Source organism: Lolium perenne, chromosome 4, assembly GCF_019359855.2.
Source record: "Lolium perenne isolate Kyuss_39 chromosome 4, Kyuss_2.0, whole genome shotgun sequence".
Lineage (NCBI taxonomy): Eukaryota > Viridiplantae > Streptophyta > Magnoliopsida > Poales > Poaceae > Lolium > Lolium perenne.
Window position 1 is genome coordinate 155,180,672 of NC_067247.2, and position 67,351 is coordinate 155,248,022.

At 43.9% G+C, this 67,351-nt stretch overlaps 3 protein-coding genes across 3 annotated transcripts; all 3 read left to right on the forward strand.

Annotated features, from left to right (window-relative positions):
- Positions 1 to 39,497: 39,497 nt before the first annotated feature.
- LOC127294225 (AT-rich interactive domain-containing protein 2) lies at positions 39,498 to 43,308 on the forward strand. Its single transcript, XM_051323987.2, has 2 exons — positions 39,498 to 40,277; positions 41,889 to 43,308. The coding sequence occupies exons 1-2, from the start codon at positions 39,642 to 39,644 to the stop codon at positions 42,750 to 42,752; spliced, it is 1,500 nt and encodes a 499-aa protein (XP_051179947.1). The 5' UTR covers positions 39,498 to 39,641; the 3' UTR covers positions 42,753 to 43,308.
- Positions 43,309 to 48,598: 5,290 nt separating this feature from the next.
- LOC127294226 (uncharacterized) lies at positions 48,599 to 50,266 on the forward strand. The gene has a single exon (XM_051323988.2). The coding sequence runs from the start codon at positions 48,710 to 48,712 to the stop codon at positions 50,012 to 50,014; it is 1,305 nt and encodes a 434-aa protein (XP_051179948.1). The 5' UTR covers positions 48,599 to 48,709; the 3' UTR covers positions 50,015 to 50,266.
- Positions 50,267 to 52,605: 2,339 nt separating this feature from the next.
- Positions 52,606 to 57,491, forward strand: LOC139839169 (uncharacterized). Its single transcript, XM_071829215.1, has 3 exons — positions 52,606 to 56,029; positions 56,430 to 56,521; positions 56,789 to 57,491. Exons 1-3 carry the CDS (start codon positions 55,694 to 55,696, stop codon positions 57,489 to 57,491), a joined length of 1,131 nt encoding a protein of 376 aa, XP_071685316.1. The 5' UTR covers positions 52,606 to 55,693.
- The last annotated feature ends 9,860 nt before the right edge of the window (positions 57,492 to 67,351 follow it).

A 67,351-nucleotide genomic window follows, 5' to 3' on the forward strand; every position in this document is an offset into this window, starting at 1 on the left:
TAACATTGTTATAAACCCACAACATAAGACACAAATCCATACCCGAATTTGAACTTTTATCTTCCGTACTACCAGAAGTCCGCTCCCAAACACATCTGATATACTAGTCGACGAAGATAAATTTAAGGCAGCATGCACACTTTGCCACACCAAAAATGCAAAAGGACATGTTATAATACCCGTGATCATATAAATAACATATTTTTGCACCATTTCAACTATCACGAGCCAAATTATCTTTTGTTGGAATTACTCCTTTACATAGGCCAGACAAATATTTTTGATTTAAAATGGGTCCATGAGTTTCCAAATGAATATCCAATGATAATTCTGCTTTTCACCAAATCAACATATATGGAATTGACTGAAAACACCCCCGACTCGTGCAATTTCTAGTGGAACACATCTGGTTCATGTGACATGTTAACCTAATGTTCAACGGAACCCCGCCAAACTCATCTTCCGAGGAAGCACGTTTCTATTCTATTCCCTCCGGTCTCTTTAATTGACTCGAATTTAGTAAAAATTTGTAATAAATTTGAGTCAATTAAAAAACCGAAGGGATTACAATGTTATGGAAAGGTGGTACTGCTCATTAAGAGGAGTCACTCATAGTCTGGTCTTCCAAAACGAATTGGTATAGTCCCTGAATTTAAAAGTCCTTGAAAAAAAACCCCTTAGTCGTGTGTAACCTTTTAAGCAAAAGTATTTGTGTGGAAATGTTATTTCATTGAAGCTCTTGCCTACTCCCTGAAAGTGCATGGAGCCCCCATGTGTGGTTTTGGTAATTAATGACAATCCCTATGGACTAATGTTTGCATTGAGTTATATTTGTAGGAGTTGTCCATAGGCAATTCTTGAACCATATGTTGGCTTCAATGTTGCAATAAGAAGAATTTGATGAAGGATATCAAGTGTCAAGTATGTCTTGAAGATGAAGATGAAGTGATCCCTCAAGTTACTTCAAGACATCAACATGTTTGTATTAGGTTGCAATAAGAAGAAATTGATGAAGGATATCAAGTGTCAAGTATGTCTTGAAGATGAAGATGAAGTGAGCCCTCAAGTTACTTCAAGACATCAACATGATGAAGAATGAAGAAATGAAGTGCAAGTTCAAGATGAGCCAACTCGAAGAGTTCATAAGCTTGAAGCTTGCCATGGAGAAATGAAGTGCAAGTTCAAGATGAGCCATCTCGAAGAGGTCCTTTGCTTGAGTCTTGCCATCCATATGGTGATCATGGATATGTGAAGATGCGCCGAAGAAGAAGCTCTCCCATGGTGGATTATGGGGGAGCAATCCACATGGTGGTCATGGTTATGTGAAGATGCGCCGAAGAAGAAGCTCTCTCATGGTGGATTATTGGGGAGCAATCCACAAGACTTCGTCAAGCAAACACAAGCAAGAAAGGCGTTCCATCTTGTTGAGGTCAAGATCGTCGTCATCGAGCTCAAGTGGAATGCGCAAGTATAAGGTTTGCTCTTGATAGGGTTTCTTTCTCACCGGTCTCATAGTGTAGTTGGAGACCTGTTTATAGTTTAGTTGCCGTACTATCAAGAGGGCTCTCGAGTGAGTAACTCGATCGTATCGTTCGGAGAGAGCTCAAACCTTTGCATCCTTGCATCATCTTTCTTGGTTGTTATTTGGACCTTATCCATGTGATGTTTTAGAGCTTGTGCTTATTCTCATGACAAGCTCTAGTTCATCGAAAACGGATTTCGCATAGATCATTTGTTGCATTTTCGAGTTTGGTTCATCATCTTTCTTGGTTTTATTTGGATCTTATCCATGTTATGTTTTAGAGCTTGTTCTTATTCTCATGACAAGCTCTATTTCATCAAGAATGGTTTTTGCACGAGCAACTTGTTGCATTTTCGAGATTGGAGGTTTTACCGGTATGTCTTTTTTAGATAGGTCAAACCTTTCATCATTTGTTTCTATCCTCCCTTGTTGTACTATGATGGTTTCCTGCATGATCTTGTAGAGCTTGTTCCTAGCTTCAAAACAAGCCCAAGATCATCAAAATCGGAGTCCGGATGCTAAAGTTATGCCCGTTTTAGTTTTGGTGTTTCTGCAGTTTTCTGGGGGGGGCGGATAATCCGGCCCGAATGGCCAATTCCGGGCAAATATCCGGCCAAATATCCGGCCCGAGTCCAGGGGCGATTTCGGGGGGCGGATAATCCGGCCCGGGGGCGGATTTTCCGGCCTGGGAGGCCCCAAACGATCATATTTCATTGGGAGGGGATATATAAGACCCCCTTCTTCCTCCTTGGGCTGGCTGGTTCACTTTCTCTCTCTCCCCTCCATTGTTGTACTTCAAAGCATGCCCTAGTTCTTGATTCCTCCCATGATTCTTGCATATTCTTGAGGGAAAAGAGATAGGAGATCTAGATCTACATTTCTACCAATCAAATCCATCTCTTTGTGAGTGGAACTCTCTAGATCTTGATCTTGGTGTTCTTTGTGAATTTCTTTGTTCTTCATCTCTTATTCCCCCAATAGCTTTTGTAGCTTTGTTGGAATTTGAGAGAGAAGGACTTGAGCATCTTTGTGGTGTTCTTGCCATTGCATTTGGTGCATCGGTTTGAGTTCTCCACGGTGATTCGTGGAGGTGAAAGCAAGAAAGTTGTTACTCTTGGGTTCTTGGAACCCTAGACGGATTCTAGGCCTTTGTGGCGGTTTGTTGGGAGCCTCCAATTAAGTTGTGGATGTGTGCCCCAATCTTTGTGTAAGGCCCGGTTTCCGCCTCGAAGGAAATCCCTTAGTGGAACCGTGACCTAGGCCTTTGTGGCGAGGGACACCGGAGATTTAGGTGAGGCGCCTTCGTGGCGTTCGGTGTGTGGTGTGAGTACCGCATCTTGGGGTGAGGCCTTTGTGGCGTTGGTGTGCATCGAGCAACCACACCTCAAGGTGAGCCTCTTGTGGCGTTCGGGAGCACTAAGCAACCGCACCTCTCCACCGGAGATTAGCACTCGCAAGAGTGTGAACTCCAGGATAAATCATCGTCTCCCGCGTGCCTCGGTTATCTCTATACCCGAGCTCTTTACTTATGCACTTTACCTTGTGATAGTCATCGTGCTTGAAGTTATATATATATCTTGCTATCACATACTTTCTTGTATTGCTTAGCTTAAGTTGTTGGTGCACATAGGTGAACCTTTGCTTAGAATAAGTTGTTGGTGCACATAGGTGAACCATAGTATATAGGCTTTGGGCTTGACAAAGTAAACGCTAGTTTTATTCCGAATTTGTTAAGCCCATCTCGTAAAAGTTTTAAACCGCCTATTCACCCCCCCCCTCTCTAGGCGACATCTGTGTCCTTTCAATTGGTATCAGAGCAAGGTCTCTCATTCTTAGGCTTCACCGCCTTGAGAGTAAAGATGTCGGTTAGGGGATTAGCGCACAATAACTTGTTTATATTTGATGGCACAAATTATGATCTATGGAAAATTTATGTGCTTAATATTTTGCGGCGTATGTCCCCGGACATGGAGCGATTTCTTGACATGGTGATACGTCTCCGACGTATCGATAATTTCTTATGTTCCATGCCACATTATTGATGTTATCTACATGTTTTATGCACACTTTATGTCATATTCGTGCATTTTCTGGAACTAACCTATTAACAAGATGCCGAAGTGCCAGTTGCTGTTTTCTGCTGTTTTTGGTTTCAGAAATCCTAGTAAGGAAATATTCTCGGAATTGGACGAAATCAACGCCCAGGGACCTATTTTTCCATGAAGCTTCCAGAAGTCCGAAGACGAAACGAAGAGGGGCCACGAGGCAGCCAGAGCATAGGGCGGCGCGGCCCCTGCCCTGGCCGCGCGGCCCTATGATCTGGGCCCCTCGCGTCGCCTCTTGACCTACCCTTCCGCCTACTTAAAGCCTCCGTGACGAAACCCCCAGTACCGAGAGCCACGATACGGAAAACCTTCCAGAGACGCCGCCAACGCCGATCCCATCTCGGGGGATCCAGGAGATCGCCTCCGGCACCCTGCCGGAGAGGGGAATCATCTCCCGGAGGACTCTACGCCACCATGGTCGCCTCCGGTGTGATGTGTGAGTAGTCTACCCCTGGACTATGGGTCCATAGCAGTAGCTAGATGGTTGTCTTCTCCCCATTGTGCTATCATTGTCGGATCTTGTGAGCTGCCTAACATGATCAAGATCATCTATCTGTAATTCTATATGTTGCGTTTGTTGGGATCCGATGAATAGAGAATACTTGTTATGTTGATTATCAAAGTTATATCTATGTGTTGTTTATGATCTTGCATGCTCTCCGTTACTAGTAGATGCTCTGGCCAAGTAGATGCTTGTAACTCCAAGAGGGAGTATTTATGCTCGATAGTGGGTTCATGCCTGCATTGACACCTGGGACAGTGACAGAAAGTTCTAAGGTTGTGTTGTGCTGTTGCCACTAGGGATAAAACATTGATGCTATGTCTAAGAGTTTTAGGCATAGATGCAGTTGGATGGCGGTCTATGTACTTTGTCGTAATGCCCAATTAAATCTCACTATACTCATCATGATATGTATGTGCATGGTCATGCTCTCTTTATTTGTCAATTGCCCAACTGTAATTTGTTCACCCAACATGCTGTTTGTCTTATGGGAGAGACACCTCTAGTGAACTGTGGACCCCGGTCCAATTCTCTTTACTGAAATACAATCTACTGCAATCTTTGTTTCTTGTTTTCTGCAAACAATCATCTTCCACACAATACGGTTAATCCTTTGTTACAGCAAGCCGGTGAGATTGACAACCTCACTGTTTCGTTGGGGCAAAGTACTTTGGTTGTGTTGTGCAGGTTCCACGTTGGCGCCGGAATCCCTGGTGTTGCGCCGCACTACATCCCGCCGCCATCAACCTTCAACGTGCTTCTTGGCTCCTCCTGGTTCGATAAACCTTGGTTTCTTTCTGAGGGAAAACTTGCTGCTGTGCGCATCATACCTTCCTCTTGGGGTTCCCAACAAACGTGTGAGTTACACGCCATCACATGGGTTTTTCTTCTCCTAAGGATCCTCAAAATTTATCTCTTGAGGAGGAGAAAAACTCTTGTCTCGATGCTCTTGCTTCTCATGTGTTTTCCATTGTTGTGAGTGATGACCCACAAGTATAGGGGGTGTATCGTAGTATCTTCGATAAGTAAGAATGCCGATCCCAACGAGGAGCAGAAGGTGTTGGCAAGCAGTTTCGATGAAGGATTCACTGTAAATGCTCACAGACAAGTATTCAGGGGGTTTTGATGTAACAGATGAATAAAGTACGAGTAAGTAAAGTGCGAGAGAAATAATTGCAGCGAGTAGCCCAATCCTTTTTAGCACAAAGGACAAGCCGGTTTGTTTACTTATAATGACCAAACGTTCTTGAGGACACACGGGATTTTAGTCTAGTGCTTTCGCTTCATACAGCTGATTAATCTTCATTGTTTTGATAAGTGTTGTGTGGGTGAACCTATGCTAATGTACTGCCCTTCCTAGGACTAATACATACTTGTGATTATACCCCTTGCAAGCATCCGCAAATACAAGAAAGTAATTAAGATAAATCTAACCACAGCCTTAAACTCTGAGATCCTGCGATCCCTCCTGCATCGATATACCAACGGGGGCTCAGGTTTCTGTCACTCCGGCAACCCCGCAATTGGCAAACGAGTACAAGATGCATTCCCCTAGGCCCATAAATGGTGAAGTGTCGTGTAGTCGATGTTCACACGACACCACTAGAAGAATAACACCACAACTTAAATATCATAACACTGAATACTACTCAACCATGATTCACTACTAACATTTAGACTTCACCCATGTCCTCAAGAACTAAATGAACTACTCACGAGACATCATATGGAACATGATCAGAGGTGATATGATAATGAATAACAATCTGAACATAAACCTTGGTTCAATGGTTTCACTCAATAGCATCAATAACAAGTAGAAATCAACACCGGGAGAGTTTCCCCTATCAAACAATCAAGATCAACCCAAATTGTTACAGCGGTGACGAGATGAAGCGGTGGAGATGGCGGTGATAATGATGGAGATGATGACGATGGTGATGGAGATGATGTCCAGCTCGATGACGGTGACGATGGCGTCGATTTCCCCCTCCGGGAGGGAATTTCCCTGGCGGATTCTTGCCCGCCGGAGAGCTCTTTTCTCTCTGGTGTTCTCCGCCCCACAGAGGCGGCTGTGACTCCTCGCGACTATCCTTTGTGGCTTAGGTTTTCGGGACGAAGACGTACGCGAAGAAAAGGAGGCGAGAGAGGGCTGTGGGCCCCCTCCTCACAGGGCGGCGCGGCCAGGCCTTGGGCCGCGCCGGCCTATGAGGTGGGCCCACCTCGGGTCCCCTCGGCTCCCCCTTCTGGCTCCCTTCGTCTTCTGGAAAAATAGGATTTTTCATATAATTTCCGTCAACTGCTGATCTTCCGAGATATTGCATCCTGACGGTGCTTTTTCCAGCAGAATCCTGGCTCCGGTGCGCGATCTCCAAATAATCATGAAATATGCAAAATAGATGAAATAACATAAGTATCATCTCCAAATATGAAATATATCAATGAATAGCAGCAAATTATGATATAAAATAGTGATGCAAATTGGACGTATCAACTCCCCCCAAGCTTAGACTTCGCTTGTCCCCAAGCGAAATCGAGCTCAAGAAACAAGACCACATGTTTATGGAGTGAAGAGTCGATAAATAAAATACGGACAAGAAGCATCATATTAATTCACACAAGGCATTCTAGTGAACAACTTCCTCATATAATTCAACTTGAAATAAGTATAAGGTAATCACAAATAAAGGTGCATAAGGAATCATAATTGGTGATGGCAAACTTTGTCTTGGTCAGAGAACAGTTAACAGATTATACTTATCTATTGAGCAGCGCTCTCATGTTAAAGTTTATATGGCTCATTTTGCATACTCAATCATAATGATCATTGATAACTTCCAAAGCTATATTCATTTAGATAAAACTTGTACTAAACAAGAAAGAGTAAAAGACATGATGAAATAAATCACAATATAATAGTTTGATCGCAACAACTCAAATGCTTGCTTGAGATGGAGGGAAATAGGTTTACTGACTCAACATAAAGTAAAAGATAGGCCCTTCGCAGAGGGAAGCATGGATTAAATCATGTGCTAGAGCTTTTCAAGTTTTGAAATCATATAGAGAGCAATAAAGTAAAGTTTTGAGGGGTGTTTGTTGTTGTCAACGACTGGTAGCGGGTACTCTAACCCCCTTGCCAGACAAACTCTCAAAGAGCGGCTCCCATAAAGTTTTATTTTTGGTTGACACTCCTTCCAACCTTTGCTTTCACAAACCATGGCTAACCGAATTCTCGGGTGCCTGCCAGCAATCTCATACCATGAAGGAGTGTCTTTTTATTTTAGTTTTATTTAGATGAGACTCCTCCCCTCCTTTGCTTTCTCAAGCCATGGCTAACCGAATCCTCGGGTGCCGTCCAACAATCACATACCATGGAGGAGTGTCTATTTTGGTTAATTAATTTGGTACTGGGAATCCCATTGCCAGCTCTTTTTGCAAAGTTATTGGATAAGTGGATGAAGCCACTAGTCCATTGGTGAAAGTTGCCCAACAAGATTGAAAGATAAAACACCACATACTTCCTCATGAGCTATAAAACATTGACACAAATAAGGGATGATAAATTTTGAATTGTTTAAAGGTAGCACATGAAGTATTTACTTGGAGTGGCAGGAAATACCATGCAGTAGGTAGATATGGTGGACACAAATGGCATAAGTTTGGGTTCAGGTTTGGACGCACGAGAAGCATTCCCTCTCGACAGTGTCTTTGGCTAGCAAGGTTAATTAGCAAGCATAAGAGTTGAGGGAAACAAACGAATATACATGTGATAGAAGCAATCATGCATCTTTCTTGCAAGCACAAACAATTTTAACCTCAGAATACTAAGCTAAGAACTAACAAGAAAGATAATAACATATCTACATGTATTTCCTCTTCTCTACTTAAAACTCAAAGTGTTGTTGCTATTGACCAATGCTAAGTTTGCCAAAACCAAATAGATTTACTCAATGCTCCCAAAGTGATACCAATACTTAACAACAAGATCAATCATATAATAGAGATTGCAAACTAAAATAAGATGTGCAATATGTAAATGATAAAACTTCTCATTAATATTTCATAACGATAACTCACACCAAGGGATACATAGATAACCACTAAAGAGAGATACTTCCATACCGCAACACATCTTATATGATAACTTCCCTACTCATGATATGACACTACTTGATAGTAAAAAGTAAAAGATAGTGATGATGTGATACCGCGGCACTCCCCCAAGCTTGGAACAAACCAAGGGGATGCCAATACCGATGATGAATTACTCCTTTGGCGATGGTGGTGATGAATTCCTCCCGCGCTTCTTATAGATCTCCTTCAGCTTCAGCTTCTTAGCTTGGCAATTCTGCACTAAGACTCGAAGAGATTCATTGTTATCTGAAGTTGGCGGTGGCGACCTTGTGATGGGTATCGAGTAATATTCCAGCATTCTACGGAGTCGGTAATTCTCCTCCTGGGGTATCTCCACTTCTCTTCTTAGTGCCCGATATTGACCACAAAACTCATCAGTAGTCCGTAGAGCTTCTTCCAGCACAGGGAAAGAGTCGAGGCCAAGAGCAGGTGGTAAGGGTCCCTGTAAGTTATGAGAGAAAGAACGTCGAGTGTCAACAGATCCCACCAAGATTTGCTTACTCCCAACAGCTTGTTGCTCTTGTTTTGACGACACCCTTTTCACTTCTTCCTTCGAAAGCCCTTTGCCCTTGTTGTCGGAGGCCATGGTGCTCTAGATCAAAGACAGATCCTGGCAGAAATAGCTCAAAACAAAACACGTCGAGAAAACGATATACGGACCTCCAGGGGTCCGGGGGATTATATAGCAGGAATTTTCGCAACAAACGGAAAGTACCAGATCGAACCAGAGTCGAAAAGAGGCGACGAGGGGGCCAGCTCACAGGGCGGCGCGGCCAGGCTGGGGCCCGCGCCGGCCTGTGGGGGCACGCCCTCGTGCGTCTCTTTCACTCCGTTTCGATCTCGTAATTTTTCATATTTTCCAAAACAGCAAAAACATTGTTCGGAAAGTAAATCGCGAACTTTTTATTACCTGTACTGTTACCTATTCAAAGTCGAGTTCTGGCGGACTGTCAATTTGACCTTTGATGAAAGCCTCCGGTGTTTCCACTCGAATAACATCAACATCTACATTATAAGAATCTCCTGAGATATAATGCTTGAGTCTTTGTCCATTCACCACTTGCGTGGCATTGCCTTGGAGAGAACTAATTTTAATTGCTCCTGATCGATAAACCTCATCAATGACATATGGTCCTTCCCATTTTGAGAGCAACTTCCCTGCAAAGAATCTGAGACGAGACCGATACAATAGGACTTTATCCCCAATATTAAACTCTCTTTTGATAATCCTTCTATCATGCCATTTCTTAACTTTCTCTTTAAAGAGTTTAGCATTTTCATAAGCTTCACTTCTCCATTCATCTAGAGAACTTAATTGTAACAACCTCTTATCACCGGCTAGTTTAGGATCTTTGTTTAGTTCTCTAACAGCCCAATAAGCTTTGTGCTCTAGTTCTAAAGGTAAATGACAAGCTTTTCCATAAACCATTTTATAAGGTGACATTCCCATGGGGTTTTTATAAGCAGTTCTATAAGCCCATAGTGCATCCTTCAATTTAATAGCCCAATTCTTTCTAGTTTTATTAACAGTCTTTTGCAAGATAGACTTAATCTCTCTATTTGATAGTTCTACTTGCCCACTAGTTTGAGGATGATAAGCGGAAGCAATTCTATGATTAATACCATACTTAGCAAGAGTTTTTCTAAAACCTCCATGAATAAAATGAGAACCTCCATCAGTCATAATATATCTAGGTACTCCAAATCTAGGAAAAATAATATCTAAAAGCATTTTTAAAGAAGTCTCACCATCAGCACTTTTTGTGGGTATAGCTTCTACCCATTTAGTAACATAATCAACAGCGACAAGTATATGAGTGTTACCTTCTGAAGAAGGGAAAGGACCCATGAAGTCAAATCCCCAACAATCGAATGGTTCAATAACAAGAGTATAATTCATAGGCATTTCATTGCGTCTGGAGATATTACCAACCATTTGACATTCATCGCAAGATAAAATAAACTTCCTTGCATCTTTGAAGAGAGTTGGCCAATAAAATCCTGATTGTAGAACCTTTTGTGCGGTTCTATCTCCGGCGTGATGTCCTCCATAAGCACTACCATGACATTTACTCAATATCTCCTGTTGTTCATATTCAGGAACACATCTTCGCAGAATACCATCTACTCCTTCTTTATATAGGTGTGGGTCATCCCAAAAATAATGCCTCAAGTCATAAAAGAATTTCCTCCTTTGCTGAGCTGAAAAGGTTGGAGGCAAGTACTTGGAAACAATAAAGTTAGCATAATCAGCATACCAAGGACTGTCTCGCGAACTCACCTTTATTACAGCCAATTGTTCATTTGGAAAACTATCATTAACAGGAACAGGATCATAAGCAATATTTTCCAATCTAGACAAATTATCAGCAACAGGATTATCAGCACCTTTCCTATCTACAATATGTAAATCAAATTCTTGCAACAGAAGTACCCATATAATAAGCCTCGGCTTAGCATCTTTCTTTGTCATAAGGTATCTAATTGCAGCATGATCAGTATGAATCGTGACTTTTGAATCGACAATATAGGATCTAAACTTGTCACAAGCAAAAACTACAGCTAACAATTCTTTTTCAGTTGTAGCATAATTTCTTTGAGCAGCATCAAGAGTCTTGCTAGCATAATGAATAACATTTAATTTTTTATCTACTCGCTGTCCAAGAACAACGCTTACAGCAAAATCACTAGCATCACACAAAATTTCAAAAGGCAAATTCCAATCAGGAGGTTCAACTACAGGAACAGTTGTTAAGGCTTTCTTTAGAGTTTCAAAAGCTTCCTTACAATCATCATCAAAAACAAAAGGTACATCTTTTTGAAGAAGATTAGTAAGAGGCTTTGAAATCTTGGAGAAATCTTTAATAAATCTCCTATAAAACCCAGCATGACCAAGAACACTACGAATACCTTTAACATCCCTCGGATAGGGCATCTTCTCAATTGCTTCAACTTTAGCTCTATCAACTTCAATACCTCTCTCGGAAATTTTATGTCCCAATACAATTCCTTCATTAACCATAAAGTGGCATTTCTCCCAATTAAGAACAAGGTTAGTTTCTTCACATCTCTGCAAAACTTTATCGAGGTTTCGCAAGCAATTATCAAAAGAATTTCCATAGACAGAAAAATCATCCATGAATACCTCGACAATACTCTCGCAAAAACCATGAAAAATAGCAGACATGCATCTTTGAAAAGTAGCAGGAGCATTACATAAACCAAAAGGCATACGTCTATAAGCATAAGTTCCATAGGGACAAGTGAAAGTGGTTTTCTCTTGATCTTTAGTTTTAACAGCAATTTGTGAAAACCCAGAATAACCATCAAGAAAGCAAAAATGAGTATTTTTAGACAACCTTTCTAGCATTTGATCAATAAATGGTAAAGGGTAATGATCTTTCTTAGTAACTTTATTAACTTTTTGAAAATCAATGCACATTCTATACCCTACAACTACTCTTTGAGGGATGAGCTCATCATTATCATTAGGTACAATAGTCATTCCTCCTTTCTTAGGAACACAATGCATAGGACTAACCCATCTACTATCAGTAATAGGATATATAATACCAGCTTCAAGAAGTTTTAATACCTCATTCCTTACCACCTCCTTCATCTTCGGAATTAGACGACGTTGATGTTCAACAACAGGTTTTGCATCATCTTCCATATTGATAGCATGTTGGCAAATAGAGGGAGAAATCCCCTTCAAATCATCAAGAGTGTAGCCAATAGCTCCTCGGTGTTTCTTCAATATTTCCAGTAACCTTTCTTCCTCAATATCTGAAAGCTTAGAACTAATAATAACAGGATATATTTTCTTATCATCAATATGAGCATACTTAAGATTATCAGGCAATGGTTTTAAATCGAAAACAGGATCTTCCTTTGGTGGTGGTGTTGTACCTAGATCTTCTACCGGCAAGTCATGTTTAAGAATAGGTTGACGAAGGAAAATTTCATCAAGCTCATTTCTTTCTTCCCTAAAGACTTCACTCTCACTATTCTCCAAATGTTGCTGCAAAGGATTATTAGGAGCAAGAGCAATAGACGCACACTGTTCAACTCTAAAATCATTATTAGGCAAATCAGATTTATAAGGGGTTTTGGCAAATTTAGAGAAATTAAACTCATAAGATTCACCAGCAAATTTAGTCAAAATTTTCTCTTTCTTGCAATCTATAATAGCTCCACAAGTATTTAGAAAAGGTCTACCAAAAATGATAGGACAATATTTACTAGCAGCAGAACCAAGTACCAAAAAGTCAGCAGGATATTTAATCTTACCACATAGAACTTCCACATCTCGAACAATACCAATTGGAGAGATAGTTTCTCTATTAGCTAGCCGAATAACCACATCAATATCTTCAAGTTCACAAGAACCAATTTCGTGCATAATCTCCGTGTAAAGCTCATAAGGGATAGCACTAATACTTGCACCAATGTCACATAAACCATAATAACAATGATCACCAATTCTAACAGAGAGCATAGGAACACTAGCTTTCCTAGACTTATTAGGATGTGAAACAATATTAGAAGCATCTTCACAGAAAATAATATGACCATCCTCCACATTTTCAGTCACAAGATCTTTAATTATTGCAACAGCAGGTTCAACTTTTATTTGTTCTTCAGGTTCTATAGGTTTCTTTTCACTTTTATGAACCGCACTATTTATAACAGTACTCCTTCATTTTAGCAGGGAAAGGAGTTTTTTCAATATAAGCTTCAGGAATAACATGATCAACAGTTTCAATTACAACACATTTGTTTATAGATGAATCTATTTTATCTTTATACGGTTCATGATACTTATCAAAATTCTTCTTAGGCAATTCATAATGAGAGGCAAAAGCTTTATAAAGATTTGCAACGACTTGAGAATCAAGACCATAAGTAGCACTAATATTACGAAATTTATCAGTATCCATAAAAACCTCAATGCATTTATAATCAAAGTTTATACCTGACTCTCTATCTTTGTCGTTCTCCCATCCTTCAGTATTCTCCTGGATCCGATCAAGAAGGTCCCTTTTAAACTCTTCTTTGTTGCGTGTAAATGATCCAGAACAAGAAGTATCCAGCAAGGTCTTGTCTTGAAAAGAAAGTCTTGCATAGAAATTATCAATAATAACATTACCAGGAAGCTCATGAATGGGGCATTTGAGCATTAAAGACTTCAATCTCCCCCATGCTTGAGCAATGCTTTCTCCATCATGAGGCCAGAAATTATATATGCGGTTCCGATCTTTGTGAATTTCACTTGGAGGATAGAATTTGGAATAAAATAAAGGCACAATGTCCTCCCAATCAATAGAATCCCTATTCTTCAACAATTTATACCCGGTCTTGTTGCTTTACCAGACAATGATATAGAGAATAGTTTCTTTCTAACTTCATCCATAGCAATACCTGCACATTTGAATAACCCGCATAATTCATGTAAAAACAGTAAATGATCACCAGGATGGACAGTTCCATCCCCTTCATAGCGGTTATCCATAACACGTTCAATAATTTTCATAGGTATTTTATATGGTATTACTTCCTCACCTGGCGCCTCATCCACTACCGTTGCAGTAGTAGTAGATTTCCCAAATAGAAATTGAAGAGAAGATCTCTCCATAATGACTTATAGCAAGAAAGCAGAAATAAAATCAGCACAACAATAAAGGTTTTCCTTACCAATTCCACTTACCAATAGCGCTTCACTCCCCGGCAACGGCGCTTAAAAATAGTCTTGATGACCCACAAGTATAGGGGGTGTATCGTAGTATCTTCGATAAGTAAGAATGTCGATCCCAACGAGGAGCAGAAGGTGTTGGCAAGCAGTTTCGATGAAGGATTCACTGTAAATGCTCACAGACAAGTATTCATGGGGTTTTGATGTAACAGATGAATAAAGTACGAGTAAGTAAAGTGCAAGAGAAATAATTGCAGCGAGTGGCCCAATCCTTTTTAGCACAAAGGACAAGCCGGTTTGTTTACTTATAATGACCAAACGTTCTTGAGGACACACGGGATTTTAGTCTAGTGCTTTCGCTTCATACAGCTGATTAATCTTCATTGTTTTGATAAGTGTTGTGTGGGTGAACCTATGCTAATGTACTGCCCTTCCTAGGACTAATACATACTTGTGATTATACCCCTTGCAAGCATCCGCAAATATAAGAAAGTAATTAAGATAAATCTAACCACAGCCTTAAACTCTGAGATCCTGCGATCCCTCCTGCATCGATATACCAACGGGGGCTCAGGTTTCTGTCACTCCGGCAACCCCGCAATTGGCAAACGAGTACAAGATGCATTCCCCTAGGCCCATAAATGGTGAAGTGTCGTGTAGTCGACGTTCACACGACACCACTAGAAGAATAACACCACAACTTAAATATCATAACACTGAATACTACTCAACCATGATTCACTACTAACATTTAGACTTCACCCATGTCCTCAAGAACTAAACGAACTACTCACGAGACATCATATCGAACATGATCAGAGGTGATATGATAATGAATAACAATCTGAACATAAACCTTGATTCAATGGTTTCACTCAATAGCATCAATAACAAGTAGAAATCAACACCGGGAGAGTTTCCCCTATCAAACAATCAAGATCAACCCAAATTGTTACAGCGGTGACGAGATGAAGCGGTGGAGATGGCGGTGATAATGATGGAGATGATGACGATGGTGATGGAGATGATGTCCAGCTCGATGACGGTGACGATGGCGTCGATTTCCCCCTCCGGGAGGGAATTTCCCCGGCGGATTCCTGCCCGCCGGAGAGCTCTTTTCTCTCTGGTGTTCTCCGCCCCGCAGAGGCGGCTGTGACTCCTCGCGACTATCCTCTGTGGCTTAGGTTTTCGGGACGAAGACGTACGCGAAGAAAAGGAGGCGAGAGAGGGCTGTGGGCCCCCTCCTCACAGGGCGGCGCGGCCAGGCCTTGGGCCGCGCCGGCCTATGAGGTGGGCCCACCTCGGGTCCCCTCGGCTCCCCCTTCTGGCTCCCTTCGTCTTCTGGAAAAATAGGATTTTTCATATAATTTCCGTCAACTGCTGATCTTCCGAGATATTGCATCCTGACGGTGCTTTTTCCAGCAGAATCCTGGCTCCGGTGCGCGATCTCCAAATAATCATGAAATATGCAAAATAGATGAAATAACATAAGTATCATCTCCAAATATGAAATATATCAATGAATAGCAGCAAATTATGATATAAAATAGTGATGCAAATTGGACGTATCAGTGAGCAATGTAGTTACTTCTTCAATCATGCCTTTTGGGAGCGCTCATGAATTATGGACAAAGCTTCAAGATAAATATGATGTGTCCACTATCATTGAGGATGATTGTTTTGCTTCCACTTCCGGCCGTGATGAGTTCTCATCTTCATCCACTTCACCAAAGTGTGGTAAGACACAAGGTAATGATATGGTGAGTGGTGATGAAAATTGCAATATTGATATTGAGCTTACTATTGATGATTCTTCATCTCTATCTCATTGCAATGCTTCATCTTTGGACTTAAACACATCTAGCACTAGAAATGATTTACATGCTTGTGTTGATAGTCCTTGCATATCATGTGTAAGTTGCTTGAAAAAATCTAATGATGATATGCTTGCATTGTCTTGTGGCCATGATAAAAATGATTATTCTATTTCCTCTAGTTGTTGTGTGTCTAACAATGTAGAGGAAACCAAAGATTCTATTGGTCAAGACAAGATCTTGAAAGCAGCCTCAAGTAACTCCTCATCTTTATCTCACGGTCCTCATATATGCCTTATGGCCAAGGGTTCCACGGTACCTCCTACCATGGAACCTAATATGTCTCGTGGTGATACGAATGAGGATGAATATGAAGAAGAGGATTGGGTTGTCTCTCTACGCGATAAAGGTGAGAGTGTATTCAAGGTTCTTTACAAAGATAAAATTGCTAGCACTCACTTCTTTGAAATCTTGACTACCGCTATTGAGAGCCAAAAACTTATTTGGATGCATGAGAACACCATTGATAAAAAGGGTGCTCTTGAACGAGAGTATGCCGATGATGTAGCATCACTAAAGAATGATCTTGAAGAAGAACAAGAGACCGTAGCCTCTCTTGAAGAGCAACTTGAAACCCTTGAAGTGTCTCAAAATGAAATAGTTTCTAAACTCACTAAGGAAAGAGACCATGCTAAAGCTCAAGTAAAAATGCTTAAAAAGGAAAATTCCAAAGTTGGTGTTGGTCATGATAAACTTTTTAAGGATCTAGATGATCTAGACAAGGCCCACAAGGTCTTGGAGAGCGAACACTCTATCCTCACCAAGTCCCATGAGAAACTTCAAGCTTCCTATTTAAAAGAGCATGCTATGTTACCATATCTTCTTACTATGTCTTGTGATGATGCTTGTGCTACTAACTCTACTTCTTGTGAAGCATCTATCTTGAAGGAGAATGTTGAGCTAAGGGCTCAACTTGAATTGCTAACTAGCAATTATGGGAAATTGGAAGAAAATCATGGAAAGCTTTCTAGCTCCCATGAGGATCTTCTAGCCTCTCATGATAGGCTAAAGTTAGCTCATGAGGCTATCATATCAAAGGAAACACCTTGTGAGCCTCATGTGGATACTAGCACTACTACTCAAAATGCTATATTGCAATGTGCTAGTCCTAGTAATTCATCCACTCATAGTATTGCTAAATCTTGTGATGAATTATCTTCCTTGCCTTGTTTCTCTAACAATAAAAGTTCTACTTCCTCTAGTACTTGTGTTGTTACTAACCATGTAGAAGAAATCAAAGAGCTCAAGGCCCAAGTCACTTTCTTGAAGAACGACTTGGTAAAGAGTCATGAAGGGAAATGCAAACTTGACAAGATGTTGAGTGTGCAACAATCCCCCAATGACAAGAGTGGACTTGGATTCAACTCCAACAACAAGAACAAGTCCAAGAACAACAATAAGAAGAAGGGCCAAGTACAAGTCAAAGACCCGGCCAAGATTGTTTGCTTCAAGTGCAAAATTGAAGGACATCATGTTAGATCTTGCCCTTTGAAGAAGAAGCAAAAAGGGAAGCGGCCTCAAGCTCAAACTCACATTCAACTTCAAGTTGAAGAAATGTCACTTCCCAAGAAGAAACAAGTCAATGCTCCCATTGTGGAGAAATCTAGTGAGAAGAAGGAGAAGAAAAGAACTTGCTACATATGCCGTGAGAAGGGCAACATCTCCTCCTTGTGCACTATTGGTACCTCATCCAACTCTATCACCATTAATGATGTTTATTCTCTTCGTAAGGATGAGGGTGGCAATGTGTTTGCCAAATACGTTGGTGCTCAAAGTGGTGTCAAGAAAAGAACCATTTGGGTTGCCAAGCCTATTGTGACTAACCTCTTAGGACCCAACTTAGTTGGGGACCAACAATCCAAAATTTGATCAATAGGTGCTTGTTGGAGGACATTGGAGACTTGGCTACATCATGAAGAATTAAGGGATCTTCATCATTTATATTATCTCAAGCCAAGTCTTTTGGTTATCTTGCTTCTATCATGTATTCAATGTTCCTCCTTGCGGTAACATGTGCTCAACTCATTTATATTGAAAGTTACTCGCCCCTTTGCATGTGTTAGTTTTGTTCCTAACACGTGTTTGTATATGTTGTGCATCCTACTTGTTTTTCTTGAGAAATCAAGTCTATGGATGTTAGGTTGCACACCATGTATTTGTGCTTGTGTTGGAGCCTCTTTGCATCTTGTTGTATCTTATATGGCTCTTATGAGAGATTAATGGACTATAACATTTTGGGGGAGTGATATGCCTTTAGGAATTTCACAATCCTAACAATGTGTGTACATGAGGAATATCACTTAGAATTGATATTGCAAGATTATCTAGTCTCTGTGTGGTATGTCATCTTCATGAGAAATTCAAATTCTAATGTCCATTAATATCTCTAGTTGGATCTTTTTTTTGCCTCTTGTGAAAATAAATTCCTTATCACATTATGGGGGAGTAATAAGCTTTGTGCATATTACAAGCCTAGAAAATGTGAACATTTGAGGTTGTATCACATAGAATTGATATCGTAAATTATCTCTCTCCTATGTGGCATGTTTGCTCAAACAAGCTCCAATTTGCTTAAATAGCTTCATTGCTAATATCTTTGTGGATCTTATTTGTGAAAATTTTCTTGGCATAGTTTTTCACAACGTGTCCCTCAATACATTTTTGGGAAACCATGTGCTTCAAGTCATACTATTAATTGCTTTGCATGTTGGTATGAATACTATTAATTGCTTTGCATGTTGGTATGAATACTATTAATTGCCTTGCATGTTGGTATGACTAAATGAAGCTATCAAGAAACTATCTTTGCATGATGGTTAACTCTTATCTTTTACCATATGCTTTATTCGTTGTAAATATGATCTTATGTATACTTACAAACTACCATCGGGAAATATTTCCTAATACCTCTTGTCCTAGGACAAGTGGTAATAAATTATGAGGTAGATATTTATTGATCATATCTACATTGGCTCTTATGTTTAAATTGCCTTATTTATTGCCATGAATGTGTTGTTCTTTGTCTCCCATGTGTCTTCATTGCATCTCATGGATCTAATTTGTCTATTCAAAATTTCTTAGCATTTTTAGTAGATATAGGTAGCGTGATGATCCTAGTTTTGTGCATTTTGTATCCATATTCTAAATCCTAGATAATGCACTAATCTTGGGGGAGCTCTCCTATATTTGTTATAATGCTTAAACTTCTCTTGATCATTATCAAAAATTTGGTTTTGGGAGACATAAATTTCCTTTTGGTACTTTGTGCCATCATAAAAAGTGTCGAGGGTTTGGTTTATTTGTTGGAACCTTGCTCTCTTGGGAGTTGGTTATCTCATTCCTTTGTGCTTAGGCTTAATTAGCTTCTTATAATGAGATAAGTCTTTGGAGTCAATCTTGTGTTGATTTGATTCTTTGATATAATTTGGGCAACCATTGTCTCTTGATTTATTTGGTGTTTTGTCCAAATTGTATCTTCCTTTGGTTCTTGAAAGTATTGTGCATGCATATTTAATATAAGTATATCTTATGGCATGTGTCACTTTCTTTGATCCAATATATAGGGTAAACTCCATCAAATCCTAATTTGGCTAAGATGTGCATGAAATTCAATTTCATATCTATATGCACATAGAATTGTGGAGTTTGTCCTATATGTTGTAGTGTGTCTAACTACTTCGGACCCAATTTGTTTGGGGACCATTTTGTACTTACCTTTGTGTTAGGTACAATGGATATGCATTGAATGCTTGTCTCACTCTTGGAAAGAAGTGGTGACTCAATGGTAACTTGAGGCAAGCTAGGATGGTCAACGAACACATATCTACTACATCCACACCAATGCTATCTTGGTAACAAGTATCTTCTCATGCATACTTTTCTTGTATCCAACCTTATGGTTGCTTTTTGGCATGAATCTCTTGATTTGCAAATGTTGTGCTTCTTGCAAAAGTCTTAATGAAACCTCTTTATTGTGAATGTGAGTAATTTGAGATGAGTGCATTTGTTGGGAAGTATTTTAAATCATGCTCATGATTCATCCATCCCAACTATGCCTATCTAGCAATTTTATTGAATATCAATTCCTCAAGGCTCTCACATGTGCAATATAGATGAAAGTGCAAATTTAGTTACTTCTTTTGGTATCCTTGTTTGTGATACTTGTTGCCTTTCTCAAATGCATCCCAACTATCTTTTATCCCTTGTTGATATTTGTGATGTATTTTAGTTGTTTGTGGTTGAAGTTCATGAATGTACAATAAGATAAAATTGAGCCTTTGGCCATGCTATTAAGCAAAAATTCTTATTGTTATATTGCATGACTTCGTCTTGGATATCATTTTTTTTCTTGCGTATCTATTTTGTGTGTGCATGTTTCTTTGTGGATAAATATCTTTGTGATATTGCCCACTTAGAGAAACTTATACACATATGAGATGATACATCTCCTTTTGATATCTTATTTATTTATTGCTTGTTGATTGGTCATGCTAAGCAATATAATTCATTGAAGACTATGATGATGCTTTTTGCTCATCCTTGTAATAGTCTTATAATATGCTTTATCATGCCTTTCACATATCCTCTTGGTTGAGCCTTTTATTATGGTGTCTCTTACTTGTTGCTCAACCATTTGTTTGTTGCAAGTGGTAAGCTTAATTTTCTATCTATGATCTATTGCAAATGTTTGTGTTTTAAATGGTAATGAGGGAGTGAGGATTCCATGTTATGCATATTTTATTCAAATGCAACATTTTATTTTATGCATGTACCTTGGGGAGCTTCCTCATTTGATTTAGAGCACTATCTTGTGGTGATCATTAGAGTTTGATTCACTTGGTATCTTTTGTTTTTGAATGATATTATGGGAGTGATGATTCCATGTTTGTGCACTTTATACTCCAATGCAAATTGTCTAGTTTTGTGCACAAACCTTGGGAGCTTCCTCATATTATTTAGAGCAATCTTCTTGATCTTATCATAATATCTATCTTTCTTTTGGTATCCTCTTTGTGGTTCATTTGGTTGCTTGCTTCATTTGTTGAAGCTTCTTGACTTTGTTATCTTTTTGCAATCTTTGATCCTATCTATAGTGTGATTCCTTCCGAATATTCGTCATTGGATATGTGCATTTGATTCCACTCAAATTATGAGAAATGCACACGCTATGGAGGAACTCTCACTATATTGGCCTTCTAAATTTTTCACCCATTTCGGCAATTGGTGCCAATGGGGGAGAAGTTTGGAGGGTTTAAGGGAATTTGGTTATGTCTTTGCTTTGTGCTTAAGCATGTGCCTTTATTGCATTGCATCTTGTTGCTTTGCATAGTTGAATATTTAGAGGAAACTCCACTAGGCTTTGAATGCCAATATATGCAATGAAAGTCAAGATAATTCACACATGCATATATTATGGGGGAGTTTTCTCTATATATTCAACTTATTTGTTACTTAAATTCCTTATATAAACCCTCTCAAAGAGATTGTCATCAATTACCAAAATGGGGGAAATTGAAAGTGCATGGAGCCCCCATGTGTGGTTTTGGTAATTAATGACAATCCCTATGGACTAATGTTTGCATTGAGTTATATTTGTAGGAGTTGTCCATAGGCAATTCTTGAACCATATGTTGGCTTCAATGTTGCAATAAGAAGAATTTGATGAAGGATATCAAGTGTCAAGTATGTCTTGAAGATGAAGATGAAGTGAGCCCTCAAGTTACTTCAAGACATCAACATGTTTGTATTAGGTTGCAATAAGAAGAAATTGATGAAGGATATCAAGTGTCAAGTATGTCTTGAAGATGAAGATGAAGTGAGCCCTCAAGTTACTTCAAGACATCAACATGATGAAGAATGAAGAAATGAAGTGCAAGTTCAAGATGAGCCAACTCGAAGAGTTCATAAGCTTGAAGCTTGCCATGGAGAAATGAAGTGCAAGTTCAAGATGAGCCATCTCGAAGAGGTCCTTTGCTTGAGTCTTGCCATCCATATGGTGATCATGGATATGTGAAGATGCGCCGAAGAAGAAGCTCTCCCATGGTGGATTATGGGGGAGCAATCCACATGGTGGTCATGGTTATGTGAAGATGCGCCGAAGAAGAAGCTCTCTCATGGTGGATTATGGGGGAGCAATCCACAAGACTTCGTCAAGCAAACACAAGCAAGAAAGGTGTTCCATCTTGTTGAGGTCAAGATCGTCGTCATCGAGCTCAAGTGGAATGCGCAAGTATAAGGTTTGCTCTTGATAGGGTTTCTTTCTCACCGGTCTCATAGTGTAGTTGGAGACCGGTTTATAGTTTAGTTGCCGTACTATCAAGAGGGCTCTCGAGTGAGTAACTCGATCGTATCGTTCGGAGAGAGCTCAAACCTTTGCATCCTTGCATCATCTTTCTTGGTTGTTATTTGGACCTTATCCATGTGATGTTTTAGAGCTTGTGCTTATTCTCATGACAAGCTCTAGTTCATCGAAAACGGATTTCGCATAGATCATTTGTTGCGTTTTCGAGTTTGGTTCATCATCTTTCTTGGTTTTATTTGGATCTTATCCATGTTATGTTTTAGAGCTTGTTCTTATTCTCATGACAAGCTCTAGTTCATCAAGACTGGTTTTTGCACGAGCAACTTGTTGCATTTTCGAGATTGGAGGTTTTACCGGTATGTCTTTTTTAGATAGGTCAAACCTTTCATCATTTGTTTCTATCCTCCCTTGTTGGACTATGATGGTTTCCTGCATGATCTTGTAGAGCTTGTTCCTAGCTTCAAAACAAGCCCAAGATCATCAAAATCGGAGTCCGGTTGCTAAAGTTATGCCCGTTTTAGTTTTGGTGTTTCTGCAGTTTTCTGGGGGGCGGATAATCCGGCCCGAATGGCCAATTACGGGCAAATATCCGGCCCGAGTCCAGGGGCGATTTCGGGGGCGGATAATCCGGCCCGGGGGCGGATTTTCCGGCCTGGGAGGCCCCAAACGGTCATATTTCGTTGGAGGGGGTATATAAGACCCCCTTCTTCCTCCTTGGGCTGGCTGGTTCACTTTCTCTCTCTCCCCTCCATTGTTGTACTTCAAAGCTTGCCCTAGTTCTTGATTCCTCCCATGATTCTTGCATATTCTTGAGGGAAAAGAGAGAGGAGATCTAGATCTACATTTATACCAATCAAATTCATCTCTTTGTGAGTGGAACTCTCTAGATCTTGATCTTGGTGTTCTTTGTGAATTCCTTTATTCTTCATCTCTTATTCCCCCAACAGCTTTTGTAGCTTTGTTGGAATTTGAGAGAGAAGGACTTGAGCATCTTTGTGGTGTTCTTGCCATTGCATTTGGTGCATCGGTTTGAGTTCTCCACGGTGATTCGTGGAGGTGAAAGCAAGAAAGTTGTTACTCTTGGGTTCTTGGAACCCTAGACGGATTCTAGGCCTTTGTGGCGGTTTGTTGGGAGCCTCCAATTAAGTTGTGGATGTGTGCCCCACTCTTTGTGTAAGGCCCGGTTTCCGCCTCGAAGGAAATCCCTTAGTGGAACCGTGACCTAGGCCTTTGTGGCGAGGGTCACAGGAGATTTAGGTGAGGCGCCTTCGTGGCATTCGGTGTGTGGTGTGAGTACCGCATCTTGGGGTGAGGCCTTTGTGGCGTTGGTGTGCATCGAGCAACCACACCTCAAGGTGAGCCTCTTGTGGCGTTCGGGAGCACTAAGCAACCGCACCTCTCCACCGGAGATTAGCACTCGCAAGAGTGTGAACTCCGGGATAAATCATCGTCTCCCGCGTGCCTCGGTTATCTCTATACCCGAGCTCTTTACTTATGCACTTTACCTTGTGATAGCCATCGTGCTTGAAGTTATATATATATCTTGCTATCACATACTTTCTTGTATTGCTTAGCTTAAGTTGTTGGTGCACATAGGTGAACCTTTGCTTAGAATAAGTTGTTAGTGCACATAGGTGAACCATAGTATATAGGCTTTGGGCTTGAAAAAGTAAACACTAGTTTTATTCCGCATTTGTTAAGCCCATCTCGTAAAAGTTTTAAACGGCCTATTCACCCCCCCCCCTCTAGGCGACATCTGTGTCCTTTCACTCCCTCAGTCCATGAAAAAAAGGTGGACGCCTAGGTTTTCCAATGCAATTTTTTTCAAAATGGAGATGAAGCTCCAGCCTCTGCATTAAAGTAATGCATATGGTTTTTATTTAAACTTTATTCAACATGGATTTGTTAAGGTCATTGTTGTGGGTATACTTCATGGGTGTACCATCGACAGTGCCTAGATCCGGCAAGCCCGGGTGGCCCACAGATGGTGATGAGGCATGTGGCCCATCGGGCGGCCCAGTTGCTGTTGATCTTGACGGAAGATGTCCGGCCCAGGAGCAAGGAGCCGGATCCGACCGACCTTTGGAGGAACCCGGATCCATGAAGGCCCAGTAGGGACCCGGATCCGGTACGACATAGATGGAAGGGTGGATCCTTGACGTACACGGCAAGACATTGTACCGTAGTTAGGCAAACCTGTAATCCGGCTAGGACTCTCCATGTAAACCCTAGATCCGTGCGTCTTTATAAGTCGGATCCTGGGAGCCCTAGAGGCACAACCACAACTCATTGTAACAACGCGAAAGCGCCCAGATAATTCCAGACAAGCAGCAGTAGGCCCTGTCCTCGTGCAGGTGTTCCGAAGCTGGGTAAATCGCGTACCACCGTCCCGAGTGCACTCCGCCCTATGGCCCCTACTTCTTCTCCCCCTCGTGAGGATCCCTCCTCTGAGGTACCGTCGAATAGGCAACGACAGTTGGCGCCCACCGTGGGGCCTGAGGCGTCTGGAGGCCGGAACCGGGAGGGTTCCGCCATGGGAAGCTTCGACGACACCATCGCTGTGGGGCGTGTCCTTTACGCCGGAAATCTGCCGATCGTCCCTCCGGATGAGTGCTGGATTCCGGCTAAAACCGACCCCGTCAAGCTCTCCATCATCCCAGTTGGCGGCATTCACATCTTCATCGGGGAAACCGTCGATTCCGACGGAAACCCACTGGTAAGTAACGCTGACGCGACCGCCGCAGAGCTGGACGCTGTCGCAAAGATCCGATCTGAGACGCTGGAACTTCCCAGCGGAGATTCCGCCTTAGATCTGAAAAAATCAAAACCCACCCAATCCGCCCCTGAGCAGGAAGTAAAGGTGGAAGACCAATGCAGATCCGCCTGGGTCTCCCAGGTGTTAGAGAAGCAAAGGTGTCACTTCGTGCACTTCTTGGCCCATACCGCCGGAACCGCCCCTCAAGAAGCCGGAGCTGGTCCCGAGCAGGTCGAGACCCCGGAAAACAACGCTGCTTCGGATCAGCAGGAGGCTGTCGGAGAAAGCGGAGCCCCGGTGGAAGAGTCGATTCTGGGCAACCTAAGCCCAATTTCCGGAGATACCCAATCCATGGACACTGAAGAGTTCGACCGCAGGGTGAAGGAATATGGATACGGTGATCAGTCTGAAGTTGACTCCGCCCAGCCAAAGCAGGTACTTGCGACTGTAGCGGCGCTGGGAGAACATGGATTAGAAGGGGCAGCCACCCAATCCGACCCCCAGCCATCCCATCAGGGATCTCCAATGTCGCGGGAGCGACCCCGCAAGGATTCTTCCTCGGAGGACCTCCTGTCGCCTGAAGAGATGGTTGCACAAGCAGGCATGGATGCGGTTTATCGCTCGGATATTCTTAACAAACCCATCACTCCCGAAGACATAGAAGCATTAGAAGCTAAGAGACTGGAGCTGCTGGCCACAGCCAAGAAGTTTAAGGACACTGCAGCCGCCATGCTGGAGGAAAGGAAGCACGCCGCAGTTTTTGTGGAAGACTTCATCCAGCGCGAGCAGGAGGTGGACGAAGGACTGGCAAAGGTCAAGGAACTCCGAAAGCATTGGGAGGACAAGATCGTTGAAGCTCAGCATGAGGTCGAAAGGGTCCGGCGTGAGTTGATAGCTCCCTGCAGGATCACCTTCGCAACTCCAACGGAGCAGCAGCCGTTCGCAACCCCAAAGGACAATATGACGAAGGCTGCAGAGATCTTGAAGAAAAAGAACGAGGAGATCGATATCGACTACGTTCGCACGCTCGTCGCTTCAGCAATGATGCAGCAGAGCAAGGCAGACACTTCGCGCAAGTTGGAATCTAACCCGGAGCATTGCGTCTCCACTGCGCAGAAGGACGCCCACGATAATCGCCATCGAGATGACGAATCGCGAACCGGCTCTTCGGAACGCAGAAGGAAAGCCAAAGAACACCCAAATCCAATCCCCGTCCCATCAAGGACGCCTCCGTCAGATCCAAGAAAGGGAAAGGATGCAATGTACTCTGGACGGGACAAGTACCGCAACCCCTCTCCTCCGCCTAATGGTTACCCGCGTCCCCCTCGCCGCCGTAGTCCAGCCGGAAACATCAGGCCCCAGGGGCATGGTGGAATTGTTATCCGCGACAACGTGCTGCCCTCAAGAAACAGAAACAGGGAGCGCACGCCGGAACCTCGCCGGAACCAGAACAACGATTGTGAGCCCGAGCCTAGGAGGAGTCGGAATGAGGAGCGCGACCCGGAGCCTCGCCGGAGCCGGAACGGCCAGGGCAGCCAACGCCATGACGAAGGCAGCCGCAGGAGCCGGAGCCAGCACCGGGAAGGCCGCGGAGAATCTGAAGGCGGAAGCAAGAAGTCAGATCGACCCCCTCGCAGGTCTCCCTCACCACCACCTAGCGGTGGCGGCGGAGGTGGAGGCGGAGGCGGCGGCCGAAGATCTCGCTCTCGTTCACAGTCTCCTCGCCACGGTTCGCGCGACGCGCGGGAACGCCTCAACGAATACAGAACTGATTACATCGGTCCGAAGTGCTTTGGTAGGATGATTCGAGAGGAACCAAAGCCAAGGATGAACCTCAAACTACCCGGAAACCTGAAGCATTATGATGGCACCGAAAGGCCGGATACCTGGATTGAGGATTACTATAATGCAGTAACCTTTGCCGGAGGAACCCCTAATATCGCCTGCCGCATGCTCCAGTTATACCTTGTAGGTCCAGCCCGGATCTGGCTCAGCGACCTCGAGAAGAACTCCATCTTTTGCTGGTTTGACCTGAAGACCGCTTTCGAGAAACACTTCAGAGGCACCTACAAAAGATCCGCCACGGCAAGCGACTTACAAGCTTGTATCCAGAAGAAGGGAGAATCCTCAAGACACTTCCTCACACGATGGTTGGCATGCAGGAACGAGTGCGAAAACGTCGACCACACCACTGCCATGTACGCCTTCATTGGAGGATTGCAGAGAGGAGGATTGCTGAGGCATAAGATCACTTGTTTGGCTAATGCAAATAAGCTGACTTTGGATGAAATGATCTCCATTGCCAGTGACCATACTGCCGCCGATGATGACGCAGGCGGTGATCTTGCAGCTACAGCAATCCCCCTACACCAACAAAAGAAGAACCGTGATAACGGCAGCAGCAGCAGCCATAAACGCAAGAACCCTGAGGACCAGAAGAGTGGCGGATCCGAGATGGTCGCCATGGCGTTTCAACGCGGAGGTTCAGGAGGCGGAAGAGGACGCGGCCGTGGAGGCGGAGCCGGCAGGGGTCAGCAGCATGGCACTGAGGTCACAGCTGGCGGATCCCGCGCCCCGCAAACCTACGAGGAGTACAGAGACATGCCCTGCCTGGCCACGGATCCGGTTACAGGGAAGTCCACTCACACAAACCGCAACTGCAAGTGGGTCAATGATCTAAAGAGCGACCCGGAGGCAGGATACAAGCGAGCCCGGAAGCACCGCCCACGCGGCAAGGGAGGCAAGGGCAAGAACAAAGACAAGGAGGAGGACAGTTCCGAGGCGATGGATGAAGATGATAACTCGCCGGATCCCAAGGCAGGGTCCGTAGGCAAATCCAACCCATTCGAGAAAAAGAGCGTGGGGGCTTACCACACTTTCCTCGGAACCCCAACAGTCCGCGCTACCAAGTCAGCTACCCGGATCCTGAACGCCACAGTTCCGGCTGTGCCGCAGTATGTCAGGTGGTCGGAAGTCCCGTGCACATTTGACAGGAAGGATCACCCTGCCATTGTGCCAAAAGAATGCTACGCCTTGGTTGTAAGTCCCCGCATAGACGGGTATGACTTCTCCAAGTGCCTCATGGATGGTGGAGCCAGCTTGAACATCATGTACCTAGAGACTCTAGAGCGGATGAACCTCACCAAGGAACAGCTCAAGCACAGCAACACTGAGTTTCATGGCGTAGTTCCGGGTAAGAAGGCAAATTCCCTCGGCAGCATCACACTTCCCGTGGCCTTCGGCGATGTTCACAATTTCCGCGAAGAGAAGATCACGTTCGAAGTTGTGCCCTTCAAGAGCTCCTACCACGTCATTTTCGGCAGGCCCACCTACCACAAGTTCCACGCGAGAGCATGCTACATCTACAACAAGCTCAAGATTCCGGGTCCTAAGGGTATGATTACCGTATCCGGAGACTACAAAAAGGCTCATGAGTGCGAGTTGGGCGAAGCCGCCTTCGCAGAGTCTGTGATATCTGGAGAAGAGCTGAAAGGCTACAGCGCCGCGGTGGATCCGACTGAAATGCAGACCACCAAGAAGCAGATCTCCGAACAGAAAAACTCCTTCAAGGCCGCGATAGAGACCAAGAAAGTCAACTTCAAGGAAGGCGACGATTCCAAGCAAGTCTCAGTCGGAGCCAACATGGACCCCAAATAGGAAGACGCGCTCGTCGAGTTCCTCCGCGCTAACATGGATATCTTCGCATGGCAACCTTCTGACATGTCCGGAGTACCTAGGGAACTCGCCGAGCACTATCTCAACATAAATCCGGGGGCTAAACCGGTGAAGCAAGCTATGCGACGCTTTGGAGATAAGAAGCGCCGCGCCATAGGAATGGAACTAGCTAAGTTACTAGAGGCAGGTTTTGTAATAGAAGTTATCCATACTGATTGGGTCGCAAATCCAGTCCTTGTACTCAAAAAGAACACTGAAATACTAAGAATGTGCATCGATTACTCTGGCGTGAACAAGCATTGCCCGAAGGATCCGTTCCCCTTGCCGCGCATTGACCAAGTCATTGATTCGACGGCGGGGGCGGAACTTCTGTGTTTTCTTGATGCATACTCCGGGTATCATCAGATCCTGATGAAGGAGTCTGACCAAAAGGCGACCTCATTCATCACCCCATTTGGCACTTACTGCTATGTTACTATGCCCTTTGGCTTGAAAAACGCAGGTGCCACCTACCAACGTACGATGCAGCGGTGCTTGAAGGACCAGATCGGCCGGAACGTACACGCCTACGTCGACGACATCGCGGTCATGACTCGGAAAGGATCCGACTTGATCAGCGATCTCACAGAAACCTTTGAGAACCTCCGTCGGTACAAGATGATGTTGAATCCGCTGAAGTGCGTCTTTGGCGTACCAGCTAGAAAACTCCTTGGCTTCATTGTCTCTAACAGGGGCATTGAAGTGAACCCGGAAAAAATAAAGGCAATTTTGTGCATAAAAAGGCCAACTTGTCTCAAAGATGTGCAACGGCTCACTGGTTGTGTCGCAGCAATCAGCAGGTTTGTTAGCCGTCTTGGCGAGAAGGCACTTCCCCTGTACAAGCTATTGAAGAAAACAGACAAGTTTGTCTGGGACGAGGCAGCAGATGCAGCTCTTCAAGGGTTGAAGGACATACTCACCTCCCCACCTATCCTAGCAGCTCCAGGAGAGTCGGAGCCTATGCTCCTTTACCTGGCAGCTACCAACAGGGTCATCAGCCTCGTCATCGTGGTGGAACGACAGGAAGAAGGTCACGAGTATGGAGTCCAAAGGCCAGTATACTATATTAGCGAAGTCCTTACGGAGTCCAAACAGCGCTACCCTCACTTTCAGAAGTTGGCCTACGGAGTTTTCCTAGGCAGCAGGCAGTGGCGGAGCTAGAGCAAAGCTTATCAGGATGCACAGCTCCTAGCTAACCTACAATTTTAGACAAATTCAAGCCACACTGGTGCACAAACCATTGTCTAGAGGGGTGCACACACTAGATTTCAGGCTAATTGCAGGGTTATATTTTTTCCTACCCTGGTGCATGTGCACCATGGTAGCTTCACGTAGCTCCGCCCCTGGCAGCAGGAAGCTGAGACACTACTTCCAAGAGCATCCAGTAACAGTCGTGAGCAGGGCTCCGCTGTCAATGATTCTCAACAACGCTGACGCAACAGGACGCACAGCAAAATGGGGCATTGAATTATCCGCCTTTGACATCAACTACAAAGCCAGGACCGCGGTCAAATCCCAGGTCTTGGCAGATTTCGTCGCAGATTGGACAGAAGCTCCGGATGCAAACCTGGAGCCGGAACCAGAAACATGGGTTATGCACTTCGATGGATATAAACAGCATCAAGGCTCAGGAGCCGGAGTCACCCTGAAGTCCCCCACCGGAGAAGAACTGCAGTATGTCATGCAGATACACTTCGAAGCTACAAACACTATGGCGGAATACGAGGCTCTACTACACGGATTGCGCATCGCCAAGGAAATAGGGATCAAGCACACCATATGTTGCGGAGATTCAGACCTGGTGGCACAGCAAGTAGCCAGAACCTGGAACTCCAGAAACTCAGTCATGGCGGCCTACAAAGACGAAGTTGACGAGATCGCCAAACATTTCCTCAGATACGAAGTCAAGTACGTCAGACGAGATGACAACACAGCGGCAGATATGCTATCCAAGCTCGGATCCGGCAGGAAGCCAATTCCGCCTGGAATTTTCTTGGAGCATCTCCGGATACCCTCGGTGAAGGGCGCTAACCCGGAAAACCCAGAGGTGGCAGTATCTTCGGCTAGAGAAGTGATGATCATCATTCCGGCTTGGACACAGCCTTTCCTGGACTACCTCATCGATCAGAAGTTGCCAAAGGACGAGGTCCTCGCGCGACAGATCATCAGGCGAGCACGATCCTACACAATTGTTGATGGACAGCTCTACAAACGAAGCGCAACAGGGGTATTTCTCAAATGCGTCTCTAATCAAGATGGCATTGAAATCCTCAGAGAGATCCATGCAGGGGATTGCGGGCATCATGCCGCTCCCAGGTCACTCGTTGCAAAAGCTTTTCGGCTAGGCTTTTATTGGCTCATAGCTAAAGAAGATGCTGATAAGATAGTCAAGACCTGCCGAGGTTGTCAGTACTACGCTACTCAACCAAACGCTCCAGCCCAAGAGCTGAAGACCATACCTATCACCTGGCCGTTTGCGGTCTGGGGGCTCGATATGGTTGGTAAGTTAAAAAGATCATCTCCTGGCGGTTTTGAATACCTCCTGGTCGCTGTTGACAAGTTCAGCAAATGGATCGAGGCTAAGCCAGTGAGAAAAGCCGACGGTGCTACGGCACTAAAATTCGTCTGCAGCCTCATGATGAGATTCGGCATCCCACACAGCATAATCACAGATAATGGCACAAACTTCGCACAGGGAGAATTGAAGGATTATTGTGAGACAGTAGGGATTCGACTGGACCTTGCATCTGTGGCTCACCCACAATCCAATGGTCAAGTTGAAAGGGCTAACGGCCTAATATTATCAGGAATTAAGCCACGCCTTGAAGAACCGCTGCGACGAGCAGCTGGAGCTTGGGCTGACGAGTTGGAAGCTGTCTTGTGGAGTTTGCGAACTACCCCTAACAGGTCAACAGGGTTTACCCCATTTTTCCTGGTATACGGATCCGAAGCCGTGCTTCCCTCCGACATCATCCACGATTTGCCGCGAGTTTCCGCCTTCAATGAAGAAACAGCTGACGAGGCCAGACAGCTATCTGTGGACCTGATCGAGGAAGCTCGGAATTTAGCTGATCAGCGCTCCGCCATTTACCAGCAGAAGCTCCGACGTTATCACAGTCGTCGAGTTCGGAATCGCTCTTTCATGACAGGAGACCTGGTCCTCCGCCTTCGGCAGGTGAAAGACCATAAGCTGCAGTCTCCATGGGAAGGACCCTTCGTTGTTAGCAAAGTGCTTCATAACGGATCGTACTACCTTGTTGATTTCCGAGAGCTGAAGGACAGACCTGCTAATTGGCACCAGAAACGCAAGCGTGAGGATCCGGATGACATCTACGACGAGACAGATCGCCCCTGGAACATCGCACAGCTACGTCCTTTCTACACTTAGCGTATTTTTTCCGAGTTACAAACTCTGTAATAATTATACATGATCAATGAAATAAAGCTTATGGTTCACTCTTTGAGTCTTTTACCTCCTTTACTTGTTCATTTTAGATCGTGTATGCTTTTTCCGACTAAAACCGCAGAGCTGGATGTTTCCGCCTAGGCGTGTATAAAAGTCGTGATTTTCAAAAATCGTCCTTTAGGACGTAATCTTAAGTTTTCTGATTAAATTGTTATCTGTTGCGAACTCGTGGATTCCTAGCAGCGATTTCCGGCACCTATGCTTGGGGGCTTGTTTCCGCGGTTACTGACGGATTGCCATTGGGCTTCGTCGCCGCTGGCAAGTGTTTCCGGCTAAGGTCTTCCGGCTCGCGGAAGGTCAAGCGGGCAAGCCGGAAAACAACGAAGTCAGCACTTGCTTTCCAACACAAAAACGAAACATGCATATAATATTAAATGGATAGCAGGATAAGTGTTCTCCGCCCGCGCATAACATGTTTTCGTCCCTAGCTACTTAAAAATTTAAGTTATTCATTACAAACCCACTCCGGGGTCAAAAGTGATGCATCGATTCTCATTGTTTCACAGGTTCTCGGAGGACTGCTCCTCGTCAGAAGCTATGTAGGCGGAGCCATCATCCGAGCCACCGCCTGAGCCGCCGTCGTCGAAGTCGGAGCCTTCCTCGTCGTGGTCAGCACTTGACCCGGAGCCTTCCTCATCGCCCTCCTCGGCAGCTTCTTCTTCCTCCTCCTCCGGGTCGGAAAAGCCTTTGGGAAGATCATATTTGTTGTACCAGAATGAGTGGTTAACTCGTCCAGCAAAAAGGCGATCAAATCCCATGGCTTCCGCGAGGAGATGTCTCATGACGGTATCCTTGGGGACTCTGCGTGCGACATCTGCAAATCTCATGGTGGGGAAGTGCGCCTTGCAGGTGGCTAGCACGAGGGCAGCGACTCCGCGAGATGAAGATTCCTGCCAATCCTTGATAAGTTCCGGCATGTTCTGCATGAGTTTCGTCATGCGGTCAATCACCGTTGTCTTGGCTTTCTTCAGGTTAAGGGACTTGGCGATTCCGCAGCATGCTTCGACGAGGTCATCGATGGAGCTCCGTGCTTCTTCATATGCCTCAGTTATTTTGAGGGTTGAATATTTGGTCCATTCAAAGCCTAGGCTTGCTGCAAAGTAAAAAGGATCAGTTTCTTCCGCGGACAGAGAAAATTTTGAGGAAGTCGGAGTCAAGACAATAACAAAAAGGGTCCTTACGGAAGATCAACTTGTCAACTGCTTCCGCCTCTGCCTCCTGGCTCTTGTTCTTGGCCACCAGGGTGGTCACCCTTTGCTGGCTCTTCTTGAGTTTGTCAGCCAGTTCCGCCATCTCGCGGGAATGTTTCTCGGAGAGCTCCTTCTTTTCTTTAGTTTCCTTCTCGGAGGACTCTTTCAAGAAGTTCTTTAGAGTTTCATTCTCCGCCTCCAATACTTGGACCTTGGCGGATAAGGCATCGATGGTGGGACGCTTGTCAGTTTCTTCTGAAAACAGAACATCACACAAGTTATACACTATGGTGGCTCACACAGTACAAATTTAAGCATCCCGGATTTCTCACCCTTCAATCGGGTCTCCAGGCGGAGCACAGCTTGACGACTACTCTCAGCAGTCTGGCGCAGCCCTTCTATTTCCGTCATCTGCTCCAGCACATGGACGCGCAGATCTTCGTGCAGCTTCCGCGTGCTCTGAAACGCAGAGAGGATTTAGCCGGAAATTCAAAATTCTGGGGGCTGGCGAGGAGTTCAAAGTTCCGGATTGAGAAAATTTCAAATTTCTGTCTAAGACTAATGTTGAGAGAAGCATCGGCTAACACATGTTACACGGAAAAATGTCTGAACCAATGCTTGGGGGCTAGTGTTACCTGGCGCACCTCCTTATGCTTAGCAAAAAAGACCTTGAGTTCGCTTTCAAGGTCGGAGAGCTCCTTCATCTCCGTATCCGCGGGCCCCCATACTTTCTCCATCATGGCTGAAATTTCCGCGTGACGTTGAGAAAGGGGGAGCTTCTGCAGCGACGAAGTTTGGGACGCGCCAGTGGCATGGATCAGCTGCACTTTCTGCTCGTATTGTTCGGCCGTTGGCTCGGCGGAAGTAGCGGTGGGTTGCTCAGGCGGAGGAGCAGATGAGGAGGCACCCTTGCCGGAATCGCCTTGCGCAGTCTCGGTGGCCGGATCTTCAGGGATGTCATCAACGTTGATAACGTCCTTAGGGTCCGGCTTGGCAGCTGAAGCAGCCTTGGGTGGAACTCCGACTTCTGGTGTGACTGGTATGGAAGCCGGAGATGGCTTAGTCTTCTTCTTGGGGGCTTTAGGGGCCTTTGGGGGCTGGTTTTCGGAACTTCTGTTGTGAAAAGAAAAGAGCATTACGATTAAGTATGTGCTGATTCACGATAGCGGAAGAATTTTCCTTCGAAGACTTTGCACTTACCCGGAAGGTCTGAAGAACTGCTGGATGTCCGTTTGGGATCGGTTGCTGGTATCGATGAGCTTGAGGCGCTTTTTCTCCGCCTCCGCCTTGCGAGTTGCCGCGATGCTGAGCACGTCGCGGGCACGTTTGGCCGAAGGGCTGGAGGGGGCAACCCTTTTCCTCTTAGAAGGGCGCGGAGCCTCGTGAGCTTCCGCCTCTGATGCAGCTTCCGGATCTGTGTTGCCGGTGGAAGGAACCCGGAGGAGAGTTCCGAGTTCACTTTCTTCAAGCGCCTCGAGCTAATGCATAGAGTTAAACACTTAGACAAAAAATTTGAATGCGAAGAAACACAATGGGCTAAAGTCAAGGCGACGTACCGCGGTTCCGGAGCCATTCATGTGAATGTCTTTGTTGCACACGTGAACGTGAAGTTCACGCGGAATCTTGATGAGGACCCGGATCCTCCTGTCGATGGCGTCGGCGGAAAGATTGTCTTTTGTGGCGCGCATTGGGTCGTCGCGCCCTGTGTACTGGAACATCAGCTGGTCCCTGTGTTGGAGCGGCTGGATCCGCTTGGTGAACCAGGAAAGGGTCAAGTCCTTCCCTGTCAGCCCCTCTTCCGTCAGCTTGCAGATCCGCCTGACGGCGCGTGTGAGCTGGGGCGAGTCGGAGAGGTGGGGGCAGTGTGACCGTGCCGGAAGCTCAGTGGCGGGGCAGTTCTTGAACGGCGGCAACTTCCTTGTGCTCGCTGGGTCGGAGACGTCCTTCAAGTAGAAGAAGCCCCCAGACCAGTACCGCGCGGATTCGTGGCGGTCGGTGTGGGGGTAGACGCGGCCTGGGCGGATCATGAAGGTGATGGATCCGCATGTTGCTAGCTCAGTGGACTGCCGGATCCTCTCCTTCTTGACAGTAAAGTAATATTGGAACAGGGAGAGCTCGGGAGTTACCCGGAGATGGCCCTCACAGAGGGTGACGTGATTGCTGATCGCAAGCACGCTGTTCGGAGAAATGTTATGGGGCTGGAGCCCATAGACCTTCAGGATTTCCAGGAAGAAGTCCGAAGGCGGAAATGAAAAGCCCCGCTCCACCAGTGCTTTCGTCAGCACCATCTCGTTGTCCTCCGGAGCTGGAGCTAAAGCGCTTGGAAATGACCTCCAGCTTCCGGGTTGCAGGAAGCCCTCCGCCTCGAGGTTCTTCAGCTCCATCTCAGTGGTGGTACAGGGCCACCATTTTCCCTTGGCTTCAGAGCCTCGTTGGCGAGCCTTCGATTTTTTGACGATTTCTTCCGCCTTATGCTCCGCCTGATCCGCCCCGGAGGCTTTCTCCGGGTTAGCAGAAGTCCCTTCAGCCTCCTTGCCGGAATCCTTTGAAGGATCCAGCCTGACTAGGACGAAGGGTGGAGGGGCAGAGGAGATTGGGGTTGCCAGGATTGGTTCAGAGGTTGGAGGCGGAGTCGTTGAAGACATCTGAAGAAAAGGCATTGGCGGAAACATTCCTTAGTCGGATCCAGCGTCGTCAACCTAACGTTCATCCCTACCGACTACGGCGCGAGAGTGAAGCTCGAAAACTCACCGTGATGGAGTCCGCGGTGGCCGGAGTCGCCGGCGACGAGGTTTCTGCGCGGTGGCTCGCCGAAGTTAAGAACAGGACGAACTCCGTGCGGCGGCGAAGCAGCTCCGGCGAGACTCCGGCGAGATTCCGGCACGGCGGAGAGAAAGCTCGAGGCGGCGCTTCGCAGAGAGGTAGAAAGGGGGGTGAATGAGGATTATGGGGTCGACGGCGGATATTTATAGGCCGACGGGACGAGATTCGTGCTCCGCATCCTGTGGTCGGAACGCAAGCGTCGCACCGTTGGATGCGTGACACGTGTCCCAAACCCTAAACGGTAAAAATGGCTAGAGATAAGTTACCGAACAAATCGCGCGAAAATGGCGCCAGAATTGGCGGAACCGTTTGAGCCTTTTAAGGTTCCGGGTAATTGCGTGAAAATAAGTTGGCTCTCGTTCGCAAGCAGGGAAGTAACCTAGAAACGTATTTCGAATCGTCGATGGATGAAGTCCCGCAGAATGGGAGCATTTTCCGACTAAAAGTTGGGAAAAGAAGAAAATGTGAAGTTGGAGTTCTTCAAGTTTCTCCGCGTTACCCATATTATTGGAAACCATGGTGGACTAGCGAGGCGGAAACAGCAGGCGAAACTCGGAGAACTCTGTGGGCTACTGTTGTGGGTATACTTCATGGGTGTACCATCGACAGTGCCTAGATCCGGCAAGCCCGGGTGGCCCACAGATGGTGATGAGGCATGTGGCCCATCGGGCGGCCCAGTTGCTGTTGATCTTGACGGAAGATGTCCGGCCCAGGAGCAGGGAGCCGGATCCGACCGACCTTTGGAGGAACCCGGATCCATGAAGGCCTAGTAGGGACCCGGATCCGGTACGGCATAGATGGAAGGTTGGATCCTTGACGTACACGGCAAGACATTGTACCGTAGTTAGGCAAACCTGTAATCCGGCTAGGACTCTCCATGTAAACCCTAGATCCGTGCGTCTTTATAAGCCGGATCCTGGGAGCCCTAGAGGCACAACCACAACTCATTGTAACAACGCGAAAGCGCCCAGATAATTCCAGACAAGCAGCAGTAGGCCCTGTTCTCGTGCAGGTGTTCCGAAGCTGGGTAAATCGCGTACCACCGTCCCGAGTGCACTCCGCCCTATGGCCCCTACTTCTTCTCCCCCTCGTGAGGATCCCTCCTCTGAGGTACCGTCGAATAGGCAACGACAGTCATACACCATAAAATCCGAAGACACCACTCAACACCTAGAAACGCGACAATGGGTGAAGTAACATGTCGCCCTAAAAGCAGAAACAACCACCCACCAAGTAAATACCGGGGACATCCCCGAGTCACCTTATGGCGAAAATAGGAGCTCACAACCGGTTTAGTAGACCTTTGGCGACCTCTCTCCAGAAGTCGTCAGCACCATCTAACCGATGATCCATCTTCAGGGCAGAGATCCTCTTAGCCCGATCCGTTTAGTCCTTGTTAGGCCTGTTGTCGATGCCGCCATTCATGGAAGATCTGACGTGCGTAGCACCTGCCGAACAGGCATGACTCAGCGTAGCCTCTGTCAGCTAGGGATGACTCAACGTAGCCTCTGTCAGCCATGCATGACTTGACATCTCCTCCTCCTCCTCCTCGAGCCTCTGTCATCCAGCGATGCTCCACAAATGATGCACCCAAGAGAGAAAACGACACCACAATGCCCACCATCGTCCGGTATGGAAGACCAGATCATACCCAGAGCAACAAGAGTAGGTTGATAGTCATTGCTTAGCGATGCGTTCATTAAGGTAACGATGCAGAACGCCGCCATCGCCCACCAATCAGTTTGGTTTTCACCGGCAACTATGTCTCCTCGACTCGCAGCTGAGACTAGGTGATGGATCTCGCGATCCGACAACAAAGCCTCATGCCGACGACCTCGGGTGAAGGAGATGGCCACCACCACCATGCCTAGAGTTGCTGCCTGTGCTCCTCATGACGCAGGAGAGGCCCAGGAGAGCCACTACCGTAGACGGAGTATTGATAGGAGACCAGCATGCGAAGCCTGCCTAGGCCCGCCAAGCCGCCGTCGGCCGACAGTCGCCACGTAGCAGCGCATCCTGGTCGTCGCCATCCTGCCGCTGCCATCTTGCAGGAGGCCTAGCCAGCCGCCGCCATGTGCTCCGGTCAACAACCGAGGTAGGGCTGCCACACCACCAGACTTTGCCAGACAATGCCTAGGGCGGCGGCGGGGGCGGAGAACACATGGGAAGAGACCGTCAAGGGGTGCCATCGGTGGCCGTTCAGGCGTGGTGCTGCCGTGCGAGGCGAGAGGAGTCGGGGCGGGGAGAGATGTTCGTTACTGGTACTCAGATTCGTAACTTTGCATTGGAAATCTTTCATCCATCATCTCTCCTCTCTTTAATTCGCCCATCTTTAATGAGCTAAGTGCATGGAAAATAGGCTATGTGTAAAATGTTATTGAGCTTGATTCTCGTGCAATGAGAGAAGTATTTGTTTCTAAAAAATAGAAATACACTCTTTTATGATTAATTCTGAAGCTTTTATTTCTGAATAGAGAAAGTACGTCTTCCTTTTTTTGAACATAGAAAGTACGTCTTCCTTATTTAGCAGATTGAATAGTATTTCTAAGCTGGCACTTACGCATTCAGCACATAGGGATTTACTTTCGTCTCTCATCGGATAGTTCTTATATCAACATAACACACATATATGATACTACCAGTTCCCAAATATAAGACATTTTGGAAGTTCAACCTCAACTTCTCAAACGTTTTATATTTTACAACAGAGGTTCTAGTTTTTAATTCTAGCATAACTAGTATTTCCTCAGTCTCAAAGCATAGCATGTTCTTAAATTTTATTGGTTAATAATTTTCAATTTTAACTATAATTTTTACTCATGATATAATCATAAAATTTATATTGACATATACAAAATAAAAGAGATTTGTAAGAGGAATGTACCGATACCGTTTATACATTATAAACTTATATAATTTGATATATATAAGTGGTTAAAGTCGTGCATCAAACTGTAGCTTGTATTTTGAGACGTGAGAGTATAGTATATTCTAAATGAGAACAGGAGGGTAGTGCCCCCCCCCCCCCCCAAAGCATCGGAGTTCGAATTATAGGTTTGTCATTTTGATGTCTCATAAAGATGGAATATTCAGTGGGAGGTGATATTTTCATCGATAGCGAGACGTTTCTAGTGACTTTGTCAACCTCTAGACCATCCGGATCATCAGTTTCTTGAACTCTGTCTCTCGGAGGTTCTCATAGGGTAGGATGTGTGTGTGTTTTTATAGGGGTGAATGTATCTGCATAGTTGTAAGCGTCTACATCTACATCTGTAAAAAAATATCTAAATTAAAATACACAACAAGATAAAAGATTCCTTTCACCACATTTGATCTCACATCTGCCTAGAATCTATAATATCTTCAATATTTGAACAGTTCTAAATTTAAGAACATACACTTTTTTAGGGATTAAGCACATACACTTAGCTCTCCTTCACATCCACCGAAGTGGGGAAAAAAGGAGACGAAGCCAGAAAAAATGAGCAAAGAAGAGAGAGGAATGCGCCACCGCGGCCAACCGTGGTGACCTCGCCGCCGGCGAGGCCTGCCTCCCCGTGCCCATGGAGTCCGCCGCCGACGCCCTCGACATCCTCAGCAAGCTACAGTTCCTCGGCTTCTGCTCCGGTATCAAGATCCCCGACCCCGCATCTTCCCACCCATCCGAGGTGTTCGACGCCGTCCTCGCCGCGTTCCTGCGCGAGGTCTACCCCGGCAAGCGCGACGCGCGCCCGCTCCCGGCGACCCTAGGCGACGGGCGTCGCGTCGACCTCCTCCGCCTCTTCGCCGCCGTCCAGGCAGGCGGCGGCTACGCGTCGTGCTCCGCCGGCGCCTGGGCCGCCGCCGCCGAATCCGCAGCCCTCGCCGCGCCCGTGAAGATACTCTACGCCAAGTACCTCGGCGCGCTAGATCGCTGGATCCAGAGGCTCTTGGAAGCTCAGCCGCCGTCGGAGAAGAAGGAAGAGCCGTCCCTGTACTGCAATGGGAGGGGGCAGCAGGATGTGGTGTTAAAGAGGAAGAGGGAGGACATGGCCGGGATGCTGGAATGGGTGAAGGGGCTCGCCGAGAGCGTCTCGGAGGAGGACGCCTTGGCTGCTGGATTGGCGGATGAATACTTCCCGGTGGCGTTGGCGGTGCGCGAGGCGGTGTCCAGGAAGAGGGCTCGCCGCGCAAGCGTGACAAATGGCACACTCTTGCAGGTGATTCCGATACCTTTGATGAACTTGCCGAAGATGCTTGACATCTTGACATTGAATCTTTTAAAATATAAGTAACTATACTGGGTGTTGGATTACTCATCGTGACATTGAATCATTGCAAAGCCTGGAGCATTGAAATTATTGACATGTTTACTCATGTACAATTAGTAAATGGTAATCTGTGTTGCACTGCCTGGCACTGCTTCTGTGTGATAGCGAGACACTTCAGTTTTGTAGTCAGAACAGGACACTTATAATCATTGTAGTCTATTCACTCCTTCATGCCAAAGTTACAAAGTATCATTGTTTGTTCATTCGTGCCTCAGGCTTTGCCAGTCATTAAATCATGCTTTAAGGCAACTTATTTGCTTGACCAGTTTTTAAACCCTGCAAATGAACAGTTGCCATTCCTTCTCTTTCTAATTTTGTTGGTGCTGGTTGGATGGTAGTACACAAGCATTTAGTTTTTTTTATGAAACTAACTACTTAACTTTTCATTTTTGGCTGTATAGTAGTATATGGATAGAGCGAAATGCGTAAAACTTGTTCCATTGCCATCTCGATGAGTTAGAACTTCTTGAGGGTTATGTGTATGCTAGCAAAGGGTAAAATCTGGCCTAACCCTCCTTATGTATTACACTGTAGACAAGTAAAAACAATAGTACTCGCTCTGTCCCATGAAACATGTCTTAACTTTGTCTAAATTTGGATGTATCTAGACGCTAAATACATTAATTCATTCTTAGATAAAAAAATCCTTAAAAATGGGCTCACTACCTGATGTTTGACCAATGAATCATCAGAATGATGAACACTAAGTGCGTATTTGATAAAAGCTAGAAATCTAAAAGGGCAGCCTGGTGCATGAAGCTCCCACTTTGCGCGGGTCCGGGGAAGGGTCGGACCACATTGGGTCATTGTACGCAGCCTTTCCTTGCATTTTTTTTGCAAGAGGCTGTTTCCACAACTTGAACCCGTGACCTCCTGGTCACGACGCAACAGCTGTATCACTGCGCCAAGGCTCCCCTTCATAAAAGCCAAAAATCTAAATAAATTTTTTTTTTCGTATTTAGAGGTCGATCTCATCTATATTTTTAACAATTGTCGTTGGGATGACATATATTTTGATGGCCTGATGAATATGGAAACTGAGAACTTATCCTTCTCTTGAACAAATCTTTGACCACACACACACACACATAAGTAGTTAAGCCTTAGCAACCTTGCTGCCTACCTGATGATTGTTGCATAACAGTTGAAGTGGGAGGTGGGAGGCTCTGTTCCGGGTATTGCTTGTTAGGTGCTCTGGTTGCTGGAGGGGGTCAGAAGGGAGAGATATATAGAGTGGAGGGTTTAGAAATGATTTATTTGCTTTATTTCTTTAAAAACAATAGCCCTCTTTAACTAGAGCTACGAAATCGTATCTTTCTAGCTAAACCAATCCAAAATTAGCTGAACCAACCGAGAGGGCTTGCTTACTTCGGCTACAATTGGTGTTGCTCCACATGAAAATATTCCGATTGTGATCGCATATGCATAGCATTACTCCAGAGGATGATTTGATACATTTCTCATTCGTATTGCTGAACTATTCTTTTTCTGCTGCTGCAGGAAGTGGGTTGCAAGTGCTGCGGGAGTATCACCAGTGCCAAAATTGATGTCCAATGCACTAAAAAGCTTCTAGTGCAGCATGCTGGTTCAGATACTAATAAGCTGACAAAAGTTGTTGAAAATATGAACGGGTCCTCAATGGCCATAGAAGAGGAGAGCGATTTGAATGGACAATGGAAACACGAATGCAAGAAGCAGCTAAGCTCGTCTGATGGTTGGCATTTTACACCAGTTGGCCCCAGTTATCAAGCACATGTGCCACAGTGGACGAATATTCTGCCTGAAAATTATGGTGATCCAGAAACCTTGAAATGGTTGGGCACAAAACTCTGGCCTCTGGAAAATGAGAACAAAATAGCGCCATTTTACCGTGATCCAATTGGCAAAGGCAGAGAAGATATTTGCAGCTGCAACTTTCCACGATCAGTAGAATGTGTTAGGTTTCACATTGCAGAAAGGCGGCTTCAGCTGAGACGTGAACTTGGTTCTGCTTTCTACGTGTGGGGATTTGATCGTATGGGTGAGGAAATTGCACTTTCTTGGACAGATGAAGAGGAGGCAAATTTCAAGGCTGTAATGCAAATGTATGCTCCATCTCCAGGAAGGAATTTATGGAACCGTCTCCACTTATCCTTTCGTTTAAAGCGAAAGAAAGAACTCGTGAGCTATTATTTTAATTGTTTTCTTCTTAGACGGAGGTGCTACCAGAATAGGATTACACCAAAGAAGATAGATAGTGATGACGAGGAAGAGACAGAATTCAGATTTTTGGGCAACCGTCTTGGACAAAGTGCAACCAAGTATGACAGTACCAAGCACACCATTTGCATTCAAAGTACACACTGCATGGATCTTGATCAGTAGTTGCTGACCACATTCTAGGTTGCTGGTTGAAGCTTGCTAATTCTCAGTTTTCTCCTTGTTTAGAAATCAGATTGAATGCTTCCATTCATTGATTTTGTCATACCCATGACATTGCATGTGAGTTGCTGCGAGTCATGAGTTAGAGCTTGGAACAGTTTGCTACTATTTTGGAGCCTGATCAGCAGTCGAAGTTTTGACGGTTATCTGTCAGCACCCACATGGACAAATTTCCAAGCGAAAAGTGCACTGGTACAACAGCATTTTCACCAATGCTTTTTTGGAAGGTATCATCATGTGTACCTGTTTTGTTTATTCTTTGTGGGTTAACTTGTACACTATCCGGTAGGCATAATCACCAGTAGCATGGTCTAGCCCCTCTCTGTTGTATTTCACTAGAGTGATGGAGTAGAAAGTGCATGGGTATATGTAGAGGTTAGTCTTCTCAAATGAATGATGCAGATGTTCTTTGTATAATCAGCATGTGTACTGTTTTTCTTTGTGACGTTTGTTGGTTCGGCACTTCAAGAATTTGCTTGGTTTAGTAGTCTTTGTTCTACCTGTTTGGTCCATAAGAGTTTTCCATCACCTAGTATGGTGTGGTCTCTGGTTTGGTGCCTTCATGGCTGCTCTTCTAAAACTACTATTTGGACCTAAGTTTAGTTCTACTTCTGTTGGCTTATTCCATCGTGTATTCATATTTCAGTTAATAGGTTCTTTTTTGTTTTGTTTTTGAAAACAAGTTCAAAGTGAGGACCATCCCTCCTTTTCTGAATTTTCTATTTATTTGTGTTGTTTCTTGAATAGGATTGTTAGCAAAAAACCGTCAATCCTGTAACGGAACCCTTTCTGGTCTATTTCTGTTTCACCTGTAGCTTCATGGATAATTATTTTATTTATTTCACAGAATAATCTCCAAAGTAAGGATCTATTTTCATTTTAGGGTTATGTTTTCATCTTTTATTCTCATGTTTCTTGCATAAAATGTTGTTATCAACATAATCCTTTTCTTTTAATTTCAATTTCTATTACAGTGTCCAGATTTCCTTTTCCAAATATAATGCCAAAAGTCCTTTTGGATCATGGGCACCGGTGCTCTCATTGTATTAAAAAATTCAAAAATAATATTTATATATTTCAAAAAATTATGTAACAAAATTCTAAAAGTACCTAATGATGTATTCCACTAACGTATAAAATCTCAATTACAAATGTTTTGTTTTCTGAGCTACACAAAAATGACAAAGTCTGCATTTTTTTTGGAGATTTGAATCAGTATACTCAGATCCACATATTTGTTATTTATGTGCAGCTCAAAATATGCATTATTTCCAGTTGAAAATTTACACGTTCGTGGGATACAACACTGACTACATCATGATTTATTTTCAGATTTTTCTGAAACTTAGAAATATAATTTTAATTACTTTTCTGAAAAGGGATCACTAGTGCTCATGTGCACCAAATCTCTGTCCATGTGTCTCTAATGATAATGCACTTCTTCCCTGATATATTCATGAGCTTGCAGAAAACTGGTTCTAATAGTGTGCCAAAAATTCAACTCAGAAAATTGGAAAATATTCAAGGGTGTTAAATTATTGCTATAAGTAAACTAAGAACATGTGAATGATATTAAGATGAACTACAAAGGAATAAAATGCGCTCTCGGGGACCACAGATTCACCACTAGCATGGGTACCATGTTAATTAGAACTTAATGTGCTAGTTACAATATGTTGGTGAAGTGAGGAGAGACCCGATAAAGGTTCTTCCGTAAGCATTGTTTCACACCTCTCATAACACTACTGCGTCCCTTCACATGCTGCGCGGGTCCAATAATTAAGGGTCTTCATGTGGCTATGGTCATAAGCTCTTGTACCTCTTACTGCTCGTTAAGACATGACTAAAAGAGGCGACGGATTGTTGTCACTTGTACGCCCACACACCTCCAACCACGCTTAACGATGATTGCCTTCAATGCCCCTAATGGAAAAATATCGCATGGTGCACAACATACAACATCACCGAATACAACCACCACTTTCACAATATTGCAACTAATCAACATAAATCTTTATTTCGAATCATAGAAGTGCTAGGGTTCCTCCATCTCCCCATGAACTAAGAGACCAGTCACATATAGATACAAGGCATGATCATGATAATGAGATGAAATATGTATGATTGTATGCATGAATACAAATGCAAATCCACAATCAATTTCTGGATTACAACAAGATGAATGGAAGAATCGATGATGGCCGCGTGGATGACGATGGTGTTGATGGAGATTGATGTCAGTGCCTCCTTCTCCCAAGTCTCATTCTCTTCTTCCTTCAGTGGTGTGATGGTGGTGTTGGTGAAGATCTATAGCGGTGGCAGGGCTCCACCATACCAAGATGTGAATAAGGTTATTTTTTTAATGAAAAGGGGTGAAACCCCCAGGTTCCATTGCATGCAACCAAGTTTTTCATAGAGTTTTTACAACCGAGCTGCGACCCTCGGACAATCTCAGCACATAACACATACAGGAAAAGAAGACAAGCAAACAAAACAGGAACTCTTTTGTTCAGTGGCACCAACCAGGAAAGAAATCCTAAGCGACACAACTCTAAAATTTACTGAACACCAACTTCATCGAGCTTCCCCTGGGACATTTTCTTGGTGCCGGCAGTTTCCTCCATCATCTGAGGACAGACCCCCTGATCTTTGCCAGATAGCCCCCTCAGAGAAGTCAAGTCTAGGCTATCCGGAGGAGTTCCCCAAGGTGGTAATCCAGAAGGAGCAAATTCGCGTCCAGGAGAGCCGAGTGTTTGTCCGGGCATAACAAATGCCAACTTCTAATCGTATATCTGAGACGACGGAGTAGCTCCTTGACACCTGGCCATCTTAGCTCTTGGAAACAAATTTCGTTACGAACTGACCATAAGGTCCACAAAGTATCCGAAGAAAAAATATTAAGCACTGAATTCTTATTATCACTTAACCACCAACGAGCAACAGATTCAAAAGAGTTGGCATTGGAAAGTTTAAAGATATCCGAAACGACATCCCAAATGCTCTTCGCCACAACACACTCGAAGAACAAGTGTTTGGCAGATTCATGTTCATTGCAAAATAAACAAGATTCATCATCCAAAGTTCTTCTCTTACTCAAATTGTCTCTAGTCAGGAGCCTATCATTGGATAACAGCCACAAGAAAATATCAATACGAGGAGGAACATGAAGTTTCCAAACTGCTGGAGTATGAATAGGAATAACCCCACCATTATTAATAATGCCATAAAAAGAACTAACAGAGTAGGTACCCGAGGAGTGGAAAAGCCAGACCGGAGAGTCCTCCTCAACAGAGAACCCAACTGTCTTAATAAGCTCAACCAACTCGAGCCACCTGTTAAACAAAACAGGAGAAACATATCGCCTAAAGGAGAATTGTAACTCAACCCCATCCCGAACATCAACGATTGTTTTTGAATGCTCATTCACAATAACATAGAGATCCCAGAATAATATCGCAAGTGAACATTGGCCAAGCCAACTATCTTCCCAAAAAAGCACTTTACGCCTATTACCCACCTTCCATTTATAACCCACACAAGCAGCAGATGCTGCCCATATCACTCCCTTCCAAAAGGGAGAACAATGTGTAGGGTTAGCACGAAGAACATTTGGAGAAAGATTATATTTATAGTCTACAATAGTTTTCCAAATCTTATTATTATCAAGATGGTAACGTTTGATCCAATATGCAAGCAAGCACAAGTTGAACTCTCTAATATTTTGGATACCTAAGCCACCAAACTCCTAAGTCCCAGGAAGCCAGATGGTATTTATGAGATTCACCCATGTTATTCCAAAAGAAATGATCCATCTAGGAATTAATGATTTTGATAGCCCATTTAGGAAATTTTTAAAAAAGAAAGTAAATACATAGGAATACTGGCAATACATGATTGGAGAAGGATGAGTCTACCTTTATAAGATAGTAACTTACCCATCCAACCTGCAATACGCTTCATAATCTTATCTAAGATAGGTTGCAAGTTCTCCCTCCGTAACTTAGAAAAGTGAAGGGAGACCCCTAGGTAAGTAAAAGGAAAGTCTGAAATTTTGCAGCCAAAAAATCTGTGCAAACAGATTGGCCTCCTCCTCATCTACATTAATAGTGAGAAGGTCACTTTTATGATAATTAATTCGCATGCCAGACATATGTTCGAAACAAGTCAAAAACCATTTCAAATGCCTAGCCATATCAACATTCTTTTCAAGAAAGAGGATAGTATCATCAACATATTGAAGACTAATAACCCCCCCAGGAATAACATTAGACATAAGCCCAGAAATCATGTTGTTAGAAGCAGCTTTATACAAAAAATTGTAAACACATCGACAGTAAAGTTGAAAAGGATGGGAGATAGGGGATCACCCTGTTTTAACCCCTTCCTAGCAACAAAGTACTTACCATTGACATCATTGATACGAACACAGAAAGAACCTTTAACAAGGATAGACTTGATCAGGTTAGAGAATTTTAAACTAAAGCGCCTAGATTTCAACATATCATCGAGGAAACCCCAATCAATGCGATCATACGCTTTTTCATAATCTAGTTTTAAAACTAGACCCGATTGTTTTTTTTAATGCATGTCATGAATAACCTCGTGTGTGGCAACACCACTCTCTAGAATGTATCAACTTTTGATAAAAACAATTTGATTCTTTGCAATAATCCTATTACCAATAGGAGACACCCTATTCGTAATAGCTTTAGTTATGATCTTTAAACTACAATTACCAAGACTAATAGGACAGAATTTCTTCGTGTCACGAGCATCCCGCTCTTTAGGGATCAAAGTAATAATAGCAAAATTGAGACGTGAAACATCAACTGTTCCTCTTTCAAAATCTCTAATTAATGCCATGAAATCTGATTTAATAAGGGCCCAAAAATTCTGATATAACAAGAAGGAGAACCCGTCAGGTCCGGGGACAATTTCCTGCAGCATAAGATCCCATCACATCAGCATAGATTTCTTCTTCAGGAAAAGGGGAATCAAGGAGGACAATTTCCTCATCATTGAGTAAATCAGCCTCATCCCAAAAATCATCACCCAGGGAGAAATCAGAACGATCTTCTTTAGCAAAGAGATTTTTGTAAAAAGTAGAAGCAATCTGAAGCATCTCCCAGTAGATTCAACCGTTCCATCCTGACCATCCAGGATAGCAAGCGTTTTATTACGCTTTCTTTGATTAGCTAAAGCATGGAAATACGATCTCCTTCAACTATTTTCCTATTCTAGAGCGCTGCCAAGCTTTAGTCTCCCCCTGAAACCCACAGGTTAACCAACTTCACTTTAATCTCTTTCATACGAACAATATCAACATCCTTCAAACAATTTTTCTCACAAAAAAAACATCTAAAATATCAACTTCATGTGAATAAGATTGTTGATGGTGGCTAGGGTTCCCCTCTCCTTTTATAGCCTCCCGCAGGTTGGTTTCGCGTTCTGGGTAATCCCCTCACCAGATATGGCCTTCGGATCTTCACAAATGTTGTTCGATATGATGGAATGGTCCCGACGGAGAACCATACGGTATGACTTTGTGGTGATTCTTCTTGCTAAATGTAAAAATTTGTCCATCTTTCAGAGGCTTTGAATAGGATAGGAAAATGATCAAATTTACCCCTGCAACAGCAACGGGCGCTCTATAATCGGGAAGTTGGTCAATGTTCATGGACTTGGCGGGTGCTGAGGAGCACCGGCTGCGTGAGCTGTCCCTTCCCACAAGCACAAGCACAACTCAGCTGCCAACAACTTGTTCCAACTTACAAAACGGCCCCTGCCAAATTCTTCAACCACCAAGAGGCCCATTCCACAGCAAGGGGAAGACACAGAGACGACTCCAAATCTCATCTCGTCTTCCCCGCCGCCGGCCGGCAACTCACCCAGACCCAGCCATGCCTCCCTCTCCGGCCCCCTCCGCCGCCGCAGCCGCAGCCGCTTCCCCCTCCGGATCCTCCCCGGCCTCCGCCGACCACACCACCCCGTCCTGGTGGGAGTCCGTCTCCCAGGCGCGCTCCCGCATCCTCGCGCTCGCCTCCATCCTCCCGCCGCAGGCCTCCCCGGACGTCGCCGCGCTCGCCGACTCCGACCGCCCCGCCCGCGCGCTCCTCCGCTCCGCCGCCGCCTACGACGCGCTCTCCGGGGCGCTCCGCGCCGGCGGCGGCGCCGACGACCCCGCCTGCAACTGGCTCTACGACACGCTCCACTCCCCGGACCCCGACCTCCGCCTCGCCGCTCTCGCCTTCCTCCCGCTCCTCTCCTCGCTCTACCTCCTCCGCCTCCCCTCCCCGCTCTCCGGCTTCGAGGCCGTCCTCCTCGCCCTCTACTCCTCCGAGGCCAAGAACCGCCAGGGGAAGCCCGTCCTCGTCCGGGTCCCCGACCTCTCCGTCCCCTCCCTCTACCACACTCCGCAGTCCACCCCCAGCTCCAAATCGCCCCGCCGGCCGCACCCGCCGCCGATCCCCCCTCCCCAGGCCAATGTGGTGGTCGGCGTGCTGTCCCCGCCGCTCGAGCCACAGGCGGCGGTCAAGTCCACCAAGCGCGCTGGGATCATCGGGGTCGCCTTTGAGGCCTACTACGCCAAGATCTCGCAGATGCCCCCCGCATCCAAGGTGGATGCCTGTAATGCCGTGGCGGCGTGGGCCGGGCAGTACTGCAGGTGCCGTTTTGAGCTTGACGAGGACGAGCTGCTGGAGGTAGAGGAGGTGGATTCAGCGGGGTCCATGTCGCCGTTGTCCACTGAGGCTGAGAATGGGAACGGGAAGGTCTTGGAGGAGGAATTGGCGAGGATGCGTATCAACGGAGACAGCAGTGGCCGGAATTGTGGTAAAGAGGAGGCAAGGGAGGCAAGGGTGCAGCTCCCGTGGGAGCTGCTGCAGCCAGTGATGAGGGTTCTTGGGCACTGCCTGCTCGCTCCACTCAACCCAGTGGAGGTGCGGGATGCGGCCGCAGAAGCTGTACGGGTTGTCTATGCCCGGGCATGTCATGACCTCATGCCGCAGGCAATCTTGGCATCCCGGAGCTTGATTGAGCTCGACAAAAGCGCGCGCAAGGCTGCCAAGGCAGCAGCTATAGCGGCCTCGGGGATAATGGTAACATCCGGCACATCTGGAAGCACTGCGTCGAGTTCCAGGCCAAGTTCCAAGCCAAACACACCCAGCAAGCAGCGTAAACCTGACATGCTGCTCCTGTCCAAATGAGGTCAATACCTCTGTACTTTGTTTGTGAAATTGGTTGTGGATGTGGTAAACTGTCTATCTCTGATCAGCTTGTCACTGAGATGTCGACAAAGCCTAGTATACCTTGCAATGCGGGAAGTTTGTCTGTTACGGCTCAAAAACTGCTACTTTGGTATGTTGCCAACTCTGTATTGTATGTTGATGTGCCTTATGTACTTATTATTTTACTTGTTGCATATAGTTTACAAATCAATATATTTTGTTATTCTGCTTTGTGGGTTCGTGAGGAGATTCTGTTGGAATGAATATACTACCTTGACTTTATTGTTGTAATGTCAATTTGATTCTCTTTGTCCATGTATTTTGTTTCAGTGTGTGGATGTTATGCATGCAAGTTGCAACTTAATTTTTGATTGATGTTGCTACTTGCTAGTCCTCTATGCATTCCAGGCGCATGGCTTATGATCTGAACTTGGTTCTGGTCCTCTATGTTTCTGCTTTCTTTTGAAGTGGATATCATCACAAATTCATAACAAGATCTGGTTTTTATGATGTCAGGATATACTAGGTAATGTTGGAGCATGTTATTCCGTATAGTTCACAACTTGATCTTCGCATATTGCATTTGCAGATTGGAACCATTGGTTTAGTATGTTGCAAACTCTGTATTTTATGTTAGTTGCCTTATGTTACTCGTTCCATATAGTTCACAACTCAATCTTCACATATTGCATTTGGTGATTGTGTAGTGTCTCCTTGATGGCTTTTACCATAGTGCCAAATTTAGTTTGTCTGTTCATGTATTTTATGCAGTTTATTGTATTTTGATGAAAATATGATTGCATTACACTATTACTTCTACTATTTGATGGAAGTAGCATACCACATTGTGGATTCATTTGTCCCAAGGTTTTCAAAGATATCCCCCACTTGGTGACTCGCATTATCATATAATCAAATGTAAAGGTGATATTTTTATTCAACCAAATAAAGACATACTGAAAAGTGGTGGAAGATTAGTCACAACAAGAACTAGAAAAGTCATATTATCGTATAATCAAGTGTAAAGGTGATATTTTTATTTTATTAAATAAACTTGTACAAATTGGTGGAAGATTAAAATAAAAAAGTAGAGAAGAAAGTCCTTGCTTTTCTAGAAGTTTTTTTATTGTGAAATTTTTGTTACAGCTTACATGTTAATGGTCTCTAGATAGGAAGAGTGGTAAGTAAAATTAAGAAATGAAGACCATCAAGATCTGGCCAATTTATTTTGTTTGCATGGCAATATGCTGAAATGGGCATTTTTGTATGCGATAATGCAATGCTATGTTGGATTTTTTTTCCCCTTTAGAAACAAGTGTTCTATTGTTTAGTAGTTTATGTTAGATTTACTGAAATATGAAGCTACTCCAGAGTCTATCTGAACCTAGAAGGTTCCATTTTGGTGCAACATGAGCATTATGTTCGCTGGCACGAACTGGGTATGCTCCGATTTATCTTGTTTCATGAGCATTTCACAACTAGGTTGTAGGCATGCCAATATGTGTTGCTACCTCGCAGCGATCAGTATAGTTCGAACATGCTGTGTAGGTTGCTTATGGTTGTGGCAAATCTGTGCGTATGTATCGTTTTGATTGCATTCCACCGTGCAATGTGTAAACACCTGTAGTCGTGGCTCAGCAAACCACTGGCTTTATTGTAGACAACTCTGAGTTCTTGTCAACAGGCCTTGAGTCGATATATTTTACCATCCTATTTGTGGTTTGCTAATGACATGTTGAGATGAATATTTAGGTTGACGGCTTTGTTGTGATATGAGAGCCCCGATTCGTTTGGCCACGTATTTCTTGCAGTATCATGTGAATGATGTTGGGGAATATGTTATAAGTCCGCTGGCAGTTCTGTTGGTGGTCTAATGCATTTTCAGACTTCCGGTCATGGACACTGCTACTGAAGCGAAATTGTGGCCTTTCTCCCAGTGCATGCTTTGCTTTTCAGGTCATAACATGTAACTTATAATGGATCATGAAACTCAGTTATATCACGTTATTCTTATCAGCTGGATTGCATTTGCATGCATATAGTAGTGCTTGTTCTTGGACTGAGAACAAAGTTGTGCCTGCTGTACAGTAATTCACTGCAACATGAAGCTAACTTCTGCATCCTTGAGCTTCTGTATAGAACATGGTGGAAGTTTACTTATGCTATGCGTTATGTGTCGTGACAACCTCTCCTCGCTGGTCTTTGGACACCTTTCCGTCAATGCGTGTAAGTATATCTTTGGCTTGGAGTAATACAAGTGAGTATAAAAGTAACCCAAGTGAGAAAAAACCCGAAATTGGCTAAGAACAGACCAATCACTTGTAAGGGCTGGCATTCGGGTCGGGTTTGACCGGGTCGACCTCTCGCAGACCCATGCCCATTTAACATACGGGTGAGGTCCCTACCCACGACCCTGCCCATTGGTCTAAGCGCATACCCATGCCCACACCCATCGGGTCACCCGACCCAATCGGACACCCATCGGGTCTGTAGACAACCATCAAATAGCACCATCTTAGCTTTGCAAAGCCATCAGGTCATTTACAAAACCAAGACGGTAGGAACTAAGAAGTAAGAACTAGCTTTGGCACAAAACAAACTTAACAGACGTTTAAGTCTAGGGTCTTGCTACCTAGCAACCAAGTGTTTTTTTGTGTGTATGGTATCAAGTGTATTTACATCACTCTCTCTGGCTTCCTCTGTCTCTGGTGCAACCAACACAAGTGGCGAACTGATGGAATGCCCTACGTGGCGATTGATGGCGATATGCCGGCGATTGGCGTGATGCCGATTCTTTCTTCTTCCTCAATCCTCTCTAAGGTTTCTTGTTAGATTCTCCCCAGATCCGTTCCCCCCCAGAAGCTTCTTCCCCTTGTTCGTATCTCAATCCCCAGATCCGTTCCTTTCCCACATCTAAATCCCCACTTCTTCCTCTTGTGAGCCACGACCCAAAATCTCCCAAATCCTTTTCTCTATTCCCTCTACGGAGTTTTAAACATCTGATTTCCCATCAGGTCTTCCAACTCTTTCCAATCGTTTATCAATCTCCACCAGAGCCAAATAAAATCCTACACACCAAATAGACTGTTTTAGGGCTGTCTTCCGGTAGATATTCTTGAGGTAGCTATTCTTGAGGGTAGCCCTTCAAAGAAGAGGAGGTGGAGTGAAGCAGGAGGTGCAGAAATAAGTGCATGTTTGAAGGAATTATCAGCAACCAAATTCAAGTGGCACTAGGCCAAAGGCGCTTCAGACGCCATGAAGTTTGTAGGTTGGAATTGCCAAGGTGCGGGCAGAGACCTTGGCCGTTCCACCAAGATGGAGTACCTTTCCAAGTTTATGAACTCCACGGGAGCTCAGGTAACTTTTGTGTCTGAAACCCAGACCTCTAGGTATAATTCTTCCAAACTCAACTCTCATTTTAATTCAGTTGATAGCTTTGTAGTTCCTTCCAACGGTCGGTCAGGTGGGCTCTGGATGCTTTGGTCTGAAGAAATTTGTGTCTCTGTTAAGTTCTCCAACCACCACATGATTTTAGTTATAGTTGTAGATAAAACTACCAATGTTGATTTTGTGTTGGCTTGTATATATGGAGATCCCCATCATCGCCAAACTAGAATGATTTGGGATCATGTTTCAAATTTTGTTCATGAAAATCTTGGCAAGCCGGTAGTCTGTTTTGGAGACTTGAATGAAATCTTGTGTGATAAGGACACCACCTCCGTAAATATAAAATAAGTCTCGTATGCGTTCTTTCAATTCCTATGTAAAGCAATGTGGCTTGTTTGATCTAGGTTTTAGTGGTCCAGCTTACACTTGGACGAATAAGCGTTTCTCTTCTACCCCTGTCTTTGAGAGACTTGATCGTTGTCTTGCTAATGCAGAATGGTGCACCATTTTTCCTAATACTAATGTTTTTAATTTACCAATCATCATTGGCCACCATGCTCCTATTTTGATCTCAACTGAATCTACTTTCCATAGACCTAAACTTCGATTCAAATTTGAAAATTGGTGGACATATGAAGATGACTTTCAGGAGGTTGCACAAAATGCTTGGAATGCTACTAGAAACAAATCCTTCCATGCTAGAACGACTAACCTTGCAGGAACATTGAAGAGATGGTGCAAGAAGAAAACACCTATCCAGCAACAGCTTAATTGCATTCAGGAGCAGATCAAAGAGATTCAAATGAAGCCGGTACAGCTACAAGATCACAACCTTGAGGTCAGCCTTATAGCACAATATGAAGAAAACATGACCAAACTCACCGATTATTATCGGCAACGTGCAAAAAAACATTGGGCTACTGAAGGTGATAGGAATACCGCTTTCTTTCATAATGCCGTTCAAAAGCGTATGCGTCGAAACCGTATTGTATCTATTAGGAACGCTCATGGAAATGAATTATATGATCCAGATGATATTGCAGCTGAATTTGTTCGTTATTTCAAATCCATTTTTTGTTCCTCGGCTACTAACCATGACAGGCCCTTCTTACATACAACATTACCGCAAGACACTTGATACTTCACCAACTCGATACCCGATAAGCAGGAGGTTTGGGGAATACTCAAAGAGATGAGGAGAAATGCTTCACCGGGACCTGACGGTTTTAGTGTTGGATTTTACACTTCGTCTTGGGCCTGGGTTGGAGATGATGTAACAAATCTGGTAAGGAACTTCTATATTACAGGTGTGCTCCCTCCTCATCTTAATGATACTCATATAGCTCTTATTCCAAAAAAAATTGCTTGCCATCTTCCCGCGGACTTCAGACCCATAAGCTTGTGTAATGTAGTCTACAAAATTATTGCAAAATCCTTAGCAAACAGATTGAAAGAACATCTTCCTGATTATATCCATCCCTCTCAACAAGCTTTTATTAAAGGTAGACGCATTAGCAATAACATTATCGTTGCTCAAGAAATTGCTCATTCTTTCGCTCTCACTTCTTGGAAAAGCCTTGACTTTATGTTAAAAATTGATCTTGCCAAAGCTTTCGATAGGGTAGAATGGCACTTCATTGTTGCCGCTCTTGCACGCAAAGGGCTTCATGATCATTTCATTAATCTTGTGCATGCTTGCATTTCCTCGCCAAATTTCTCGGTGATCGTTAATGGCCAATCTTTTGCAAAGTTTAGTAGTAATAGAGGCATCAGGCAGGGATGCCCGTTATCTCCATATCTTTTTGTCTTCGCAGTGAATGAACTATCTCTAGCACTTCAGGACGCCCTGCAAGCCAATCAACTCACAGGTATTTTACTTGGACCAAATTGCCCACCTATACACTCTCTAATGTTTGCAGATGACCTAATTATTTGTGGCAGAGCTAATGTCCAGGAAGCTCAAGAAATATCCCAAATCCTTGATCATTTTTGCCACCACTCTGGTCAAACTCCAAACTGGAGCAAATCAGGAATTCTTTTCAGTAAGAGTGTTACTATGCAGGTTAAAGAAGATATTCGAAGGTTCTTCCCAGCTCCAGACATAGACAGTTCCTTCACACATTTAGGCCATCCTCTGATCCTACCCTCCAAAGATAGATCGGCTGCTTATGCTTTTGTTTATGACAAATTCAAATCCAAGCTCTGCACATATAATGCTATGCTAGATTAACACTCATAAAATCTATATTCTCCTCCATTCCTGTCTATTACATGTCGAACCTTCTTTTCTCAAAAAAGTTTCTAGCTAAACTGACAGCGATTATCAGAAAGTTTTGGTGGACAGGTGTTCAAGATGATCAAACAACTAGAAGTCTTTGCCTACGGGCATGGGCTGATGTTTGTATTGACAAAAATATTGGTGGTCTTGGTATTAGAAATTTGCAGGCAATCAACCAAGGACTCATCCTCTCAGCAGCTTGGAGATTGGCGAATGAACCACACAGCCAGCTAGCTCAGATCCTTAAGGCCAAGTACCATCCAGATACTTCCATTTGGAGAGCGAAACCAAATAAACCTAAATCAGCCTTCTGGTCTGCAATTCTTAAGGTAAAACCGCTTTTAGTTTCAGCTTCTTTATATCAGATTGTTGATGGGATCTATATAGAGTTCTCCTTGGTTTTCTGGTTGGGAAGACATTTATGATAATCTCATATTACAACAACAACCTTTCGTTTATCCTGCACAAGTTAAAGACCTTTGGATTCATGGGCATAAAATTTGGAACACAAACTTGATTAATTCTCTATTTAGTACTGAAACTGCAAATGCTATTCTCCAAACACCCATCATTAATGCCAATGGAGAGGATACTTTGATTTGGAAACCTACCCCAACAGGTCGGTTCTCCCCCAAAAGTGCTTATAGGCAATGTTTTAATAATCTTGATCTCCCACCGAGGCAAAGACCCAAGATTGTGCCACCACAGGTTATATCTCTTCGTAAACAGGTTTGGCGGGACAAGCAGCTGGCACCAAGAGTCCAAACCTTTGCATGGAGGCTACTTAGGAAAGCACTCCCTACTGGTAAGAGGACGAGCAGGTACTCAAAGCATATCAAGGAAAACTGCTCTAGATGTGGCAATTTAGAAGATGAAATGCATATGCTATTCTTGTGCCCTTTTTCTAAGGCTGCATGGTACAGTTACCCTTGGTTTATTAAAACTGAATTTATTGCTAAACATCATCCGTCGGTTGCTTATATGATTCAAACTTTACTCACTTCTCAACATCCTCAAATAAACGTTACTACTCTTTACACATTCTTGTGATGCCTTTGGAAAGCACGAAATGATACTTTATTTTGCAGGAAAGTAAGCAGGCCTTCACAGGTATATGGAGCAGCAAATGCAATAATCAAGGGAACCAATTTAGAAGACAACAAATCTACACATCAGCAAAGACACGAGAACACACAATGGCCAATCCAAATGTCTTCTCCAATTTCTCAAGCTCAACATGATGACTACTTCACAGAAAATGTTATCTATTGTGACGCAGCCTGGGGAACAAAAACAGGGGAAGACAACAGCCGAGCTGGACTAGGCATCATCATACACATGCATAACAATCAACATCTCCGGCAGCTGCATGTTTCAGCGCTTTCTCCGCCAGCGTCCTCGCCTTTACAGGCAGAGACTTATGGGCTGCTCCTAGCAACAAAGCTAGCAGACCTTCTGCAGATTCAAGACCCCTACTTTTACACCGACAGTTTGGTGTTAGCGTTGGCTGCAGCATCTCCAACTCTATTCAACGCTCCAGGTCACTGGGAGAACAGGCCTCATCTTGCAGCAATCCAGGCCTCTCCATCATTTCACCGCAATAAAATAGCCAATATTAACAGGAGCAGGAATATCAAAGCAGATCATCAGGCTCGTTTAGCTCTTAGAGTTAAGAATGCTTCTTTAGCTATTCGATGCTTATGCCCGGAAGCAGGTCAATGTCCTGGCAAGGACATCCTTTCTGTATCTAGCGTGGATCCTTTCACGCTTATCTCTGTAAAATGCACATAAGTTCAATAAAATTTATGTTCAAAAAAAAGTGTATTTACATCAAATAAAAGACTAATTATTATATAGAATATTTATATTTATTTAATTATTAATACTAATCGGGCGACCCATTGGGTTACCCATGGGCACAACCTTATGCCCATGCCCTACCCATAGCTAATCGGGTTACCCATGGGCATGATCAATGGGCGAAATAGTCGACCCATACCCTACCCATTCGGGTCGGGTGCCCATGGGCGCCCGGACCCATGGGCAAGATTGCCAGCTTGTCACTTGTTGCTGAAGCATAAGATTGTGCAATTTGAAAGCGATTTTACCATGTGGTAATTATAACTGGCTAAATTCGTTAAGAACTAAAACCATCCGGCAGATTTTGTTGCCTGATAAAGGTAGAAATGACAGTTCTAGCCCAGGGGTATTTCGCGTTTGGAGGCACGACGAAGCTCAAAAGAAGCCTGCAGAGTAATGAGTACGCCGGTCCGACTGTTTCCCCGTCTCAGTTTTCATTGAAGCAAACAATCACACAGTGCTTACATATTAGCATCTGAAAACTTCAAGCTTTGATCATTCAGCGCAACAGCCGACTCTACGAGCTGTATAAATTTACTGAAAGATGGGATATGTGGACATTAATCAAATCTCTTTTTATGCTTGTAACTCCATGAAAATCTTGACTATACTATCACCATTTGCTTTCAACGATATAAGTCGCTCATCATATTTCAAGACAGCTAACCCCTTTCCATTAAATATTTAACGGAAATAACCAGTTTGTTACAAGGAAAATGAGAAGAAAAAGAAGGCAGCGAATTGACGCACTAACAGAAGCCACAAGTTTCTCTGTGTGCTCACTCTCGAGACACCCCTACGGGCCAAAAATCCTCTAGCACGCTCAGTAAATATAACTTACCAGCTTATTATTCAGTTAATTTACAGCTAAATCATTCAGTGATCTTACTTCAACTCCAATTCTTGACTACCTACTATCTCATCCTAAATAAAATCGGAATGGCTAGAAATCAGGCGCCTGATTTTTAGTATGTATCAGTCGACGCTTTTAGCCTTTGGATTTTGCCTCGCGATTTGTGCAGTGTGAGAACATAGTGAGTTTCCACTAGGTTGAAACTAAGAATTTAATGAGTTTCAACTAGGTTGAAACTGATAATTAGTACTATTTTTATAAGTTACAACTATATTGAAACTGAGATTTGTCACATGACATAGGCGACTGAGACATATTATGTCTCAGTCGCCTGAGACCTAGACTCGCCCAGGAATGGCTAGAAATCAGGCGTCTGATTTTTAGTATGTATCAGTCGACGCTTTTAGCCTTTAGATTTTGCCTCGCGATTTGTGCAGTGTGAGAACATAGTGAGTTTCCACTAGGTTGAAACTAAGAATTTAATGAGTTTCAACTAGGTTGAAACTGATAATTAGTACTATTTTTATAAGTTACAACTATATTAAAACTGAGATTTGTCACATGCCCATGGCGTACAAGGCGAGGTTATACCCAAGCAGTCCTCCCAAGTACATCACAAAGAGCGGGTACACCAACGCTCCGACGGCCTGGCCGAACAGGAACTCGACGGCGAGCTCTGGCAACATGAGCAGCCCGGCGCCGAGGAAGACGGCCAACATGTGGGTGCCAACCATGAAGACTCCATGCGGCATGTGCAAGGTCACGGTGACGATCCACATTTCGAGACTCAGACTGATCAGTATACACAGCTCCTGGAGTACCAAGCCCTCGAACACACCCTGCCGCCATGCCACCCATATCCCGGCTGCCGTGCATGCGAGTGACATGACGGCGGAGCAGATCGCGCCCCCGATCGTAGCGAGCCTCTCCCTATCCAGGTCCTCCTCGCTCTGGAATGGTGGCGGTGAGGGAATGTAGACGACGGCGCCGGCGTTTTCGTGCTGCCGGCGCTCGGCAAGCGCGTACCCGAACAGCCCGGCGGCGTATGCCATGCCGTGGAGCGCAACGAACATGCCGTTGAATGGGCTCAGACGGGCGATGAGGGCCGCGGACAGACCTATGCACGATATGCATCCGAACACTGTTGACGCGCGCATCGTCACCGTGAGGAAGACGGCCCACGGGGAGAGGTACGTGCAGACGATGGCCGCGAACGCCCAAACGGCGGCAGTCGGCCGGTCGGCGTACAGCCGCAGAGACAATGGCGCGAGGGCGGCGTACAGCACGGACAGGAAGCAGAGAGCTAGACCTGCGAGGCAGCGACGTACCAGCCGGTCCTCCTCGGCGGTGTCGCTATCATCAGGCTTGCCGGCGGCGCACTTTTGCGTTATCGCGAATTGGGCACTGGTGTCCATGGCGAGGGCTGACCCGTACCCATGGAAAAAAATAGCTATAGCATATCTAGAGAGCCGACGCTACGCTATTTTGGCGCTATAGCGCGCTATTCGCGTTAATAGATAGCGCGCTATAGCATGCTAATAGCGTATTTTTAGACCCACGCTATTTTGTTATAGCACGCTATTTTTTTCCTTGCCCGTACCACATCTCTGAATTCGGATCGACATCGATGGGGTACGCCGGCGATCCGGATAGTCTGGTTCTTGGCATCGACTCCGGAAGCAGGGAGGGGGCGACAGATTTATGGGAACTTTTTTTTAGACGGATTTGGGTTTTTTTTTTGACACGCCTAGACCTCGACTGAAGTTTTACCTAATTTTAGTCGACCGCATTACGGCATTGCCGTCTGATTTGTGCCTCTGTTTCCGACACAAATGTAATAGACTGGGCCTCTGTTGAATGCAACTGGGTTTTACAGCTAACTCCATCAGGGCTTCAAAAATGCCCACATCAGATGTCTCAAATGCACCCTCAGGAAATTATTTGGAAACCTTGAAGGACGTTTTCTGAGGGCGGATTTGGTTTTCTTGTTTGCCAAGACTGGAGGATGGAGCACACCTTTTTCTGGAGTGCAAATATATCCAGAAACTATGGAGCGAGGTAGGCATGCAAGAGCTGCATCTAAACCTTGTTGATAGTAGTTCGCCTAAGGATCTTATTGAAGCCATTCTTGCAGCCCCGACTGAACTGAAACCGTTGGGAATCTCCTTGTTATGGACTTGGTGGCAAGCAAGAAACAAGGTGAATGCAGATGGTGCTACCCTCAATTTAGGGGCTATTCTCTTCCAAATACGCAAATTTGGGCAGCAGTTCAATGTTTTCTTTGTGAAGGAGGGAAGTAAACAGACAACACCCGTGCAAACATGGATGCCACGAGTAGGAGATATGCTAAAAATCGATATTGATGGCAGCTTTCTTCAATAGAATAAATCCGGAGGATGGGGTTTCATTGTTCGAGATGCAGAGGGTGATGTGGTTGGCTCTGGTGCTGGTAGGCTTCACCATCTTCAAAATCCTTTACAGGAAGAAGTAGAAGCATGTATTCAGGCTATGATGTGGGCAAGAGAATGGGGTATGACAAAAATTACAATTGAGACAGATGCACAGTTGCTCAAGCAATCGATCGATTGAAATGTACATGAGTTGGCACTCAATGGTGTGTTATTCAGAGAGATTAAAGCTTTCCCTAGGCCAAACTTTAGTTTGTTTTCTCTGAATTATTGCCTGATGAGCGCAGATTTCACACCGTTGGGGAACCCCAAGAGGAGGGTATGATGAACACAGTAACAAGTTTTCCATCAGTAAGAAGCCAAGATTTAATCGACCAGTAGGAGAAAGACGTGACTTCTGAAGGTGTTGCTAGCTGACTGTTGGTAGGGAGCACTACCGGCGTCAGCAACAACGTGGAACCTGCACACAACACAACCAAAATACTTTGCCCCAACTTACAGTGATGTTGTCAATCTCACCGGTTTTGCTGAACACAAAGGATTAGACGTATCGAGTGGAAAAAAATGTTTGCAGTAATTAAAGGGAACAATGTTTGCAGAAAGTAAACAGAGCAGGATTGCAGTGGATAAATTTATCAGTGTAAAGGAAAAGGACCGGGGTCCAAAGTTCAGTAGAGGTGTCTCTCCATAAAGATAAATAACATGCTGGGTGAACAAATTATAGTTGGGCAATTGATAAAATACCGACCATACATGACAAGATGATTACTATGAGATTCGTTTGAGCATTACAACATAATACATAGACCGTAATCCAACTGCGTCTATGACTAATAATCCACCTTTCGGTTATCGTCCGAACCCTTTCCAGTATTAAGTTGCAAGTAACAAATTATCGCATTAAGTAATGTGTGTAAAGTAAATAATAAAATTACCCTCGGATAAAACATTGTTGTTTTCTTCCTAGTAGCAACATCACATCTATAATCTCAGAAGTTATTGTCACTCTTCCAGAAAACTAGAGGCATGAACCTACTATCGAGCATAAATACTCCCTCTTGGAGTCACAAGCATCTTTTTAATTGGCCAGAGTATCTACTAGCAACGGAGAGCATGCAAGATCACAAATAATATATGACAAGAATATATAATCGATCTCAACATAGTATTCAATATTCATTAGATCCTAGCAAACACAACATGTAGCATTACATAAAAATGATCTTGATCATGATAGGCAGCTCACAAGATTTAAACATGAGGCACAAATTGGAGAAGACAACCATCTAGCTACTGCAATGGACCCATAGTTCAGGGATGAACTACTCACGCATCACTTCGGAGGCGGGCATGGCGATGTAGATGCCTTCAGCGATGATTTTCCCCTCCGGCAGGGTGCCGAGAAGAGCTAGATCTGCAATGGCGGCCGCGACGGAACTTTTCGTGGATGGAGACTTGGGTGTTTAGGTTTTTCTTGAGATCTTGAATAAATAGGCGGAAGGGCGAGGTCGGTGGAGGCTAGGGGGCCCACACCACCCCTTGGCGCGGGCCCAGGCTTGGCCGCGCCAAGGTGTGGCATGGGCGCCTTGCGGCTCCTCTTCGACCCCCCTCCGAACTTTGTCTTCATTACGGAAAAATATTGACTTCGGCTTTTGTTTCATCTAATTCCGAGAATATTTTCTGTATAAATTTTCTAAAATACAAAATAACAGAAAATAGGAAATTGGCACTGTAGCATCTTGTTAATAGTTTAGTGCCGAAAAATATATAAAAGTGCAACGAAGTATGAGTAAAACATATACAAATTGGTGTAAAACAAGCATGGAACATCAAAAATTATAGATATGTTTGAGATGTATCATTGCCCGAGGGCTTGTAATAAGATCGCAGACTGTTTTGTGAGTTATGGTTCGAAGATGGTGCTCGAGCTCCAAGCCGTATACCCGTGCTATGATCTTACCTTCACCCATAAATTGGTCTCCAGCGATTTGGCTGGACCGCTGGTTAATGGAATGACATGTTTCCAGTTTCAAAGAAAAAAGGATGTCCTCGCACAGCTAGCTTATCTGAGCTATGGCTAATTGGCTACTATTCGTAATCTTATTCGAGAGAGCTAGCCGATTAATTGAACTCTCCATGCTTAGCTAGTATTTTCAATGGGAGGCTAGCAGCTAGGACAGTACGGTTCTATCCTTAAATTCAAATGCTTTCTAAGTCTCTTTTGTCGCGAGTCTTTTCTTCATCAGCGCCTCCTCACAGGGTCACTTGATCCGCTCAGAATACTCCTGGTACGAGGACACAAGGTGAATTTGGGTTCTATTCTCAAAAAAATAAATTTTAAAAATGAAATGCTCCCTCCGGTCCTTTTTAATTGACTCGAATTTAATATAAAGTTGTACTAAATCCAAGTCAATTAAAAGAGAATGGAGGGAATAGCTTTGTTTTCACGCACGTGTTCGAGCTCTTCGAAACCACATCTCATGGTGATATGTTTTGAGAAAAATATGTGCCCTACCTTGAATGCATGCCTTGTACTGTCTAAAACGTGCACTACGTCGGTTGTCCTCCCTTTGTGTCGTGCCCTCCTCTGCATTGCATAACGCTTGTTTTGAGCTCTCTTTAGCTCCACTACTTTTGGATGTTTTGCCCAAATGCACTTTGTGTCCTGCCTTCTGCGGTACTTCTGGATGTCTAGCCATGAGTGCATGTTATGTATTGCCATAGCGATTGGATATTCTATAATGAGTGCATGTTATATCATGTCTTCCACCGCACTGTGTTTTGATGTGCTACCTCCTTTTGTTCCTCACTAAGTGTATGTTTGACACCATCTTTTTTTTCTTGCAACGTTTAAAATGGCTTGCACTTAGTATTTTGCACCTGATGTGTTGTCTTTTGTTTTCCTACCTTTCTATTTGTACTATAATACTAAACATAAAAGCCATGCAAAAAACAAAAGAGATGAAGAAAAAAATGACAAAAAACATCAAAAAGGCATAAGATCAAGGTGGGATGTAGCTCCCGTTCCATGTGGCGCCCACCGACCCGCGTATGAATGACCTTCTAGGAAAGGCACCCTTCCCATAGTATCTCTCAATTTCGTATGCACGTACAAAATGCTAATGGTTTCAATATATTAATAATCATCTTGACAAGTGACGATTACAAATTGTAGAAAACAAATCATGTTAGCAACTAAAAAACTTGTGATTATGTCATGTGTCTAGTGAACAATCAGTTTTGAACATGTAGTCATGGACAATCCAGAAAAAATTATGGAAGAATCATCATGTAGACAAGGGTGTAGATTAGCTTTTCGAGAAAAAAAATATGGAAGAACAATTAGAACAAAAATTATGGGTAATCTTGATTTTTGGATTTTGTCATTTACCTTCGGTTGCACATTCTGATCTTCGGAGTTGCACGCGATTTTATTTGCACAATTGTACCTAATGTGCAACTATAATAATAAATAAGTTGTCAATGTAGAACATGTCATTCTATCTCCCTTGTAGTTTCTAGGTAAGCTCATACAAGATGATAATGCAATTGCGGAATCTCCGTTTCAAAACGGTTGCAACATCCCAGGTTTTCCACTCTTGCAGTTTTGCACATGTGTAAATGCAAAACCAGCCCTACTTCCAAATCATATGCTATTATGTAACAACCCCCTACACACACATCGTGTCTAAAGTTGACGATGCAACCAAAGAATACATAAATTCTAATTCTACATGAGATGCAACATGAAAATGTAACAAAACCTAGTTACACATAAGATGCAAATACAAAAAGAGATAAGACCCACATGCGATGCAATTGCAGAAAAAGGCAAAATCTAGTTAAATATCAGATGTCAACATGAAAAACATAAACACGTAGTCGCACATGAGAAACAAATTCAATAAGGGGCACACCAAGTAGTATTTTATATGACATCCAATTGCACTAATATACAAAATAAGAAACCCATGGATGCACATGATATGTAATTACAATAGGTAATTGCGCATACCATGCAACAAAACTAAGAACCCTAGCGCCAGTTAGGTGCAAAACCTCCCACGTCTAGTTCCACATTTTTATTTATCAATATCCTACCAGAATGTGGAGAATCCTCTCAACACAAAAATAATTAAGAAAACATTTATTTAAGTTGAGAAGAATTTTGAATCAATATTATTAAAAGTGTCCTACTAAAGAAAGAAACAATACAAAAGAAGAAAAAAAAAGTAAGAAATAGACAAATTAAAATGAAAATACCTTAGCTTGTTGCATGAGGCGTCTTCTCCGGACGCGAGGCTTAAGGTGTCAAATAATAATTGCCTAAACAGAATTGGTTCGATTCCTCTCTCTCTCTCTCTCTCTCTCTCTCTCTCTCTCTCTCTCTCACACACACACACACACACACACACACACACACACACACACACACACACATACACACACAACCCATAAAAAAGCAAAGATCCCACTTAAAATATAACAAAAAGGCCTACACAAAGTCTTAATGCCATGCACATTATTTTGTGGATTCTTATAAGAAGTTTGCAACCATAACAATGAAAATCTAACAATGAATAAAACCCGTGCATGAGCTTCATTATCCATGTACAAAATATCCCCATAACTCTTCGAAACTCTTTAAAATAAGCACACCAATGCATTACAAGCCCAACAACAGTATGTGGCTCATCAACCTCTCAGCTGCTAATAGAAAATACCAATTCTTTTGGCCCGTGTGACAAAGAAACCAAAATAAATAAACAAAATGACAGAAAGTTGGACTGGCTTTGAAGAAGAAATATAACACAACTGCAATCGGCTGAGAATTTAATTCTCAATAGACTATAATTAGTAATTATGTTTCTTTGGAGTGATATTTATGGAGATCAACAAATGTAGTGGAAATTTGGTGGATCTAGGTTCATCATGGAAAATATACACTTAAAACACTCGTTGCCTCCCACAATAGAAGCAAAACCAATTTTAGAAAAAGTGCACTAACTTGTAAAGAGTAATATTTTTGTAATAACAAGGTTAATACTGAGCTCAACATGGTTGTTTGGTTTCTTGAATCTACTATACCGCTTCATGACGTTATTTTGTTACCAAAATAAAAAGTCTCAGTGAATCAATGTTTGAGTCATTTCATAAAACGAGAAATATAATGTGTTTTCGTATGGTGTTGTCCATGGCAATATTGTAACTATTTGTTTTTGCAAATAGTGTATGCCCCTTCCCAACCATAGTCCACACATTATTCCAATATGAACACTAGTATAGAACATGCTATCCATCCAAGAAAGGTGTCAGTTTGCCTGAGATAAGTTTCCCATCATAGCCAGGTCAGCAAGAAAGACTACCAAGGGTGGGCCACCATGGAACAACAACGAGACGAAATAACATACTTCTAGTTGTTCTACATAAATTTGTGCCAAAGATATTATAAATGATGCACCATGTGTAATTGATGTTTGTTTTAGTTTTCTCTCAATGCCAATTTTACCTGGTTCTTTTTATGTCACGGTGTAGGCCATAAAATATATGCAGTTATCGGTTTTCGTTTTTAAAATTTATGGACGTGTCAACTGAGTCAATGGAGGAAAAACAAAACATAATTGAATGGTGTAAAATAATGACAATTAGTTTGAAAAAATAGCCGACAATTTAATGGTAGACGATTTTTGTTTATCGATTTTCCCATGTATGATTGTTTTTATGTAGAATAATGCTTGTATATTTTTCATAGATTTCTTGCCATTGAAGAAAAATTAATGAGAAAATTAATAGTTTTGTTGCGACATGATCAAACAGCACACAACTATATTGGTCTCAATACATACAGTCACAAAGTTGCAAACTTCCTTTTCTGTAGTTGTCTCTTGCCGGTTGTACCATCTCTATATGAACATAATAGGTCACAGGCGATCTTACCGTCAATCTTGAACAGATGAACATATGACCTGTTAATTTGTTTTGGAATCAACTTGCAAAAAGATACAAGCCTAGAATATTCTTGATTGAAATGCAGGTACAATCACACCGTTGCCACTACTACTTGTTAGGGCTTAATTAACCTCGGTTTTGGTTGCTAGGGGAATTGTACAGCCACCAGTAGCAGAACTTGTTAGGGATCAGCACTAATAAACTTGCATTTTGTAGAGTACATTGAGATGTATGCAGCTGGATGGTAATAGCATGTCCTGAGGAGTACATCATTGACTAATCAGCACTATAGTTCGTTGCTACGCCCAAAGTGGCAGTTTGTTCTTAACCCTTTGTCTGGATGTTCCATGGAATACCGAACAAATATGCTGGCTCTACTCAGCACAAAGGGACAACATTGAATTGATATTGCCTTTATTAGATCTTGGAAGTAGGAAGAGGCCATAGGGGAGCCTATTATATGTATGATCATTATTTACTTCTTTTGTGTATAAACGTGGTGTTCTTCTGGTTTTTTTTGTTTTTTTGTTATTAGGGTTGTGTGTACATGTTAGTGAAGAGGCCTGCATAAAGTATTTCTA

Excerpts from the sequence above, each read along its gene's own strand:
- LOC127294225 (XM_051323987.2), top strand. The coding sequence starts at position 39,642 with ATGGAGTCCGCCGCCGACGCCCTCGACATCCTCAGCAAGCTACAGTTC. Across the intron at positions 40,278-41,888 it reads CAAATGGCACACTCTTGCAG|GAAGTGGGTTGCAAGTGCTG; the intron begins GTGATTCCGATA and ends CTGCTGCTGCAG.
- LOC127294226 (XM_051323988.2), top strand. The coding sequence starts at position 48,710 with ATGCCTCCCTCTCCGGCCCCCTCCGCCGCCGCAGCCGCAGCCGCTTCC.
- LOC139839169 (XM_071829215.1), top strand. The coding sequence starts at position 55,694 with ATGTCGAACCTTCTTTTCTCAAAAAAGTTTCTAGCTAAACTGACAGCG. Across the intron at positions 56,030-56,429 it reads TCTGGTCTGCAATTCTTAAG|GTTTGGCGGGACAAGCAGCT; the intron begins GTAAAACCGCTT and ends CTTCGTAAACAG. Across the intron at positions 56,522-56,788 it reads ACTGGTAAGAGGACGAGCAG|GAAAGTAAGCAGGCCTTCAC; the intron begins GTACTCAAAGCA and ends TTTATTTTGCAG.